The following is a 72,089-nucleotide window of genomic DNA, read 5'->3' as shown; positions in this document are numbered from 1 at the left end:
ACAAATTGCGAATGTAAAGCTTACTCAACGGGCAATAAGAACTGTTGATGGGCTGAGAATGTGATGGAGGACATTCTGGGAAATAAGTCGCCATCCAAAGTGCTGCTATTCCATTTAAAACGTGATCAATGAGTTTGTGAGGACGGTGCGCAAACCGACAGGAACCACAGCTCCATCGATCAATTACAGGGCGGGGTAAATTTGCCATGCTCGGCTTCGTCCTTGGCTGACAGCACTTCTTGGCTGTCCACGAGAGCGGTAGGTAGTCAGGTTGCATGCCGGATAGTGTGAACACCCCGTCACTCAAGCAATCTCACGAGCTCCGCTGTAGCTACATGAGGCAGTTCGTTGAGACTAAGCAGTTATAGGAAAAGCCGAACATTGGTAAAAATCGTTTTAAGTAAAGCAACTCTTGTCTGATAACATTGGAAGTTTGAATGCCGCTTTTTTTAGCATACGTTTGCTTTAATAGCGGCCACGAAGAATAAATTAATGGCCTATTCTTGCCAAACACCAATCATACCGCGCACCCGAAATGGCCTTCATCGTCGCTTTTTGATTCCAATTTTAGCATAATATCCGCTCCCAGGGGTTGTTAGTGACTGCACACTAGACATGGTAACCTTATAGATTCAGACAAAATGGCTGACGCATCTGAGCCTTCTGGTGTTGGCATGTAGGCTATAAGACTACACGCTGGTGATGGTTGATAGATGGATCTGAACATTCATGTATTCGTCCCCTCTTTCAATTGATGGATGATACATTTCATAATGTCGATGTTTGCGCTCTGCGATTGATTTCTTCACATACATTGGATAACACAGTTGTTTTTAGAGGCTTTGCAATGAGTTAAGAGAGGAGGCTAGAGAACACCGTAGATTTGATATTTAACTTCGAAGGTCGCTTTAGATCGCCGTTGCCATTGTGCAAGTCATTCAACCCCTGAATGATATGTATGCATATTACCGATTGAACGTCCTTTCACACTGTATTATACAAAACACTCGTGATACTCACATCCTTCATGTCATTACTCATGTAATCAATAAATATAATGGTCCGAAACAAAACGTGGCTTGGCACTTGGAAGCATTTGTATAATATCTTCGCAAGACAGCAATGGAATTATGCTTTGTTTTCGGATGGGTATTGATATTTCTGCCATTGTTAAAATTACTGCGCTGTCCTTTATATTCATTCGACAGATATATAGTGAGATACATTATTTGTTGTTTGCGTGTCCGGGCAGCTTGGTAACTATGCTTCCTTCTCTGGTTTTATTTTTAACAAAAGGACGGAAATGCATTTCATGTCGTTAAAATGTTTCGTACAGATATTGGAATAATGACACTATTACGTTTTTGACCGAGTCGATTTGCACTTAATACATCTCGACTGATGTGTTTCCGTTGAGATATTTTGTTTGCTATTTTCGTTCCCTGGTGTAAACACTCAGTTTATACGATCATGTGAAATGTAAGCCATCGAGAATCGGTCATGTCAAAGCGAAGCGTATTTCCCTCTCGGGGAAACTGGAAACACGAAGCAGTTTGAAAGCTTCAGTATTTATAATAAAAGGCCAACGGAGATCACTCGCCCAGATCCACTGCACCTTTGTCCTAATCTTACCACTGGTGATCATCATGGACCACAAACCGTCCGACTCTAGAAAAGTTCACTCTACAAATAGCGGGCATAACAGCCTCAGATCCATCGCACCTTGTTCGCTCTCTCAAAGACCAACACCATACAATCAACTGCCGAAATCTTGATCAAACGCTTACTGCTTTTGGTATTGTTGCAATGACCATAATTAGCTCTTGTTCAGAAGATAATCGAAAGATATCAGACCCAACTGAACTAATTGTGTCTTGGTAAACGAGTTTGGAAGTGGTCCATTATTGTATCAGACAAGGGAGGTAAAGGGTTCTTAGTTTGAATGTACGGAGAGATTATGCCGTTTAAAGCAGTTAGATTTCTAGATACTTGTTACTTCGAGAGTAATATCACTATTTTCTCTTCTCACGAGCATGCATATGTCCAAATCGTTAAACTGGCGATTTTCTTTCTTCAGTCGTTTTAATGGTTAAGGGAACTGATTCTCAATGCGAGTAATGATAGTGACAAACCCAAGATATACTATTGTGCACCATTTGATCTATAGCCGCCTCGGAGTAATCAAAATAGCTTTGTTTTTCGCCAGTTGATATCGGTCTGTAGTTAGCATTTTGATGGTCGGCATATAAATTCAGGGACGTCGGCATGATATCAACCAGCATCACATTTAGCTTAATAGTGTCGAAACACGAGCCCCAATCCCATCCGCGGGTTGCTCCAGTTCCCACCCGACAATGAATAGGCCTAACTCGGCAAGTTTTACTACTTGTCGGTGGCGACAGACGAGAGGGTATTGATAGATTCTGCGTTGACCCGGAAACAACCAGACAAATCAAATTATCGTTATTACAGTCATTAATATAAAATATGTATGGGTGGCTTAATTTGTATTGGATTATGTAACAAATTCTGATTGGACTATCGATCCAGGTTGGCCTATTAGTTTGTCGATTACCGTTAGTTACGAACGTGATTGCATCAGCATTAGTGCCAGCCAATGACAAAACCTGCCTGACCGGCGCCGTTGATATGAACCGCAGCTCCAACTGCCAACCGCATGAGCAGACCGGATGGTCTTCATTAGCATTCACGGGGTCAACAATGGCCAGTCACTACCCTTTCATTATTGGCTTCGTTGTATTTTAGACACACGGGAGGCTGACAGGGGGACTCGTAAAGATTTGGTGAACATCCTACTGACCAGCCGACGAATAACAAGCACACAATGGGTTTCTGTCGTTTGGGAAATTCGCTGATGGAATGCGACACTAACAGCGGTATTTACAATAAAATCCTAGATGAGTATTTTTAGTGCCCTGTCCAGGCCAGGCTTCCTGCGGATGCCAGGCTTACTGCACATAGGGCCTTATGGTGGAGACAAATTTCTAAGCTGGTATATTACGGATGATCGCATAGGAAATTTGCTTATGAACTTCAACTCTTACCTGTATCTCAGAATTTACGAACAAGAGTCCAAATCAGAGTTTATGGATATGTTACAATATATGACGACTTCATGCCTACTTCTCAAAACATACATGTACACATGATGACAGGTAGTGAATGCAATCAATAGCAGTGTATAAGTGATACTGACAGAAACACCCCAAACTCGTGAATGTTTTCTGGAACATCCTCGTATGCGATGCCACGTGGACGCATGTCTTGCTTGTGATTGTATACGCTTGGGAAATCGGGTTATGGAATGTTATTCTCATAGTATGCATCTGAGAACGGGAAAACCTCAGTGTAAATAAGTGAGAGCAGTTCTTCCGATGAAAACCGTGCATATTGCATCAAAGGGCTCAGATAGTGGTTTTCAGGAATCGAATTGGATTTATAAGAGCTTCGGAATTTGGATGGATTTAGTAAGCCTTCTGCCCTCAGCCACTGCACGCACACATACATACCAGCCTGCGTAAACCACGCGCTTCCCTGCGAGATCTCGTGATATTTGGGTGGTCGATCGCTCCGGTCAACAAGCAACAATCCAACCTTGTGTCAGGAATTGACGAAGATCTAAAATGGCTGGGTACGAGGCTGACACACATACGTCACTGATTACTTTCCATGCGGATATGGGTCTGAAGTGAGAAGACTTGGTGAATGGCAAGTCCAGTGGGTGGTTTGTCAACACAACCCTTGATACGGGCCTAAAAAATACTGATATTCACATCTTCGGTGGCAACAGTATTGTTGAACCGATGGGCGTTTCTATGGCGACTTTCATAATCTCCCTGAAGTCTTGCAGCGTTGTATTCAAAGGTGACGAAGAAAGAAGTGTAGAGAAAAAACTATAGCCCACACACTTCCATCTGGAACTGGTTGTAAGATATATGACGAATTTCTCTTCGTAGTAGAGAGAATGCGCAGGTGCACCGTCTCTAAAGTCAATGCAGGCGTTGAGTGACATCTTAGATTTAACCGAAGGGTCAAATATCAAATGTTCAGTCACTTTTATATCTAATTTTGCATAAACTGGGCCCAGTTGTTCAATAAAATTTAGTAGCCATCTTGGTGGTTTGACTTCTATAAACGGAGTTTACTGAAGGAGATGTTTGGTGCGCCTTACTCAAGAATTCCCATAAGGTTGAAGAGCGCTTATTTCATTGAAAGTTGACAAATATACGTGTCTCTCAACTATTGCTCTTAATTGAGTTAGGAAACCACAGGGAAAATGAACGAATTCCTATTTAGAGATGTAATTCAGTTTATAATCCATTAAATCCTCTTTTCTACACCAAACGTAAGGACTTAACCATCCACTGGCAATATAAATAAACGAATTTTCTGAAATTGTTGTTTTGCTTACTGAATACATCACATTTTTTGCCGTAAAATTCAGACATGTTCAACACCAACTTCGAAAAATACACACTGTTTGCCCAGTCGTAATTATTTCTATGTTGATTCAAGAAAAACAATGTGATTGAACGTGTACATGTAGATGTGGAAAAATGCATTACTAGAAGGAAACCGTTGAGTGTGAATATTGAACGCACATGCTTCTAAGCCTGTTGAGTTGACTATAAGGATGATGAATCTCTAACACTACATTTGCATCAGAGTGTCTCATCACTTCATGCTATCGCATCGCGATATCGGATATTACCGGTTTGCGGATATAACCTTCCTTTCAAAGTTCCGGTACGATAAACTTTATCCATTTAACGTTCCGCATTTTTACAATAATCTTCGATGTCGTGAAATTCTTGTCAACGGTGAAGGAAGTCTGTTGAAAGTGAAGCTATTATAGTTTATTTCATTGAAATCTCTTACCAACATTATCCGGTGCCGGCCAATACACTGGTGTTCACTTTGCACATCGCCTAACTGAATTATGCAAAGGCAGCAACGCATCATCCTTTTTCTCGCTACACTGTCGTGTGTGATTTCGAGATGCTTCAGTGATGTATTTTATGACCAAGTGCTTTGTCATGGCAGCAGTGTATGATACACTGCAGGCCATGGTGATAGTAGAGAGGATGCCAAAATGCCAATATTTGTTGTAGTTAACGAGGCATGCATTTACCGTAGAAGGGTAACCAATAGGATGGCATATGTTTCAAGGTTGGATGTAAAAATATAGGCAAATGCAGTTTAGCCCTGTTTTTCACACTTTTTTGAGACCTTGATTTGTCAATCAAATCCCCAAATTTTGATACATGTGCACTACAATGTACGTTCTAAAGTGTACATTGTACAGTGTACAGAGGTCCAAATCCCAGGCAGCAGCATAATATTGGAGAATAGGTGATTTGTCGCGGCGGAATGTAATGTTGAAGAGGAAAAATGGATTGCCTGATTTTTTTGCTTACATGTATTGTCGAATGTGCAGTGATGCATTATATGGTACAATGCTTTGTTATGTGGAGAGATGAAAGCCACAGTAACAGCGGGAATCACATTTGAAAAATGGATTGCCCGATTTTTTTACTTACATGTATTGTCGAATGTGCAGTGATGCATTATATGGTACAATGCTTTGTTATGTGGAGGGATGAAAGCCACAGTAGCAACGGGATTCACATTTGTAAAGGCAAAACTTTTCATCGTTTTTTTCCGTTATCGTCCTATGTGATTTTGGAGAAATTGCAGTGTATTTTTATGGACCAGCTGGCGCTTTGCCATGGCTTTTCATGTCTACTGGTGATCTGAAGTGTACATTTCAATTCCTAAATCCCAAGGCAACAATAATTTACAAATGTGCGCATGTGTAGCTGATAAATATTATATACTGTTCTTCTTTTTATTCGGTAGTCTAGACATAGGGTAAATAGTTCATGTGAAGTACCTGGTATCAAGGATGATTATGCAAAATAAGCGTTTCTGCGTTAATGCGCCATTCTGCTCAATTTATCTGCCTTGTGGTGAAACAGCTGTGGTTTATGCCCGGCAGATACCACGCATCTCGATTTTGCGTCTCATTCAAAGGCTAATACCCGCGGCAGAGTCAGTCAGTCCCGTATCGTATGGTCTGACGTGTTGTTCGAATCACGAGTTCGCCATCTGACCACTTTGTCATCCCCAGGTTGATTTCCCCCTTCCCCCTTCCTCGCTTCCTTTAACAAGTTGAATCAAAGATACTGCTACTGCGATTCATTATTCATCCCCAGGAGACATTCTTCGGTAAGCAACCCAAGAACCAGGCAACCAACAAAGGCCATCTCTATATTGCTTTGTCGGTGTTGAGCAAAGAAAAACCGCTATGGTAATTATGAATATATAAAATGACAATAGAAATTGTTCTATTCGATGCATGCTGCGAGGTATTTGGTGATATCATCAAAAAGAATAAATGCTTTTACTCAAATAAATACATTTACAGAGATTACCTTCTGAACCTTCTGTGCAGTACTGAAGTGAAAACATTTAATGTTTTGTATTCATGGCGGATTCATCGGCATCGTAATTATGAAATCGTATATTGTTCTGTAGAGGGCCTTATTACAAGAATATGATTGCATTTACAGCAGCATGTGTTCGTTTCGAGCGAGTTCATACTGAGATGGGGAGGGGGGGGGGGGGGATGCGAGAGGAAAAAAAGAGAAATATGAGTCATGAAGACACGGTATAAGATTATGATATATTGCGTTCTATCTTCTGAATTTTATTTTTAGATATATGTTGTTGAAGAGAAAGCGGCGAAACAGGTGATATTGAAAAATGGCTACTTTTATCCATCAACGGATGGAATCTTAAATGTCAGAAGATTGATTATTCAAAAAGGATGATATCTCGCGTTGACATTTTCCGTAACCTTGCAGTCTCCTGAGTTTTCGTTTCAATAAATTGATTACTACATTAGTGTATATTTTCCAATAGTAAATCTCTTCCTTCTCTCTATGTTTTGTTTTTTGAATTCTAGTCCGTTCAATTCTATAGTTGAACACCACACTGCAGTTGAACGTGCAAAAGTCAAGAAAGCTGCTTGCGTGTTTTTGGCTGTACTGATAAAAGCCCTGGATAAAACCTTTTTAATGTGGCCAACGCTTTCACAGTTACAGTGAGAAAAAATCATATTCATTAGAATCTAATGATAATGGAATACTCGACTGCGCGCTTTTTCTTTGCTTCTTCCCGAAATAAACACCTTAGTACCTGATGTTATACACATGTATATGCTGAGGAAAGGTTAAAGGTGATCCTAAACATCCTTCTTCAATACGACCGGTGTAGAAGTTTAAAATGTCCTAGGATAAAATGTCCGGGAACAAAGGATTCTATTATGCGCTTCAATCTCTGAGCTATTGACGGTCAGGGTCTCTATAGAACCATATTGAAGAATACAATAGGGCCGGACACTTTTTCCAGGGGGGACACTTTTTACTTTTACACCGGCTATAACTTCTTTGAAAAACCATCTGAAGACATTTCAAAACGGCTGTAAAGAATAATCTTTTAGTGAATGTAGTGGACTTTACCAATCTCTACAATTTTCTGTAATCATCTTGTTCTCCAAAATATGCTTGCGGATATAACCTTCCTTTCAACGTTCCGGATAGGCCGCATAGGCCGTCCAACATTCTCTTCTGCGACCATAATCCTGTTATAAGACCGTTGGTGTCCTCGGCGGTCATTCAGCAATCACAAGAAGATGCTTCCCTGGTTAAAAGTACGCCTCTCACTGAATGAAACCACAAACATGACCTGGTTTCTTATAAAGGATTAGCCAGGTCTTATAAACGGCGTGAATCGTCCTGGCCCCGTCTACGGATTAAATCTCCCGAAAGACCATTGGTGCCATAAGCCGCAACTAAAGGACAGCTACAGCAGGATAGCGATGCCCATATGATGTCACGGGCTAAGACTGATTTCTGAAGCCAACAGCACGTGGCTAGACTTCGAAAACTAGCTCAATTGGCTCCATGTCAAAATGCCGTTCACGGAATCGACCGACAAATTTCTGGGCAAAGGAATTGCGGGAGCTGATAGGTGTTAACGTTAAAATCCGTCGAAAATCAAGGCTTTGAGGTTGCTTTGGATTTTCAGAATGTGGTTCTGAATAAAATGTCTAACGCTGCGAGCTCACAGACAACATAAATGTGACCCGGTAAACACATTTCGACGCCCATAAAAGTATTCTCATTTTTTATGATAAAAGGCTTACGTGTTAGATGTCAGGACATGTTCCCTGAAATGTCACTTTGTTAAAGCCACTATCCCAATAACTGACATCTAATTATGGATTCCGCAACAGCAGTAAGCTAAAGCCATGACAACGTGACAACTCTGTAGCGGCGCTGTTAAAATATCATTTTACTTTAAGCAGAAAAATCTAGTGAATTCGCTTGAAAATAGATTTCTGATGTCATACGGCCGTTGTGCACTTCTGGCAGTGTTAAAGGCCCCCTCGTAAATTTACTGAACTGTGTTTGCTTTATTTGGCAATATATCACCCACACCGACACCAAGGCTTAGATGTCTTGCTATAATCCATATCCAAAGTATTGCGAAAGAACATGGGGTAGTGAAACCAAACACTGTCATCTGTTCCGCTCCCATGGATCACAATGTTTTAGACTTGGCAAAAAAGTTATATGCAGTGTGTTTATTTTCGAGGATTTCTATAACCTATATTCGCAAAACTCAAAGTCGCTAAAAAATGTTTGCTAGGAAAAACTGAGAATTTCGTAATAAAAAATGTTTGCTAGGAAAAACTGAGAATTTCGTAATCCGCCAAATTTTAGTCATGAACATTTTTAATTTTTCAGAAGTTTGTACGAAATGCAGAATTAAAGAGGCACGTTAAACATGTATATGGCGGTTTTCATGCAGGATGTCGTTGCCGTGAGCAGCGTACATGTACACGTACATGCACATGTAAATGTACAGCTACAAGTACCTTCATCTATGAGAGGATACGGCCGGATGTGATCAAACACAGCTGCACTGAATGGTTTCTAATAATCGTTTCAAAGCGCTGTTAGATCTTTTTCAGGCGGTCGTATTACCCTGCCGATAACAAATTCATTCATCCATAGTCAGAACAATCTTATCATGTAGCCTACTGTGCATTGCAGAATTCATTTATGGTAATCCCGTATACAATTGCCTCTGAGTATAGCCGATGGATTCCATGGTGAAAACAGGAAAAAAAACACCAAATATTGCCATCACTGTCAGACTTGCCCAACCAAAGAGTTGAGAGAATATTTCTTTTCTCATAAAATATGAAACATTCTGATCTTGTGGAATATGCAATCATCTACATGAAGTTGTATGAAGATGATACCAATTTTCTTGGAAATAAAGAAGTGCGCAAACGCAATTTACACACAAAAAGATTTTTTTCTCACTCAGGTTGGTATTTCAGTGGGTGAAGCGATACATTGTATGTATGGATATATCGGAGGTGCGGATCGACAGGGCATGACTGCTTTGGCTGATAATTTTGTCGCCATACCGATATCAAAATCTTAATTGCGTGTCCATGGCGATCTATTTTTTATGAAGCCTACAGCGAATTGCATGCTGTAAACTGAGTGAGATATTTCACGAGCATTTTTAAAACATCAAAGTAACGATTTGGCGGATTACAAATAAATTCTTTCGATTTTTGTAAAACAATTTTCTTTCGTAATTTCTTTTAAATCAAGGTAATTCGCGAAATCTGCGAATATAAAATTTCATTGGTGGTTTACAGTTTTATTGATTAATGGTTCTCCCGATTACATATCTATATCACAATGACGACGACGACGACGACGACAACAACAAAAACACAACAACAACAACAACAACAACATCAGCAACAATAGTCCATTGTTATCTGACTAACACATCCGAAGGAACAGCCTTTTTTTGCTTGGTTGGTAAACTTATGCCTAGTGTCATGTAGCCATTCAAACTCAAGCACATCTGCCGAGTTACATTCTAATTGTCATTAGGTTGTAACTGTTCAGCATGCTTTTGAAGCCTAACGTCGTTTGTGTTTGTGTATTTGTCGGTGCAACAAGTAAACTGAAATAAACATAGTCACTTTTCAGTAACCAGACATGCCAATGTCGTGATAACATTGACCGAGAGTATATATTTTCGTATATCGGTGTCCGCAACTACAGAAATGTTTAACTTCATATTCAATATGTGTTTACGTCATCAAAAAATTAATTTAAATTGAAATCTTGAACGAAAGGTTTACATGTAGGTCTTCATAATGACTCTTGCCTGGTTACATCACCGTGGTGATAACAAATTCGTTCATGCGTTGTGTTGACGATCTATATTCTGAGCACTGCATTATTCATCTGATTAGTCTGCTTCACAAACAGGGAACCATTGCCTTTGGATACAAGTACAAATATATCGCCGACATAATGGTTGTTATGGTGGAAAAACAAACAACAACGTATACATCATATTGTCATCAGACATTCGTTTGGGACATCGTTGTTTGGAGGTGCGTAATTCCCGGTTTTTTTCCGGTACACGCAACATTGTTTTGCAGTAACCCTAATGATTTTTGCAAGAGGAATGTCTTGTCACATGAATGATGTTCTATATGGATCTTGGGAGTCCTGCATTGAAACCGTTTCGGCAGACAGATCCGGAATACTAATACCGGACTGTCAGCTTCAACCACAATCATTATCTATTTTTTTCCGGATTGGCTTTTAGCGGGTTTTTTTCATATGAAATCTACAATGTTCCCTGTGTAAATTGTGGTAAAATTGTTGTACGAAAGGTTTGGATCCATCATGCATCATTTATATTATGATTTTAGTTGTTGGTTAGTCGTCGCAATTTGTCCAAGTTACATGTGGGTTTTTTTACCTTAATGGTTATATGTACGCACTTAGTAAGCAGCCTGTGCTGTACAATATTGAATTCGAAAACAATTCTATACCTTAAGTTCAATCATTATGATGAGTCGGCTTTCAACTTTGTTACTCCTGTTCCATCAAATCAAATAGCTCTATTCCCAAATCAGAAAAAGAATCAGATCACGTCAAAATCCATTTATCGCCATTTTGGGATGCCCCCACAAGACCCCCGATAATTTCATTTCGATTCCTCCCTGTGGTTCAACGCACATATTCAATCTGTGAACCACAACATATTCGCTGCACTTATTTTTTTAATGAGTGCAGTTTTTACTTGTAAAGCACGGACGCCCACCATTACATTGTACGCGTATCGGAGCCACTTCTCAAGATTGGCCGAAGATGCGTTTCCTTTAAATCTTTTTCGGGATTTATTATACAATGAAAAATGAAAAATAAACATTTTTAACACCCCCCCCCCCCAGTTTTGTACATTTCATTACAACTCATTGATTTTTTTATCAATATCTACAAAAAGATTATTTCCTACCGTCCTAAGTTAAATTCTACTCTCTTGTGATTTCCCGGTCCCATCCATCATAATGATAAGGTACTGAGAAGGATAGTGAGGCGATTAATCACGTCTCTATACAGTTAGTGAATGTGTTTCTAGCAGGCTATCTATATCCGACTTCGAATTACTTTATGATATATCATACGAATGAAATGTCTAGTTTTCTATTGAGAGTATAAGTTTTGCCACTATCTTGTGGCATCGTCGTCGTCATCAATCTTAATTGCGATTGCGAAAAGTGGTCAGGGTAGATTACCACGTGATGAAAAGGTTAGAAATAATGATTAATGTTCTGTATGTCGTGGCAGGGGAAACACTCACACACTACAGACACACTAAAAGACTCGGATGCCGGCCCGTCATTCTCTTGACATTCATTCTTTAAATTAAAATGCTAACTCCCAGGCATACCAATTATTCTGGTCCGGTTCCGCCAGCCCCCCCCCCGGCCTTCAACTAGCGGACCGGATGCTTTTTCGCCAAGGCACCAAACCGCCCAATACACATTTGGTTATTTCCCCACCAGATACTTCAGAATCTGTTACGTGTCATAAACACCACACACCATATATTCTCACTAACAGCCAGCGTGTCCGTAGCGAGGCATTGATCCAGCTAGCAAATTGCATTTATTGAGGTTTATTCCGCGCGAGTATACCAAGATGTGAGCGGCCTGAAACAATGGTTACCGCAGGTAAATGATTACTGGGCATTGTTTTTTTGAGATGCAAATATCATCAGGCATTAATATTGCATTCCTATCTTTTTTTCTAGGCGCAATATATCAACAGATTCTTCATAACGGAGATGAGTGAAACGGAGACGAAGGATTCAGGCCAAATGTCGCCAGGTAGTTATTTTTTTAAATTCCACTTTTGTTTCCTTATATCATGCACCTACGTATATTGGGAGAATAATCGTGTCGCGGTATCGATATATCATTATTCACTTCACCAAAGGGTTGGGTGCCTTGCTCAAGGACAGGTTGAATTGGGCGTGGTAAAATCTATCAGGTGCCCTGACTATTACTCGGATTTTCTCATGGTGTAACCATCTGAGATTAGAATGCTCCTCGCCTAGTCCGACCCATCTGCACTGATATCATGTCCAAGCCTCCATATCGATTCTCCTGCCATATTTACCGTCATAAATCAGCCAAGGAAACGAGAGCGTTGGGCTATCATCTTGATCTGGACACCGGAATTTACTTTCCATCATCCTATGACTGTTTCTTTAATGGGAGCCCACTGACACAGTGTTTGCAACTCAGTGAATTAAAAACACTATTCTATAATTAACTTTATCAGTAATCGTTAAACAGTGTGCTTCATGTATATCATCGTTATGGTTGATGTCGAATTTCCAAATTTGCCAGAGGAAACGTTGAAGTATAGATTTGTCAAAGAAAATCTATGAAAAATCATGAAAGACACTTTTTCGATACCTGAAATTATCCGACACCTGAAATTATCCGACAATGTCAATGCTCTAAAAATATTCATTGCTGAAACTGTCAATTTTGGATAATGATTTTATTGTTGTTGCGGGTTTATCTGCTGGGTGCGAGGTATTGTACGTATTAACCTAGCACTTCAGTTCGTTGTTATTATTGGATTATGATATGATGGTTATTCAAATAAGGCTATGCCGTATTGTCCGTGACTTCGATCCCGACAACAGAGAGAGAATGGATTTGCATACCTTGGGGCAGAGGAGAGCAGTACGGACAGAGAAAACACCCTTTTATTGAGATAGCTCTGTATCGCGGCTGCCGTCACCATCGCTGTGCGTCAATAGTCAGGCGATAAGACACTCACTAGGAAACGTCTTCTGCGTTCTCAATCTTAGATAAACAGCCCGGTTCGGAGGGAGGGTATGATGGCCTGCCCTCTTCTGGTGAGATCATGGTAGTTGTTCTTATCATATCAGGAGTGATTGTTCGTCCATTTGGTCTTGAAGTCTGCCACACATGTTGACTGTGATTGTGAAGATAACCTTACAATATAGGCGTTCCTACTCTCTTTCTTTGCGAGACAGTCGGCTCTTTCGTTGCCTCTGGTCTTGCAGTGAGCTGGTATCCATATTGGCCACTTTTGAGTTATTGATATGTAAAAAAACTAACATTTCATGTTTCTTCTGATCCAAACCTAAAATGGAGACTCCATCTTCCACTTCCAACCTACCAACCTAACCAATTAAGGTCAGCGTTTAATTGGAAGCCATGTTGCCAGTAGCTGCCCTCCCTCGCTTGATGGTTTTGAGATGCAGTGTTGAATATCGGTGAACATCTGACCTCGCCTTTCCACGACCACAGTTTAACTGTGTATTGATTGATATCGATTTTTCCGCGGGCAGATTACTAGCCATACCGAATGAATCACTAATCGCTTCTGGTCAATAGCTGATGAAATATACTGTTGGGAGATATCGACATATCCATCTCCAACTACTAAGCGTACAGAGAGCAAAACATCGTCAATACAAATCGGATAACACATAACATTTGCGGGCCACAGCAAACTCCACGAATCCGCGTCTTCATAAGAACTCCTGTGTACTAGACAGGTCTGTCAAGCAAATTCAAGTTTTCGTCTTGTTTTTTTCCCCTCCTGACTACACCAGTACATGTACTCATGTTGTTGAAATTTATTCTGATATAGATAAAATAATGATTAATGTTTGGTAAAGATATACAAATATAGATGTTTATATTTCCGACCAACAGCTGGCAAGTAAGATACCAATCAATATACAAGTGAATATTGCATTGGCTTGTCACAGACAACTCCATGAATACGCATCACAAAAACCCGGCCCTATGTAGACTGACCTGTCAAGGGAATGCAATCGCGTCGTTAAAAGTTTTATTATCATCGATACATCAATCAATTGCCAGTACAGCTAGCAAATATAAAGATGGAAAATACGAAATGGATAAGGCACTGGCACGTGATGAATGCGCTGAAGACCTATTTTTTGTCTGTCAAACGAATGATACACGTGTCTTAGTGTTTTGTAGAAAAATACGTATATATGGCCGTCTTCAACCAGAACAGCAATTGTTAAAGCAAACCAATCGGGAGAGGCAAGGGGAGTTTTGAACTCTGCCAAAAATAAAGCTTTCATATCTGGGCGCTATTTCATTAGGGGTGAGGCTGTGCTGCAGACAAAAAGCCAGCAACCTCTAATTTGATGATATGATTATGCAGTTATATAACGATGACGGACATACACGTTAAGGCGGTATACTTTAGGTTAACCTGTACGATCATGGTTAAATCCATTAAAAAAACCCAGATTATATTACAGCCAACAACATGAGTACGCTAAAAAATATCAATACAGGCTGCTCTGTTTAACAGATACTGGTGGTTATCGGCAACATGGCTTGTACATTCAGATATCCTTTGCACCGGCCACTCGATATTTGCTCTCATGAACTGCTATTGACGATCTGACACGCGAGACAGCCGATTCTATTTCCGGTTAAGGTCGTTCAATGTGATAAGGGTATCGTATAATGACTAGAAGTCACGTGATTTTTTTGCAATAATTTGTCAACGTTTATGGAGTTACAGGGCCTTTCTGATTGGCTGTATCGACATCACAAAACACCATCATCTGTAAATTTAGGATTGTGTTATGATAACTGAATGATTGCATGCACTACTGTATGCATGTCTAACTGATGGTACACAGATGGATGCCATTACGATGATGCACTAAAAAAGGGTAACGGACCATTACATCGGATGCCACGATGTTTTTAACCACCAATATCGATCGGAAGACAAACCGATAGTGACAATCAATATGCAATAACAACCAGGAAGTCCACAGATGATTGCGAATGCAGCAGGACCGTTTTGATCATTCACTGGGGATAACAGGGAATCTGCTAACCCGCATAATAGGGAAATTAGCTCGAGTGCGTTAGCTATCAATATTACCATGGATATCGTCGTTGAAGCACATGTTCACCAACGTTAAGCACTACTAATGAAAACTAATGGCTTTATTTGTGAGTCGCTGAGGTACTGACGTGAAATACTAATGACCAGTTTATGATAATGGCGTGAACTTGATGCCCTGGATCTGTCGACCTTGGTATAGTTTGTAGAGGAGCTATGCGGCGCTAAAATGGTGTATTGAAATCAATTCTGTAATGTCACATTCTGAAAATCTGGTGAAGAATTTCCTAGATTGGATCAAGAAATAAAGATTCTTTTTAAACGTTAGCGTTGATGAGATACATTTACTCAGTCTTACGCGCTTCATTGATATCAATGCCATCCACAATCACCTCAGTCATCAAATTGCAATATTCTTAGATTGATAATTATTGCCACAGTTCATGAACTACCGTTGTAAATGAATGAACGGGAAGGGGGCTGCATGTGCTGTTTCAACTTGACAGCCCAAGGCCCTTTTAGTGACAGCCAGCTTTGGGGTGATACTAATGAAGGCAAAAATATTATATTCTGTCATTAATTGCACTAACCTACATGTAATATTAAACGCCGGAATGCGCTGCATCGACTGCTTAGCGCCATGCATTAATCACCATTCATCAATTATGAATATTTCTAGTGCAATTGCTTAATGGAACATTTGCTTTCTGTCAGGACTTTTCTGTCCTCAGGACGAACGGCTTTGTTGACACCTGTAGCTCAGCCTGCAGTCGAGTGATAAATCTCCTACTGGCTCAGGCGCGCCATCGACCTTCCTTACACTCGGGCGATAAGCGATGACTTCCAGGGATTACTAGTAGAAATGTACATGTACACGAGGCTACATACATACAAGCGATTCTCATCTACGGCGGTAAATCTTACAAACAGCAATTCTCGTCGTGGTCCATTATTTCTTTGTAGATACAGTGTCTTGCAATTACCAGAGCGGAATGAGCTAGATATACAGTAACATGCAGATTCGTGAATAATTCACACTAATTTTGATGACAGCATCCGCAGCTGATAAAGCACTTTCCGGGATGCATGAACATCACCTCCAATTTGCCTCGCAGATTCCCACTTAAGCGTATTTTTTATCAATTATGATGATATGGTGAATTACAAACAGCATGCAGAGATTACCCTGGTGACACAGTGCACGTATTCATAAACAAAATGCCAGTAGCCATCTCGAAATCACGAGATGTTCAAAGTAGTCACCAGTCTCCAAAAAGGAAAATGTTATCTGGAGCCCGGTTGTTCAAACATCATTATAGTGGAAACATTGGTAAAAGGTGCGAGCGCTTTTATTGTGAATGAGATTTACTGAAGGCGATAACGCTTTGAGCTAACGCTGGCGTTAGTCTCTAAAGTCGATTGAGCAACGCTGCCATTGGCGATGCAGATGTATGTGGAGGAATTCACCTCGGTGACATTCTGCGTCATATCAGCCAGGACGACATTTACCCCTTTGGCACTTATAAGTGACGCGTTGAAAAGGCTGTCCTGAACCCCGTTCTTACTTTTATCATATGAAGGATGTGACCGGATAATTAGTTAATGACATATGTCGTCTGATGTGCTATATCTAGAATCACCCAAAGCCATAAGACTTTTTATTACGCCTATTCAATTCCCAGGGAAGCTGCCGCCTATGTAAGATTTCTGTCAGCCTCAGAGTGGACGTTTGAAGGAATACCTCCCTTTGATCTGTTAATTCTCGCTCATAGTGTCGCTAATTACGAGTGGCTTCATCTCAGGTAGAGCATTTTTACCTGTCTCATATGGCAGCGAACAGCATTTTTCTGTATCAGTACCGTTTTTTACTTCATAGTCATACCAGCAGTAGATTAAAGGCAGTGTTCATCTACCTACCCTGCTGCTATCGTCCCATGTATCCTTACAAGCACCTAGCTTATTACCAGATATTACGAAATTCTACCAGAGTGTAGCCCGCTGCTGATAAGTGGAAGCTTCAGAACGGGAATCAAACTTACCACTGCTCTTGTTTCGCTAATTTTCACAATCGGTTGCTCTGGGAGAATTAGAGAAAATCATCCCAATAACGTTCCTCTCGACATTCACACATCTTCACATAATAAGTACCTTGTGGCCACTGTTGTAGTTTTTCGTTGCATTACCCTCGTGGATTCGGTCCTTTAAGACGGAGCTCGGGCACGCCCCAATACCAGCTCTCCAATATGTCGCTTGATTAAAGCAGCTGAGGCGATATAAGATGTGGAGGAAGGAGTTGGGCGAATCTTCCCTGGTAATGACTGGCCGTCATTAATCTCCCCTAGAACAGCTCAGCAAACACATGAAAGGGTCGTCCTTACCATCATCTTAGATTAAGTAATTACTCTTGGGGAAGTAGAACAACCTTACACTGTACACAGAGGAGCATGCTGAGATGGCAAGTGGAAACCGTGTAAGAAAGTAATTTGCATTTGGCTACAGTCATCATGGACCTTTCACTTTGAGATAAGCTATAATTATATATAGCTTGATAAAAGGTACTGGTGAGATAGTCATATTGTTTTATAAGGTTTGTGATTGCAGTGATCAGTTGGCCAAGGTCACCCGTTAATGTTCCACCTCTCAGTAAAAGGACTTGACTCTTTGTGCTTCAAAGGAAGGTAAAGGTACAATCATTTCTGATGATTGGTACGAAATGTCTTTGACCTGGTTTAACTCTGTACACCGTCATAATTCCTTTACTTTCAGGTTGGCGTTATTCATTACGATGAACACATTTGAGGTGAAATATTTTGAAAAAATCCCATCAGATGCATAGAACTGTCATCAATCAAAAACCCACTATATTCTTAATCACTTACGCGACTCATCGGCGCCAGTTGAATATCTATAATGCCATGCAAAGTCAATCTTGTATTTTTGTAAAGTGATATTTTGAAATGTTTTAGTCTGATAAATGTTTTTTCTTACAGTTGAGGCCAAGGACCAAAATGGGGTGAAAATCAAGGAAACAGGCGGTAGGTAGTTTAACATCTGCCTATTGACTGTTGTTCCCATTTGCGCTGTGGATATCCATCACCGAATCGACTTGGACTTGGGTTGTGTCCTCTTACTAGAAGAATAGGTCAAATAAGAATGAAATTTAGTAGGATGGTTTCAATAAAAAGTCACACCCTGCAGTCTATGACAGCCACTGAGAAACGATTGCATTCTTCCTCAGAGGAGATATGGTTTCCCGATGTATGCTGTATAGGAATTCAATACATTTTGTATCTTTGGAACATCACTGTTCCCTGGGGCAAACAGCTTGAATTGGTTTATGAAGATTTTGAAGGAATCTACTTGCAGGTTGACGCTATAAAGTGCAACGTGTCTGGACATTTGAAAATATGAATGTTGTGTATTGGATGATTAGATAAGAAACGTCGAAAACGTGGTCTTTTCAGCATTAAAAATGAGTCTGAAACGTTCCGTCGCCCGAGTGGTTTTGTCTTAAACACCGTAACGCGGTTTCGTTTTCAGAACCTTTTTCTATGTTCCAACTGAATCCATTTAATCGGTTTTGCACCTGTCATATTTTGAATGTTTTTTCACTACGTCTCGTTCAGTTTGTTTTCCTTCTTCTCATTTTCGAAGCACTTAATTGAAATCGATAGGCTCCTTCAGCATTCGTCATCTTAATCCAATATACCCGATAGCGCTGTAAGAACCGGAGACCTGTTTAGAATAACGGAAGAACTGCGAGTGACATGGTTTTGAGTGAGAATTTTCTCTTCTCCATGCTCTGTTCTCTCGATGGTTGTGCATATCGCTGCAGTTTGTACACAGGCACAATAATATCATTTTCATCTTAAGAACCCCTGAACCAGAACTTTACGAACTCAAGTACACACTGATTTCAGACTGTAATGAAGATCTCACCAAAACTGAATGTAACTGTAGAATTACCTATACATGTCCAAAACCACCTCACAACACTTGCGGAAATCGTTATTAGTGATCAGCATTTAGACTCTTGCTACATCGAGGAGGCGCATGGAGGGGAAAAGGCACATTTTCCTCCTGGTCACCTAAATACCACACCCAAGTTCTCCCTCTAAATCACAGTGAGCTCTATCAATACTTCTTCAAGCGCGATGCCATCACCTGTAAATTTTTCTCCTCGAGGCAGATTGCTGACATCTGCATAATTGTAACGAGAGATTATCCTTGTGCACACGAGAAGCATGGTTCTCAGAGGGATAACCACAGAGTGTTGTATATTGATGGGGCGAAACGCCGTCTTTGATCTCTTTTAAATGCTCTCAACTTACTATCATATATACATGCATTGTTCATAATAGGATTATTGCCTTCTAGTATGTAAACAGCGCTGTTGATGGGCAAAACATGGCTTGTATACACGTCTGGCTCTTGGGGATACCATACGTGAAATTATCTTTCATTGAATTCAATAATTCAATTCATTACACTTATGATTTCAACTGTATTTGATCAAAAATCGATGGCTTTTGTGACGCCATTTTTAAATACTTGTAAAATCAAGAAGAATGTCGATGGACTCTCATTTATTTTAATTTTTAGGAACGGGGTTAGATGAGATCCGTGTCGAGGTTGTGCCAGTTTCCCGGAAGTCATCATCAACCGGAAGTACGAAACTTGGTAAGGAATTACATCCGATTGTCTCTGGTCGTCGCCGTGTTCGTGCTCCGAATGAAAGATGAGCCTAACAGATAAAAGGTTTATCACGGCAACGTGATCAGAGTTTCATCTACTGCTTTTGCGTGTCACCAAATATCGATTGATAAGGTTTCAGCATCAGAGAGATTATATAAATCTTCCTTTCACTGGTGCTCAGATAAAGTCCCTCAGGTGGGAAAAACAAAAATATGTAGTTTAAGGAATTGATGCCGACCTGGAGGTATTGGTTGTCACACCGAACACTGCGAGGGTGAAGCTACAATGTAGCCCAAAACCCGAGGTGGCTGCCGAGGTCTTGTGCGAAAATGACAGTTTTCTACAAAATAACACTATACACATGACACATGCAGATTACCTGACGCTGTGACTGAACGGACAATCTATTTTGTTACCTAAAAAAGGAACCGCGCTATCATTGTTAAGCGTATACCCACTTCATATAGAATTGCGTGGTACTTTGACCATGTCGCTGAAGCTGTGATCAATCGTGGTACACAGATCGCGTGATCCTTTCTGATTACGCTTCCAGCTCGGTAAACGTGTGATCAAACGTAATGTGTTAGTTTTGTTGGCATCCGGCAGCGCCAGATAGTTGTCATCAAGGCCAAACTTCAAACCATCTGTACAAACAAAAGGAAGTCAGATACGTTTGTCGGTCAGGTGATGATAAGCAACAGGTTGATCAGTAAAGCTACCACTATACTTGATATGACACTGCGGTAATAAGCCTCATAATTTTATGTGTTAGCCCGACTAAATCTGATATGGTTTAAGGAATTGAACCCGAGGCGGAGGACCTTGGTTGAGTTACCAAGACACTCTCGGGTGGAGCTAAAATACAGTCCAAACCCGAGCCGATAGGCGAGGGTTTGGACGAAATTTTAGCTCCACCCGAGAGTGTCTTGGTAACTCAACCAAGGTCCGAAGCCGAGGGTTCAATTTCTATTCTAAAATACCTCAAACTTAAAAAGATAGGCCACGAAATAACTTGAATATGTGCGAATTTGGCAAATTCCATCCATCGCCTGCCCGGAGCGCCGGTAGCGCCGTTGTTTACATTATGTTACGGCAGCGCGTATAGGAAGTCCGGATCGGCTCGCTCAAGTGATGCTAAAATCCGCGCAAATGGGCTATTTGGAGCGTTATTCTCAGCAAATATGTGTAGTGCTCATTAAAAAACTTAGGGTGGTTGATGCTTCCTTGGCTGATTTGTGTTTGAAGCAGTGTTTTGAGAGCCTCAAACTTCTGAAGTGAGCTGTGTGCATGGTTTCCACATTTTAGTGCAACCCGAGGGAACTTTGGTAGAGCATCTTGGTTGCGTGTCCAAAACACTCCACTCTCAGAACGAGGCTTATGTATTTTCCATTTAAAAGTTGACTTTACGGTACCAAGGTATTTTAGAATTTAATTTTTGTTTGCTTCGCAGGTCGTGATGAACATGACAGTGACCCCCATCATCTTCACCACACGCCCTCTCAGCGTGACCGCCATGGTGAAACCCGGGGCAGCTACAAACGTCCCCATGGGGAGTCCATACATCACCATCCACATCACTGCCAGTCGATGAAGGGGCACAGTCACAGCCATGGCTCAGGTTCAGGAGATCACCACCATGGCCACGGGGACTCCTTTCACAGCAACCATAATCGGGATCGCCCTGGCTCCACGCGGCACACTGGCCACCGCCACTTTGAGTCCAAGAGGCTAGCAAACCAGGGTGATGTCATGAGTGATAAACCTGTACCAGATGACTACCTAGCCAATAGACCTCCCCAACAGCTCCAAGACGTAGCCTGTGCGGCCGTGTGTCCACATTGCAAATACAAAGTATGGACGAAAATTAGTTATGAGAATGGATGCATGCTTTGGACACTCGTCATCTTGCTGACCTTGATCGCGTAAGTACTTGACTAAACTATAGATTGGTTCCCAATCGTTCAGCAGATGGATACAGGAAGATCGCTGGGAACTTACTTTTTATGATGGAATGGTTCAACTCGAGATTGTCCTTCTCTAGACGGCCAAGGTCACAGCAGCAACTACTGTTTCGTGAGAATATAATTAATAAGTTTCATATATACATGTATTTGATTGATGGCGTTTAACCATTTTGGCGTACCCTGGATTCACAGCACATTAGGCTGCTTTTAGACTATCTGCCCAAAATCCAACAAACCTGACAAAACAATAATGTAATAAAGCTACTCAATATCGCATACCATCTAAAATAACGGCCACGTTAATTGCCAATATGATGAATATGGAATCCAGTTCTTTCATAGCTGCTATGCCTTAATCGAAAGCTAGAAAACTCTGGCAATCTCTTCGGTCACACCAGCTCAAATCAAATAAGTCGCCAAAATTACAGGGACGTCAATATGCCCTCCTACAGAAAACTAAAAAATTCTTGTTCACCGAACATGGATATAGATTGATCTCAAAAGAACACTTTTTCATTGCCCATAGCTGCGAGCTGCTACCGGTGTGGCGTTGATGATGAAGGTGGAGTCCACTTGGCGAAAAGTTGAGTGGAAAGCAATTCATTGAAGTTGCAGGTTCTTTATCAGGTTATTGATAACATGTGTCCGGTGCTGACGAAATGGAGTGTTCTCCTTGTGGACACTTGAAATGTTTCCTCTGTGTGAGTAAACAGATGATATTTTTCGTTTGGCAGGCAACTTATCAACACCGAAGTTGCTTATTAGAACGTGACTTAGTCTTAAGCAAGACGAAGCTACCAACACCTGTACGATTCTATACAAGAATACATGTATGAAACTGATAAAGATCGTTTACAAAAATCTTATCAGAATATCACCAAGAAATGAATTCCCGAACACATCGTAGAAAGATAGGGGCATTTCATGGTTGTCGGAATACCTTAAAAGTCTTACTCTTTACTGAGACACCTTCTTGTCACTTTACGCTGTTCAAACAGAAAAAGAGCGTGTGAAAGATACAAAAGCTTTTTAGTTATGGCCATCACTTCCCTAAGTTTTTTGTTGTTATTTTATAACAAAAGCCTTTCTTTATATTCCTATGATAAAAGGTGCAAAGTGGCAGGCAACAGAGACGTGAAAGTGTTCTGTAAACAAAAAAGAAAGCTTGCAAGTGTGCGTGTCTATTGTATCAATTATTTGTTTTGCATCACGTAACAACAACACCTCGGCATCTTCAGAGAGACAAGGTTCTTTGATGCAGGCATGCCTGTCGCCGCGGGCTGTGCTGTCAGACTGATAGCCCGTCTGCCATCAGCAAGCTGATCCCCCAACCACAAAGCTGTTCTATAGGCGATGAAAATACGATAAATGTTATCAGGTTGCACCGTCAAAGGAATGTGACACCAAAACCATCAATGTGCAATATAATTTATAGATATGATCCAACATGAGCTAATGAACATGACCAATGCAATATTCATCTCTCTTGGTAAGCCTGTCACGATCATAGTCATCATAAAAATACCAGTTGGCCCAAAAAAAACCCCTCAGGTACACAGGAAAAGGAAACGCAGATGAATGTATTGGATTTTGATTCATTGTGAAATGGCGTGTGCGCGCGGTTTCGTTCATTTCGATCCGTTTCCGTTGGTTTCCATTGAACATGTTCAAAGCACTTTGCTTCTAATGTAATCGAGCAGTTATTCCTTTTAACGAACGGACTCGTTAGGCAAAGGTTTTCCGCTTTGGTTAGTCGTTCAGCCATTCACCAGTCGGAACAGGATGCTGAATTTAAAATGATTCAAGCCATGGAGACGTGCTCATGATTAATTGGCCGCCGCACTAACAGTCGTTCACCGAAGTAATTGATGAAAGGTTCCATCAAAATTACTCACAGTAGTTCACTAAAATATTCATTGATAAAAATCCTTCAGAAATATCAGATAGATTTGGTTGTATTGATTAAAAGGCCTCAAGGGAGTATTTCTCGCGTCTGTTCATGTGCATACGTGTTGCAACTTCTCATCGAAAACTGTGTTGGCTAGTCAGAATGTTAAATGTCAGTTATCCTGGTGTAACAGCTGTAGTTGTCCCCCATATCTTATTGTTTCCATCCATAGGTCAGTCAGAGAGGACATGGGTTTCAGTAAGAGACAACTCAGAAAAACGTGTACATCTTTTTATCAGCGTTCCCAAGCTGTGAGGGAAACCACTGCGAAACGGAAACACTTAAAAAACGTGATATAGGTGTCAACGTTCTAAGCGTCGCCTGATAGAAGTACTCTTACACATACATGTATGTCTTCATTTCGTTTCAGATTTGTTCCTTGTGCCTTATATTTACTGTTCTTCGACTCAATGAAGGACGTTGTTCACACCTGTCCCAAATGTGAACAGATCGTCGGCGTCTACAAACGTAGTTTCAAGACACCTGAGCTTCGGACACTTGGTTAGAAATTGCTACAAGGATTGCGAACAGGCGCAACGAGGATGGAATGTACCATGTGGATTAACGGAGGGTGTACCGCGTTGGGTAGGGGCTGACTGCTATATCTCATGTCATACAATATACACTTTTTTCATGGTGTGATATTGAGAATCAGGCAGACAATAATATGGAAAGATGGATAGCATAATAGATACAGTCATGTACAAGTGATTGCGAGTTGTTTCACTTGCGGTCGAGAAAACACGACGGATGAGAACATCGCATCAAATGTTTGTTAACGGGCATGTTGATTATAACAATACATGTACATTTCCCGATCAAATGCTTATGACAGGTGACCAACATTATAAACAAATGCTGAAAGTTAGAGTGTGGTATTCGACTGAAATAAATGCGGATTGTATCCGGCATATCGAGTGTTGGAAATTAACCATATCTGATAAAATTGTTGCTACATGTAAATGCATTTAGCCAAAAGCTTATTTATTTAAAAAATCATGTTCTGCTTGCGTGGGTACAGTTTGAGAATATGATCATATTCTTATGACGGATGACCCTTATCAAGTGCTATTGGTAGATGACATTTTTTTTATAAAATGCTATGCTAACTGCAGGTGACCATGTTCGATCTTATGAAAAATAATCCAGGAGAAGCAATGGCCATGACAAGAGATGTTGTCTCGGAGGTAAATGACCTGTCATTTATCCTTCGATTCTCATCACCCGTGAAGGAGATACCTTGATATACACGAGATAATAAACAAAGTAAATCTTATAAAGTGTGGGTGTCCTGGTCCGCGATGCTCTATCGAGCAAATGACAGAGAAGACAACTTCTTGGTAGTGTGCGAACAGTCGCATTTGTTTGCTAACACGTTCGATACAGCTATGATGTATGACTCGATCGATTACCAAATTCCGGAATTCTCAATATACGCGATACTTTTAAACAGGTTCAACGAGGATTGCATACAAATATGTAGATATTTTTACACCCAGTGGCGAGGGGCTGTGACGACTTTGCATTTTTATATCGAGGTTGGTTTAATTTTGTATTTCGCGTATCACTATATAAAAAAATATATAGACAGTGTGACCAGTGCTGCTTTAAAAATAAGTGTGGTCCGTCTTGTTTTGATATGTTGGTGAAACATGAATAAAGTGTTGTAAGAATTGTATCATATCATGAAGTTTATTGGAAGGTTGGTGTTCGACCAGCACCTCAAACATATTCATTTTAAAGAATCGCTTTTGACGTATTTTCTCCTCAAGAGAAAACTTGAGGAATGTTTGCAGTTCGTCAGATGCGACAGGTACTCCTGGCACGAGAAGAATTCGAGTTGGGGTGGAATAGTAGTGGTGTTCGTGGGTTGGTGAGATTTTATACTGAGTTTGTAAAGGATTCTGAACCTAAATAGTGGAAAACACCATTTTGTGGATTTTCTAGGTGTATCGAACGAAATCTCCTAAACGACTTTGTATATGGGCACCACAGATTCGGACTCATGAGGGATATTTTATCCAGGTGACCTAGAACCAGATTTCTTATATTGTAGTTACATGTATGGTAACACAGGCTTAATGTGAGTTCGCGTTACGGGACAAAAGTGATTTTTTCAAATTCCAGTTAATTCTCGTCTTTAAATGTTATATAATCGTTGTCATTTGTTTACTTGTTGATAAAAGTTATTTTTACAAACCTCTTGTTTGAGGCTATAACTCGCCATATATACTGTAAAGTTCGTTGATTATTCATTTGTTAAAAATTTTATTATTTCAAATTTTAATGATGTTTTGGTGTGTACTATGGTCTTCATATCGTAATGAGGTAAAGAGGTTTAACAAACGACATCCTTCAAACTTTTCCATCGAACTGTTCCCGATGCGTTGATCATTTACTAATCATTCATCCTGTTCATCACAGGCGTAGATCTAAGTTGGGAAAGCTTGTTTCTGGAAACCATTAGACTGTATCATTCAAGTTAACTTCAGCGCCTTGAAGAGGCTTTTCTTGCACAAACAAACCCACGATTTCGGCTTCTTGCAGTAACGGTAATCGAAATCCATATGAAAGGTTTTAAGAAATAATGTTAAATACGAGGGTTTCCGACTCCTTAATTTAATGTTGATAATTTTTTTCTCAAGTTAACAATATTCTTGCTGATCCTATGGCATGCAAGGCGGAAAACAGATGTATACGCGCTCGTTGAAAGACATGCTGCATACTGAGTCTATGAATTGTGTAATGCGATATCTAAAAGTATTGGTCCGAAGTGCTCATGTTTATACTCCATTATGGGACTGGATTTGAGCATATTTTCCTACAGGTCAACATGTAACAAAGATACGGTATTATTCAGCGGTGTGCTATCGGAAATGACGCAGGTCCGTTCTCCCCTTCGCTTGCAGGCATCAGCTGGGCAGGGTTCGGTGTAACCGGGTATCTTGTAATACGATCGGCTTTTGCTTTGCTTTTACTATTAGATGTAGAAAGCATGAACAGCTCTCTTTTCACTTTAACAAGGTCAGAAGCAAATATAAATAGCCGATTTCATTGACTTAAGAGGAGTACTGCCGATTACGACTGAACCAATGGGAAACAGAGGCTGTGTTTAATGTCGCTGTTGACGAGTTGATGACGAGTTGATCCGATTCTCGGCCATAGTGGCCAAGAGGTCCCTCGTTCAAACCCCACATGTGTAAGATTCAAGGCAGGTACAATGGATGAGACGCTGGTTGTGCTGCTCATCGGATTCCTACTGAAAGGTTTCGGAGTAATGTAAATCGCGGTTATACGGACAAGAGTGTAAATTCGGATGATAACCTCTACGGTAGCTACATGTAATATCAGACTTAACTCCAACATAAAACACTTTTTGTATTATACACATACTTGCACAGGGTTTTATGCAGAGTCCACATAGAAAGTCACTCACAAGAAGAGAAGCGACCGACGACCAGCGCCGCCGGAATTCGGCATGGGTGCTGAGTTAATGCCTTAAAAATGAACTGTGGCCTTTTTAAAATTGACAAGAGAGTAGGTATTTCTGCGTGAGAATGTTTTAATTCATTAAGTGTATCGGCTATCACCTTAATCACAACGGCTCACGTACACTTGCATTACTTGCGAAACACGAAGCATCACTTGGCATTATTAAAAAAGTTTAGCTCAAAATTATTGCTGTTTCTTCCACGAATAACTGCTGTTATTAATCGGTACTATATTCTTCATCTTGATTGTCCGTTCATTAAATGGGACACCTCTTGATATCTACTGAAGGTTCGGTTTTACTGCTTAGATTGATTTAATTGGTTCACTCTTGTGGGGCGACAGAAGTACTTCACTGCATTTCAACCTAACGATGGTTTCTTCGCATAATATTATTATGGTAAATATGTTTACGCAAATTGCTAGACACAAAACATTTGCTTCAAATTATCGAAAAAAGCATTAATATATTTATGAATACCAGGAAATTTTCTCCTCATAGCTGATACATTTGAGAATGTCAACCGGTCAAAGAAAAGATATAATAGTCGATGTTTAAATTCAGTTTATTAAGATCGTGTTATGCAGAGGTTGAATCTCACTTTTTTCATTGGTGTTGGTAATTAATGTTTAAACTGGTTGCCTTATCATTCGTCAGGACCATTATTATACAAATGGATCATATCATTAAAGGTATTTTTATGACTTTGTAATCTTTCATTCCTATTTTTACAGCCTCATATTTGTATGACTCTCATCTAAATTATCGACTATAGGTATAGCTTTTATACTCAGATAATCATCTAATGGTGTTAGACGCACACAAAAAACTGCACTGGTGCGTTTGCGGAGTTGAATTTGACAACAATGTTGAAGACACAGTTGGAAAAGATCAGGAGAATAGTACGTTTTTCACCCATTTGACTAATGTAGTTTACAGCTTCTGTTCGTTGTTGTTTGCGATGTGAGGCCATCGCTACGTCAATAACTCTTGGCAATTGCGCAGTCGGCGGATTGGATTGTCATGTTTGGTTTGTACGAGCAGGACTGCGAGATCTCGGGCTAACCATGTATCGGGACTGTGAGATATCGGGCTAGCACCCTATAAGAGTAATATTTCGATGAAATCTTTTGAACCTCAGTCATTTCTTATCATCAGAACAAAAGAATTGAGCAGAAAAGAGTCCTTTTTTGTGGCTAATTTCGCTACCTACAGTCTAAACTAACAACCCAGCCACACGGATTTCAATGTTGTTCGCTAGTAGAGATTGGGATCTAATTTCCCTAGAATTCTATACGAAGGGGAAGCCAGCCTAGCTGCATTGGGTGACGACTGGGCAAGCCAGTCATGCTAATGGATATTTGCTTTGGACCTTAGATCTCATAGTTACTGCGAGGGCACTCACAGCTTCATCTTAGAATTAGTGTGGAAGAAAATTTGTACAAAATGGCCTTGAATGAGCCGATGAGAACTTTCGAGCCGGTAACGGCAGTAGAGGCATTTACCAAACATAAAGGTCAAAACCAAAAATATCTAACTGCTGACCTGATACCGTTTATGCGTCTTAGAATTGTGTTCGGCTACATGTACATTTGCACGCAAGCATAGTGTAATGCTGCATTGTGCATTCATTCTCATCTATACATTTATAAAGTATAAGGTATAAATGCGTGTAAAATATTCGTGTGCGGTGTTGTGGTTTCTACATTTTGGTGTATTTTCGTCAATTTTCTTCAAATAAACTGTATCGGCTATTGCAAAGTGCAGAAATCTATACATTTTGCTATCTGCAGGTTGGTCATGTTATGATGTGACGTATTGACTATTACACCATAATAAATCAATTTTCGCTCAATTTAGTCTCACTCTTTTTTGTACTTCGGGAATGCACCACCGGACCTCCAGGCTAAAGAACATTCAAAAGAGAGAGTTCTTTGAAAAAGCAGACTATATAGCACAAAAACATATGTTATATAGTTAAAGCGGTGTTAACCCGGCCTCTGGTGGTGCCCAATTTGGAATGAATGGAAATAGCTCTTGACTTTTTCTTGTACATCCCTGTTGAATGCATGGGAGATGTAGCGTGACATTTTTTAATGCATTCCCTGTTGCTAATGCACTTTCAGATGGATTTTCCTAAAACGCATAAAATGGTGCTATAATTTCTGCACGTGGTTGAATTTGTCTTATGTATTCCTGTTGCTGAGATTGTGGTATCACTTAAGTATGTCTTTGTTGCTCTGGTGTTACGAAAAAAAAATCCGAAAATCCGAACACTTGTAGACCACTAAAATATTTCCTCGTGTTGGAAGTGCATCCATTTTTTATTTGACCTAGATGACATTCCGCGTCAACCTTGATGGCTTAAGCCATTAAGCTTTTCTTGTCACATGATGGATATACTGGTGACGTGTCGAGCGAGATGGCTGACTTAGCCAATTTGCATAGAAGGTATCTTTTTCACTCTCTACCTTCATCGTCTTCTTACTCGTCATCTTCCCGTCGAGAGTTGGACTCGTCAGTGGATGAGAGTACTTGACAGTGGAAAAAAACTGACATTTTCACGCTTTCTTATTACATGTACATTTACACGAAGTACATACGAGTGCATTTCTCTTCACCAAAATTGATGATTTCCCTTCTTGTTGAGACCATCAGCATTGGTTCACATCCTAATGGGCGTGAATTGCTAAGTCAATCATCAATATTGATATGGTGAACAACAAGCTGATGAACACAATGGCTATCTCAATACACGATTTCGATTGACATCGTGGCTGCCAACCATGTCAGGTTACCTAGTAACGTGACAACATAGATCTAAATTGCGTTTTATTCATTTGAATATCCTGCATTGAAGCTGCTGTTGGTGAATTTCTTCGGGCACTTTATCAAACTGAATACCGGATTGGACGTGATTACTGGCACTGGCGTAGGACTATACCACCATGTCGAACCCTCCGCCAGAAGACGTTAACTATCCGTTAGGGAAAGGAGCAGATGGTAAGACCATTTGGCATCGTCTTCTATCTATTAATTTTCTAGTTGGTTAGACAAAACATTTGGGCCCAAGCTCATTGGCCATGGTGGGTAAACCTGGTATGTATCTTAAAACGATGTGATTATTTGAGCATATATGCCTGAGGGTGGAGAAGCTCTAGTCACCAAAGATGGAGGACACCAGCCGACACGGCGTGGAAGAAATCGGATGTTCACGCATTTATAAATGCAGATAGTATAACCATAAGCCGAAAAGGTCTTCAATGTCGTTTTTGTCTGCTCTCCATCTCATAATTTCTTTCTCGGCACCTGGGATCCCGGTTCGTTGATTTATTTACAGCGGCAATTGCGTTTGTCCCAAATTGGATGCGGAAATCAAAAGGAGATTTGAATGAAATTAATTAATTCTCTAATCATTGCAATTAATCACAAAGTTTGCTTTGAAAATCAGAACGGAATGACTTACGAACGGATGAGCACCAAATTCATGCGAACATTTCAAATTACAATCTCATCAAATTATGGCCATAAATTAGAATTTGCTGGATGCACAGCCTCACAAGTTACGCGGAATTATTTTGCATTTCGATGAAGCCATTACTATACTCATCATGATTAACGTTAGCTGAAATTTGTGCCGATTATTTCGTTTTTAATCTTCAAATGCATTTTAACAAAGTCGCAGATGTCTTCCAGTGTTTTATGTCATAATTTCGAATCCTGATGTGTCTCGCTATGGCATGTTGTAAAATCTATGAGGTATACAATGCTTTTCAAGTACCAATAGATCACCTGGAAGCCGGAAAAGTTCGTTACATTCCCGCTGCTGAGTTTTGCCCCATCGCGGATAGGAATAAAACTAGTACATGATCATACTTAAAAACTAATTACACGATGCATTTTGGTATATTTTACTTAACAAAACAGAGCATTGACTAGTCTTTATTCTCCATCGATTACGACACCGTACAGTTCACGAGGCGAACTTAAGACCCCTACTCGTCCGTCGGTAGAACCTTTTTTAGACGCCCTGTGTACATTTAAATCTTCCTAACAACTCTTACCTACATACTTGAATTTCCAATAAATCTACTGAATATTGGGATTTTTTTAAACGCAGAACAAGACCAAGAGCTTAGTATATCACTAAAAAAGGAGACTGTGCCCCGATTACCTGTCACTCACTCCGGCGGCTTAGGTCAGGGAGATTGGTTCACCTGGTGCATAATATAATTCCAGTACTGTGGCAACCTTCAGTTATCCCTTGGTTTAGAATCTACGTTCGACCCATCTTTGATATACCTACATGTATATTACATGCAGTTTACGTGCATTGTAAATAACCTTTTTTCTCTCTACATCGCGTTTATTTCAATGTTCTCAACCACCCTTACTCAAATACTTGTACTTTCAATTAACATGATGAACATTGGAAGTTTGATTAAAAGACCATTGAGGCGGCAATGGGAATGCCCTAGAGGAGGCATGTGTTTGGAAATAGTAATTACCTAACTGATTGCCATCAGATGTTGAGAACTTTATGTAAACTTACCTCGAGCGAATCTGCATTGCCTCTGGCAACGAGAATAACCGCAAGTGGAGTTAACTTTGATTCTGATTAAAGGGACACTGGGCATGATATTCATAGCTTACCAGGTGAATAATACCCCGGTTCGTCACTATATGCGCCACTAAATCTGACGTCTGATAAACGATTTGTTGCTGGTGTGAGGCCGGGATATTGGAACCATCATTCTCCCATCATAATTTCCCCACGACCAGAAACACAAAAATTCTTGGAATGATTTACCAATATCCATAGTAACGCTCGTGTAGCCTATATGATCCCAGGTAAATTCATTAAGAGAAAACCTTCAGTAGGATCACTTATTAGACGGAAAATAATTTCTGAGAAACTGAAGTTTGGTGTGTAGTGATACAGCGGGAAGGTGACGCATTCCTCCTCGCAAACCATGCAGGGTCATTAGCTTACTCCTCGCCGGCAGTTATGAGGGAGGGAGGTCCTAGCTAACCTCACCGCCTGAGCCTCTCAACAAGGAAGACGCTCTTGAAATGGTACAATCAATATGCTTGCAAATGAAGATTTAAACTTCCCTCCAGTCAGTTGCCGTTAGAAAAACGATTATTTCAGTATCATTGCCTGAGGAATTAACATATCAATAATTAATGAAGAGTGATGCTCCAGTATAAAAAGCAACGTATTTTTGTGTGTACCATATTATGATTGCTCCACACAGCCACACACAGCTAAAACCCACTTAGTCTTCCAAGCTAGCGCGGTAAAAATATTTTTGCGAACATCTTAGAATGGGTTTTAATGGATACTTTTGCAGATGGGATGTTTTCCATCACAAAATGGTATGGAGCGTTTTTTAAGATCTGCAAATGTTGTTTATGATAAAAGCTCCAAGGCCATCCGTTATGAGGACTTGATACCTGCGTCATGATGTCTATTTTATTACAAAAGCTAAGCTGTATGAGAATTTGTTTAGATGTTTCAAGATATGTTCAGATCAATTAGCCCTTATTTGATACCAAATCAAAACAGATAGGAAACAAGGTAGATGAGTGAAAAATTCAGCCTCCTTGGGACATTCGACGTGAAAGTACGATGAAACGCACAGATACCTTTAATGCCTGATGGACACACCGATGTCTATTTTCTTTCCCTCCACTCTCTCTAATACCCGAAAGCCGACCTTAATCCCAATCTCATTGACCGATTTAAGACCTATAACCTCAATTCTTGACATCATCGATCTCTTAATGTCAACACTTTCTGCTATCAATCTCCGATCAGTTGTTTGATAACAATATCCGAATGGATTTCTGTGGGAATCTCTTGAGAAATAACACAATCAAATGGATGGAAGGAATGCACCAGAATAGAAGAATCCTGCTCATACTCTCTCAGGCGGTTGCGTCAGTTATCGGCGCTCGTTTTTCTCACCACGTCCACGGTTTCTTCTTGGGCATCATATACTACACTCTTGAAAATAAAGGTTTCTGAGATTTCGAAAAGCCTTATAAATGGGTGCTTTGGTTAACCCAACAAACCTGTAACATTGAAATAAAACGGTTTTGATTTTCAAAATAACCTGTAGGCGTCGCATGTTTGTGTACGCCGAAAAACCCTCAAAGGTTTTTCTAAAGCTCATAAACTTCACTTTTTAAGAGTGTGGTGTGTCAAAGTCAACGAGGTTGAGGAAAACATCATATGGCGTTACTTTGAAGACACTGAAACGTTTTCAGAAAAAGTATGGCTCTAAGTAGTTGTAGTTACTTTCTTTGCAGGTCCTCCAGGGTACATAGGGCCACCTCCAGGTCAAGGACCGCCTCCAGGACAAGGACCACCGCCTGGACAAGGACCACCTCCTGGACAGGGGCAAGGACTTCCTCCTCCATACCAACAGAACAATGGTCCACCGCCACCTCAGCAGGCCTATGCCCAACCAATGCATGCCCAGCCCATTGGAGCATACGGAGGTGACTTTGTTCTTTGAGGATGAAAAATTTCACTATTTCAAATTTTAACATGTACATGTATGAGTTCCGGTGTGGAGGTAAATGTAGTCCCACTGGAGAATTATTCATCGTAATCCTACATATGCATGTAGGGCACAGAAAATGATAACGGCGGCGGATTGATCTGAATAAAATCTCCGAATAAAACTGAAGTGATCTCAGGTCAAGCCCACATTTATATGTTTTGCTAAAAGTGTTGCGACAGCAATAACTGTAAATTACACGTACATATATGTGAGGTACAGTATGCTAGCAGTAGCTTTGTGGTAGTTATATTGTCATTGGTGGCGATTGGAAATTGCTGCTGGGATAGAACTACAGACACAGTCACTAGGTAACGTACTCATTATTCACCAACTTTTTACCGGTCAGCAGAACACATGACTGTATACGTTATATTTCCTCCAACAGTTTCTAGTCACAGTGAAAAATTAAGAGTACCTAATGCACAAGTCATTTGTTTGATCAAACCCTTCTTTTCGTCGTGAAGAGGTACAACCATACGGCAATGGTTTCGTGGTAATGAATATGATTGAGCATTTGAATGCTACAGCTCGCCAAACATCCAAGACGGAGGTCGCGAGGCCAATACCCAATACCCAGTGGCACTCGAAAACTTTCATCCTGGCTTAGAGGAGCAATGGTACCCTCTGCAATGCAGAGCGAGAACTGAAAAAATAAAGGAAGAAGTAAAATATCCTCTCCATTTCTAAACTCTTTTCAGAACACACAAGGGAGGCGATAGCTTAATAAAAATTTATTGATGTATGAATTTCATTTTTAGCACCCCATCTAGGTGGACAAACCACTGTGGTAGTGACCAACCAGCCAGGGGGAATGCAGCCAGTATTCGGGGAATTTTCAACCCCGGGTACATGTCCACACTGTCGAGCCACTGTAAATACCGTCGTCTCTTATGCTACCGGAACTTTTACATGGGTTGTTGCAGGAGTCATGTGCTTAGTCGGGTATGTATCGAAAGTACTGCATCTTTGCCGTATCCGTGTGAAATGTAATTCTTTAAATTTTAAATTTTTTAAAGAAGGATGATGTTTCAAAAACATTGCTACAAAATCCTACATAACCCAGCAAAAATCGCAATATAGGTGCTGCATACAGTAGGTGTTATCGATGCAGTGCTGTCGTCAACTAATGGCTGTTGGGGCGCTCAGTTACCGAACACAGTTCGCCAAAAGCAAGATTGAGAGAATCAGCCGTACGAAAGAGTTCTAGCAATTTTGTATTTTTCTTATTTTTCTTCCAGGTTGATTCCCTGCTGCCTTATTCCATTCTGTATTCAGGGGATGAAAGACGTGGTTCATACTTGTCCAAACTGCAAAAGTTTCCTTGGGAAGCACTCGAAGATGTAATCATGACGCCATATTCAAATAATTCATAATCGCAATTCGCAATGTTCTTATGAGCAATAATTTTACCGTTGTTATTTCTGAACTGAATCATATATGGCTTTCGACCAGCTTTACGCTTCTGAGATAATGCCACCTCATGATTTCTGCTGATGAAATACGCAGTGCTGGTGCCTAAAGTAGGCATAGATGGACTTAATCGGTCGACACTGACATGGACTTCGACAGAAAATTATATGGGGTTTTAAGGAATACTTTTGGCTTGTCGTTTTTTATGCACAGGTCTGGCACATATTCTACTGCTCTCAGGGATAAGATGTAAACTTTTGAACAGTGTGTTCGCATAGACGTTTTTAGTTTGATGAAAAAGGCGACCAGATGTTCAATTAGTGTCTAAATTTCACAAAAGCTATCAATTTTTTTTCTTCAATTTAATTTAATTAATTCTCCACTTTATAATTAAAAGTACAGCGAAAAATACATAAACGGTATATGCAATGGTGGCAGACGTTACAACACAGTCGATCAAGGGTTGACAGGTAAAGGGGTTGAAATATAGATTGGAAGTTAAATTATATCAAAGAGTTACGGCACGCCAGAAGGAATTTCGCTAGTCTTACAAAAAATTTACTTTTGAACCAACTTTTCATTTTGATGACATTTGGTTGAAAACAATAATACTTTGACAGTCAATCTTTTCTGATTTCTGTAACAGCATTGCATTCAAGCAATAAAATCATCAGGAAATAGAACTCCGAGAGTCTGCGTTTATGCATCAAAAAGCGCTCTCTAACAAAGGTACTGCCATCTGGTCCTTGGTTTTGTGACTGATTTCTGCTTTCCATGCAACTGATGACGCAGACTGCTAGGGAATTTCGACAAAATCAAGAGACGTTATCATTTTACATAAAAGAATATTCCGACATGCGATGTACATATATAGCCAGCAGCGTGCTACCCTAGCTTGGCACACGATCACCTCAGAATAACTTCAATCCCGAATATAAATCTAAGAGCACTGTCACACACTAAACAATCTCACACGACGTCCTTTAAACCACACGAAAGAGCACTCCAACCTACACAATATATCATTAAGATTCACTGGAACAATAATCCATCATGTTCAATATATCACTAAGAGTCACTAGAACAATCAAAACAAAATTCAGAAGTTCAGGTAGTTGCATTCCTGTACTGTGGGCCTGCCAACGTATGTATACATTGGAGCCAGCACACAAAACATGTGTACACCTTGCCCTCCAGCCATGAACTGACCATTGAAAACCTGCATTACGTTACGTCATGACCTCGCGTGTCCTATTTCCACAAGCAAGGGTGCTCGGCGATGCATGATTGTATTATGCCAGTATTGTATTAATCAAGGTGACAATGGACGGGCAGTCGTAGCTTATTATAGCCAAAAAGTAAATACCTATCCAAGATCTGTCAGTGCTTTACTTTTGGATGAGATTTTTTACCCAACATGTTCATCAAATTCGACAGTAGAAGTTAGTAATCTATTGTCACTGGTTTTAGAAGTTTAGAAGGCGAACGGGACACATGTTGTCTGTTACCACACTGATACGTCAGAAGTCCTTGGGACAGTTGTAAATCCCCCGGACCGCCCCCCCACCCCCTCCTTCCCCCCAGATGTCACCGTGCTAACTAATAACCCTAAAGGGGAAATGGTAATGTTATTTCACAAAACAATGTCAAGACCAAGACGGATTACGCTATCATCGCCCTAGCAAACACTATGACGTCAACTTAGCAAATACCTCGCTATGTGTTTTGGGGCTATATGTTCGAACATACATTTGGGTAGTCTGATTATTACAGGGAAATCAGCCAGTCGATTCGTGCGTGGACTACCTACTTTTAGTTAACTGGTGAGTTTATGCATAAACTACTTCGTTGCAGATGAGTTTTCAAACTTCTTTTAGTGACTGTGTTTACTTGATACTACATTCCTCACTTTGAGCAGGGAGGTTTAAAACTTAACCTCCCTACTTTGGTCGACCACAAACATGTTATGAAACTTTTGTAACCGTATCCCTGATTACCATCGTCGGGGTTGTAACCCTGTATAAAGTTGTCCCCCTTTTCAGGTAAAGGAACCAGCGTAAAAGATAAAACTGGGTGTATGCCCAGTTAAGTTGGATAGTCAGGGAGTGTCACTTCGATAGTCGAGCGACTAGTGGGGTGGGTTTTGTGCAGGTGTGGTCCTGGATTCCATGTGCAGGGTAATTTTCGGTAGGTCCACATTCTGACCTTAAAACCCTGGACACAAAGAACTTGAGACAATAGGAGCCGGGAGAACCGGACGAATATTGGCCTAATGACCACTATTTTCATATACTAGGTGGCAAACCGGACTCACTAGCAATGCTGATACATGTATTAGGGCCTACACAGGGACCTATATGGGACCTATATGTATTGTACGCCTATACACAAAGTGGTTAAAAATTCAAACTAAAATTCTGGACAAAGCCAATTTGTACATGACACTGTACAAGCCAAGCGATAGAAATAATAAATTGCGGTGTACAGACATCGAGTTTGGAGACTTTTCCGAAGAGGTTGATAGAAATACTTGTAAACTGACCCCGAAATATAGACATACACTAAGTCCCAAATATATAAATTTCTATCCCGACCCACTTATTTGTTTTTAGGACTTCCGCTTGATTGTACTGTGTGTCAGTGTCAGCCAATTGATGCAATTGCTGTTTCAGTTAAAACGACCAGACAACCTACCCACCATGTCTGCCCCTCCTCCAGATGGCCCTTATGCGTGTGCACCACAACCAGAGAAACAAGGTAAGGTAAATTTGCGTGAAAAGCTGATGCCTCACGTGTATAGAACCCGTGATATGACAATGAATTTACGCATTCAACAGGCAACATCCAATGATTCCATAAATATAAGTTTAATTTATTCTAGGACTTCGTTAGAGAGATTTTAAATTTTGAATTTATTTGGTGCCGTAAATGAAAAATGCATGATTAACCTGTCTAAAGGCATTTTGGGCACTGAATCTTGAAATCTTTGTCTTTTTTTGTGTCAAATCGTCATTGCTTTATTGAAGTAATTCGAAGTACATTGTAATTACCGAACCTGTTTTCTAATGTTATCTTTCAGGCTACGGTGACGAGGCTCCCCCACCATATCCTGTTGGACCAGCCCCTGGGAATTTCTCTGGACCACCACCACAGCAGCAGGGATATCCGCCTCAGCAGGCAGCTTACTATCCCCCACAACAGCCTCCTCAGGGACCAACTAGTAAGTCAAGTCTGGTCATTGTGCAGGAGCCGCTATTATATTTGTTTATCATTTCGGGTAAAGAAGGTCTGATGCCTGACACCATGTCGGTACGGGCGGGAGGACCTTAACTGCCAATCTAGCGCGGCAGCCACACGCCGATCAGCGCAGGAACCAATATCTATTGTGCCCATCATACGGGGTGGCAATTTTTTATCATTAGTCGGAATGATATTTCAGATCAATGAGACTATTTAGTAAAATCTATATTTCATTTCACATTAAAAGTTTTTTCGGATAATGCATCCAAAACCTGTTGCATAAATGTACACAAAAAGTTACGTTAGTTCTTGTCAAAATATGATTATTGGAAATTGAATCCTCGAGCATGGATATAATGGTTTAATTACTATTGATTGCAGTTACCCTTCAACCTGGTGTAACACACGTCCACACAACAGCGTTCGGGGAATCCCCAATAACAACGGTTTGCCCTCACTGTCAGGCGACAGTGTTAACGGCGACTTCGACTAAAGTTGGACTGTTGGCTTGGATAATATGTGGGGTACTTTTCATCATTGGGTAAGTTGCTGATGTAAATGACAGCCACGCCCGATGCCTACCCCCTCCCCCTGCCAACTCAATACACGTACAGCAAAAATGGTAACAACTGGAACGTCTTCTGGTTGCTCCTTGAAAGCCAGGTGATTTCTGTGGAGGCCGCGGTTATGATATACTAAAGCGCTTTGGGCAGGGAAACGTTAGAAAAGCGCCATATTTTTGGCGCTCAATACTATTACATGTTTTATTGTGATAGAATCACTGACTACCGTATATAAATCATAAAGATATTGATTACGTTTCTTTCAGTTGTTGGGCGGGATGCTGTTTGATTCCGTTGTGTATCAGCGCACTTCATGACGTCATTCATTCGTGCCCGAACTGCAAACAGGTCATTCATGTTTCCAAGAAGATGGGATAGAAAGGTAAACTCAAAATTATACGGGGTGGCCCAAAAAACGATGAACAAGCTACCTTAAGATCCGAAGCATTAGCAACAGTAGATGGTAAATCTGTCGAGAAGGAAAATGAAATAAAATTTGTTTTTGACGACGAGATCATAGTTTCAAGTATGGTTGATGCTCTCCATACAAGAGAGGTTAAAAAAGACTGACAAAATCAAAATCTCTGCTACGGAGAGTGGTGATTGACTCATCAACCCACGTAGAAAACTATATTCTTTTGCTCGATGTGTCGATTTGAAAAGATCTTTACACTCCGATTTCATTTTTTATATTTCGATGTTTCAGGAAGACACCACCAATGTACACATCGAGACTGGGCTGACGGCTGGTTAACACTAAATACAGTAGCATGATAACGATCACCTAGCGCCAAACCGTCTCATTTTCGCGTCTCTTTATTTATGCGATTCGCGATTTTGCATTTTGCGATTGAATCGCGAATCAATGAGGTTCTTCGCAAAAATAAAACACCCGCGAAGACTTGGCGGTCTTCAAAACCCGTTTTGAGCGAAGTCAACGTGAATTGTGCATGGGATGGCCATTGATTGTGCCGGGCGCTGACGCGCGGAGGCAACATCGTACCTGTGAAAGATGCAAGTACATGTACATGTAAGGTGGGCCTGACAATCTACTGGACATTTCGGATGATAATGAAAAGAGTGCTCAAGAAACAATTAACGAGGCGATACCAAAAATATACTGGTTTAAATACTTCACCGTCAGCGAAACAACTGCGATGTCTACGGCGATTGTAAGTGTTCAATTTTAGAACTTGTATATCGACCTACTTGAATGTGGAGAATTAGTCGAAAATGCCGGCCAAAACTCGACAGTGACACCTAAGAATGAAAGGTCTGGTCAAAAGCAACTTTTTTGTATACAAACCACAAGTAACATAGTTCATGTACATTGTATTCTTCTAAAATCTCTTCAGGTGGAAGCATCATTTATTTGCACGTTTTTTTTTTTTAGTAATGACTTTTATTCTATCATGTATTAATGTTATGTTTTATTATAAATTGTAAAGCGCTTAGAAGTTTTAACAACGTTAAGCGCTATAAAAATGTTTTTAATAATAATAAATAATAATTTGCCTGTACATGTATATAACACTGTTTAATAAATTCTTATACATAATGACTACGTACGTGTTTGTGCAAGTTAAAGCAAGCTCTGAACCAACGGAACTACCCATCATCAAAGATCATTTCGGAAATGATCACTACTGTTCGCGACTGCACACCAGAGTCTTTCAAAAAATTATTTGGAAGACTCTGGCTGTACTCTCTGATGGCGCCGGTCGGCAACTGGGGCAGCTTTGAAGAGTGGTGGCGCCGTTGGAGCTTCCGCACCGCCGGGGATGTTGGCCGGACTTGCCGGACAACGCATGACAACAGAATGGCACAATGACCATTAAGTCAACATTATGTACATAAAGGTGGGACTCAGTTGTATCGCTAATATGAGTATACCAGTTACAGCAATCAGCTTTTTATGGTTTATTGACATAAGAACATTCAATGTGTGATCGTTCAGATATAGAGCGTTTGTGCAGTGATAGTGAGCTACAGAAAGACCAGTACTCGTCATACAATATTATGTTGATCACGTTTTATCATCAGCGGCTGCATCAATTAAAAAAGGAAATCTAGGGGAGTTTAATATTCTTCTAATTATTCCGTTGTGATGCCTTGATGTTTCATCACAGTTATTTGTCAACATGTACGATCTAATTTAAGTGAAGCATATTCTTACGGTGTGAATCTAACATAAAACAGGGTGCTGCTGGTTATACTCTAGGTGTTCAGTACGACCTTCCACAGAAATGCGTTTGACCGGAGCAGCCAGTTTTACCATTCATCAAAGTATAGCCTATTAACAGTATTTCAAGTGTTCCATTTTTAATGTCTAGTGAAGAGTCTCTCTCCAAGCTCCACTCCTTTCTTTTTTTCGTGTAAATATCAGCAATTTAGTTCTAAACCAGTACTGACCTTCAACGCGTACATCGGATTTAACATGTATAGTAGTTTCGAAGTGACCCAAACACTTACGCACCACATCGCTTCGTAAACCAACCGACAGCTGGCATCGGGAGCTCAAGAGCTCGGCGCGCACTCGCTCTGGTAGATGGATGTGTAACATTAAATTGCTCGTCTTTTTGTAGATAGTCAATTTACAACTGCATACTAGTACAACAGCAGAACAGTGTACAGAACAGCCACAGAGTTGGGAACGAATCTGCAAGGGAACCTGCAGGTGAGTCTTTCATTTTATTGGTTTGCCCGCAGCTCGGGGACGACACAGGTTTCCGGACTGTTCGGCCATTTTGAAGCTTGGCTGCCTGATTGAAGCAAGAAGTGCTTACTCGTGTGCTGTTAACTGGACTGCGCTGGTTGTGGATGTAACTTCTGGGAGGAGTATGTCTCCTTTTGCCTGAAGAAAATCCGCATGAGTCGCCATTTCATGCTACATATACTCAAGTTTCGGACGCCTAACGTCCACTGCAGTAAGCGAGTGCATGTGTTCATTGGTAGGCCCACGACGGGAGTAAGTTTCTTCTTGATTGACGAGCAGCGTCAATGGCAATAGTGGCTTAAATAGAAGGCCTAAAATTTCACCAATTTCGGGCCTAGAAATGTCCACTATGTAAAGATATGGCTGGATGTTACACGTGAGAGACCAGAGTACATGTATATACTTTTAATTCGTTGAAATTCGGTTGAAATCAAAGTACTTAGTAATAAAGTCTGCGGTAGTTATTGATGATTTGGCGTTGTCTTGTGATGCGGCTGCTGTCTTTTCGTCGCGGACGTAATTTTTTTCACGGAGTTGCATTGCAGGACCATGTCGGTTGAGGGAACTGGAATATGATTCCCTGGGGTGTTGGTCGATTAATAGCAGACAGTGAGACCAGACTGTCAGCACACTACGGGTCAAATCGAATAACCATATTCTTTAGTGAACCTGTATATAGTAATGGCGTCATTAATTCAAAACAGAAAAACCAACCCAACCATTTTGCATGCACGTCGATGTAGGCGATTATGTGATTTCCATTAGAACTGTATGTATCGGCGATAATGCAAATCAACTGCTCTTGGCAGTGTACAAGTCTTCTCTAACCATGGCTAGATGTATACGAGACAACAACAAAGTAAATCAATATTCTTCGAGTGTTTTCAATGGTCCATCCGATACTGACATAGACCAGTCGTAACTGTGCGTGAGTATTCGGGCCAGTTCGCTAATTTCCCATTATCATTACATTCATCTTGAGAGAGAGTCAAGGTCGAGGACTAGGTGTTGGCTTAAAGGTAGGCGTTGCTGTTTTGAAAGGTGTAGAAGTAGAAAAACTTCCCTAGAAAAACTGTCCGGTTTTGTTGTATTCTGAAGGATTATGGTACATGTTTTATAATAGAGGCCATTAATACCGTCAATAGCTCAAAGATTATAGTACCCTACTAAAAAAATTTACCCTTGGCTAAGGTACTGTAAGGTATTTGTAGGGTATTGTAGGGTAAATGAGGGGGTAATTTGGCCGCTTAGCCTCGGCAAAGAATGTTTCATTTTCTGATAGTTTGGAACTTTTCTTTGCAGTCTGTTTAGAAAACAAACCATTTAAGCACCATCATGAGCGAACTTCCACCAGGTGAGTTATTTTAGTCTATTGAGTCTTAATAGCATAGGTCTGAGCCTGTACAATATTGCGTATACTGCCTCCAAAGACTGAAATTACAATCTCTTTCCGTTGCTTGGTATACAGCGCGGCCAACAGTAGCCATGGCTTCCTGCAACTAAGCAACACCATTAGGGCCATTCATTTCCCGGGTTTTCAGTACCCCTCCCCCTTGTACGCATGCGCGAGCATACGCTAGAGCCAAGGCTCCCAACTGTGTGCGTACGCAAAGATCGTTAGTCAATATTTCAAAGATCGGCAAAAATATATCGCTATTCTTTCCGCATGGTTCTGATAGGCTATAAATGGCAGGTTTCGCAAAACTTTCGAACGAGACTGTATAAATGTGGCGACTTCTTTGTAAATGTCGCCGATTCCTCATAACACCAGAGATGATTTGCGAGTGTGTGTTGAGTATTAATGAGTTAGCAAAGGACTTGTGGACACGACGACCTTCGTATATAGGGGCTGCGAATTAAAGTCAGCCAAACGTTTCATAACTGCCCACACTAAGCGGTGAACCTGCGTTTTGCTATCGGGAAGCGACCATTTATGAGCTGAATGCAGGCCAGCGAAACCCAACACTTTGTCATAGCAAGTTGCAATCACATTGATAATCGCAATAGTGCACTCTGGGTCTGGCACAAATGTAGTTGAACCAGTGTTGCAGTCGTTTACATAGAATCTGCCTGCAGTCCAGCTATGCAATAGCGGCTGTAATTGAAAGCAACAGGGAATACTATCTGAACCATTATTAACAGTAATCATATCTGCCGCAATTACTCTTAATCATAATATGGCTGATAATGTCCTAGTTGACGCTCAGCTCTCAACGCAATAATGCATTCATTCATACATCGTTATTACTCTCACACGCATCAGTTGCCAGGCACATTTTATTTCAAAAATGGATATCTGTGCATGTTCGTCCTTAATATTTAAGGTAAAGTTCTTTTATAGTACAAGGTCCAAAAATGCAGATACTAGAAAACGTTTACACTGCAGTACAAACTGCCCGCTATGATTGCCTCACCTTCAACACCTGCACTCGGAGAAACACTACCATTAAGGGCTCAATGATAATGCTGTTCAGATCCCGCCCTGGGTTTGCTATTACAAATATCTATTTGGTGTTTTTGCTACATGTAAATAGAAATATATTAGACTATCAGCTCTCGGCCGTCAAAAGTAAGTTACCAACCAGTGGTTTATTTAGTTGACTTATACGATTTCCTTCCACACGGTTGCAATACAAGGGTCTCAGCTTTTGCTGTTGTATCGGGAATACAGTATGGATTGGATGCCCTGGTCGACGTTATATACATTGTATTTCTATTTTGCCGCTTTGATATTCGGTATTGTATATACACAACATTTGCATTACTTGTATCAATACTTTACCAGGCGACAGTTTTATCCTGACATAAGATTACCTTTATACAAACATAGGCCCTAGTATAACCCGAACAGTGCTTGGTGTCGTGTTCGTATTTTAGAAGGTGCGGATTCGTTTGCCTTTCTTATAATGTAATACCACTCTCAAAGTTCGGCGCTTTCCTTTGCAGGACCTCCTCCAGATTACGCGGCAGGCCCACCACACCAGCCGGGTAAGTTACGCCGATTGAGAGGATACGAGACCCAAACTACCCAGATATGTTTGAGATGTGTTGTAGGCCTTTCGGCCGAAAGGAGACAACAATGTGTAACCCTTTTTGTTTCTCTTGGTGACTCGAATTTAGTTGATTAAAAATGGACGGATAAAGCAATGTGCAATGCTATCACGACGCTACGCATCTTTCCTCCTGCAGGACGAAGAAAAATCTAAAGGAAGATTTATAACCAGCAACTTAGGTGGCCATTTTAGCATTGTTGAGTTTACTATTTGAAAGATAGCGTATTGAAAGTTTTTTGCGATGGCGCCTTTTGGAAATGACGCACTTACTCCAATGAAACCTGTACATAGCTTTATTTTTTCTTTAGGGCACTGTTCAATTATATTTCAGCTTACCCCGACAAGGGGCAGCCTCAGTACCCTGCCCAAGGGCAGCCCCCGTACCCTGCCCAGGGGCAGCCCCAGTACCCTGCCCAAGGGCAACCCCAGTACCCCGCCCAAGGTCAGCCTCAAGTTTTTGTTCAACAGCCGGGTCCAACTGTGGTTGTTGCAGCCGTGCCGCGCGTGTTCGGGGAGCAACCAATGACGCTAGAATGTCCCGGATGTAGAGCCACTGTCACAACATCCACGACTTACTCGAATGGTTTATTGACATGGGCAGCACTTGGAGGACTTTGTATCGTAGGGTGAGTTGATGGACTGGAATATTGCTACGCACAATCGTAAAATGTAGAATACATGTAATTATATCATGTCGGTGAACATCATTGATTGAATGCAAAACATCTCATTTAACCTTTGAGACAATCTCTGCTCTAATAAAAGAAGCTGTAGGTCGGTCCTGTATTCACTCTGGAGGCATTCTTTATACAGTGATACTGATTTCATTTTCAGTCGCACGTTGTTGAGATGTCTTTGGATCGCTCGCATTGCTACTAAATAAATGTTTTAATCATCACGCTTTTCAGATGCTGGTTATGTTGCCTGATTCCTCTGTGCGTTTCTGCTTGCAAGGATGTCGAGCATAGGTGTCCCAATTGCCAAATATTGGTAGGAAAATACGAACGACTGAAACTGTAGGCAAACCACGCGTTGGTGTTAAACTACATGTATACGGACTGCATTTAGAACTTACGTTTTGAATTAAAGAAGCACCCGATTTACTTGACTCCAACCTGAACTGTTCCTTAAAGATATCACTTCGCTAAGGTAAAACTCACTTAAACGGCTATTTTTGAATAGTAAATGGTTCAGATCCTGGATCCGTATATCGAAGTTCGAAGTTCGTATTTCGACTTTCGTACTTCGTATTTCGTATTTCGTATTTCGAATGATCCTTCTGGGCTTTCGTAAGGTACTGATATAGACGCAGTGATCGCGCAATTGTAGCTCGCGGACCAGTTGACTTTGTCCGGAGGGAGGGATGCTGCATCGTACTCCCACGAATAAGTGACGTTCAGCCATCCCCTCTATGAAGATGTTCCTTTGCGGACTTGTGCTTGCTTGTTCTGTCCCCAAGTTAGGCAACGCCGAGGATAGGTGACCGAGAAATATAACACCACGAGTTGGAAATATCGATGCGCTCCATCCATATCCCTAAATGATGCGGAACATCTTTTACGAATCTCTGAGTAAACGTTTTTCCCGCATGACGCCGCCGTAAGTGTACCAAAAACATTTGCTTTGCATTGACTGTATGACAATCTTATTTTTCATCAAAATCATGGAGCTAATAACTTAGCATCATTTTTTGAAAATATAGATATCTTTTTCTGCACACTCGAGTAAGATACGCGTACACAATGGGTGTTTCAAGCCCTAGAGCAAGTCAACATATATACGTCCATTGAATGAGTGGCAAGATTATTTTCAAATAAAAATATATGCAAATATTGTTATTTGTATCTTGTGCAATGTGTTTTTATTTATCATTATAAACTTAGATACAGGCCAACATCTGATATTTGTTGCAGTTTTTCCACATAGTCTAAAACAATGTACATGGAATATTAAAATTTAGGTACGAATTTTTTTTGGATGAAATGGGAACTCCAGTAGAAAGCAATCGCCTTTTATAATCGCATTAATATAATTTCTATTTTGCATCAAATGCAAGTATGTGGTATTTATATTATCATATGCACTCTCTGAAAAAATGAAAATAAATTCTTATTTGGTTGGACCGCTTTGAGTCTTATTTCTTGTAACTACAGACATGACGCTGTGTAAGTAAAGGAACAGTCTTAGCTTCCTGCATCCGCGCAATCAAGCACTTTCCGTTTTTGATTGGTTTATCTAATTTGGTGTTAGAAGCATTGAGCGATGCATTCAGTTATGCTATTCACAGGGTGGCGTTGCTGTCGTTAAACCCACTGTCATGACCGTGGACGAGTGAAAGAGACAAAACTGTACGGGTCTTTTATCATTAAGGAGTTTTTGCAAAGCCCCCGGAACGAGGTCGAACAATGTTATAGGCGTTTCGGCCGGGCTTTGCAAAAGCTTCCAAGTGTCACACAAAAGAACTCACCGCGGCAACAAGCGAAAATTCGACAGGGCTTCGAGTAAGAAATTGGCCTTGAACCAAATATCAGCTCGAGGACGGTCAGGCTGGTCAGCTATGTCAGTTCAGGCTCAATTGGTCAACTCTGGTCAATGGCAACATCTTATCTTGCGAACTATGACAACCTGCACTGGTTTAAACTGGTAAACGCCCAAACATTCTGCTTTAACTAAAGTCATTATTATAATGAGACCACTGCATCAGACGAACTGCAATTTAATCGATATCATGATATGACAAGTTGTCTGGGAGTCGCCCTAAATACAACAGCGCCACAATATCAGCGCAATTGAACTCGAACAACCGACAGCTGGAGCAAGGAGAACAGCGCTTTTCGGTTTATTAGTGCAACAATTGTTAATTATAGTTAATTATATGATCCAATCTACTAAGTACAGCAGAAGAATATTACACCGAGCAGCTAGCCATATCATATTATTGTTTGCGGAAGGAATCTGTCAGGAAACTCGCCGGTGAGTCTCTTCTTTTCATCGGTTAATCCAGAACTGTTTTTTGAGTCAATGTACAGTTGCTGGCTGAGGACCGGTTTTTTCGAGGAAAATTTTGGAAATTGACCGTAAAAATCACCATGGCTGATTTTTTAAAAAGTGACCGCGACAATGCTGGAATTGGAGAAAAACATCCCCCCTCGGGCAAATCGCTGGGTATGCCAATCAACTGAACTCGTCTTCGCAGTACACTTGGATTCGCAGTGACTGAGAAAGTGATTGATGCAGTTTTTCACCAACCTGACAGTTATCCTCGCCTGGGCTGTGTTCAGAAGCTGGTCACATGTTATTTTTATCACCAGCTAATCAAAAATTGTTTGTCTTCGTCACATTCCTGGCTATGGTGTTGCACAGTCAGGCTTTTCATAAACTTCTTTTTTTGGGGGGCAACATATCCGGTGTCAGTCTGACCTAAATGGATCAAGTGCGAAAACAAGTGGTCTGACTAGACTGTATACTATGCCTATAATAACCGTACATGCGAAACAACAATAAAGTAAATCAATATGCTGACACGATGGCTGAATGGGCCTGTGTTTGATGTCATACAGTATTTGCATTATGGACATCGGCAAGCTGTTGCTTGCTTGATAGAGTTCCATGACTTAGTATATTCAAGAACTGCATGACGGGGCGTTGGCTGAAACCAAAACATCGTTGTACCTAATGTACAGGTTAGAGGGTTGCAAATCAAGTAAAAAAATGTTTTCATAAGCATACAAACTGAAATTAGGATATTCCCTCTTGGGTCCAATGAAGAAAACTCGAACTTGAGAAATTGACCGAGTAGTTTTGGCAGAGCAGCCCAAAAGTACGCGGTTATTTAACCTGAGAAAGCTCATAGCTATACAATATGATTTGTACATGTGATAGGCCTAAGCATATTCAAGTCTATTGCTTTCGATGTTTTAAAACCTCACCAAAAGCCTTCCACTCTAATACGACCACTAAGATGTTATGGATGCTGCATCGTCAACATCACCGAGGCTCGAAGAAATGCTTCGTCCTTTTTTGAGCGAACTTTTTAGCATCCTCGAATACCAGAGTAAGTCGCATGCTCCTCCCATCGCACACGTGTACGCTCGGTCGTTAGTGCTGAGTGTTGGCCCGTGGATCAGAGTGCTTTTCAAACTGATGATATCATATGTACATAAACAACTTCGCCATTCTTTTACTTTGTAGTCTGTTTCGAAACCATACCTTCACAACAACATCATGAGCGAGCCAGGTGAGTTCTTCCTCTTCGCATGGGTATACTAAAAAAGATAGCTTACAGCATGTAGCCCGTACATTATACAGTCCATGTGCAACCTCGATTGGTTTGTATTTATTGAACAGGTTTCTACAGCAACGCTCACTTAGCCGTCGCTTCATGCAAGTCAATTAATTCATACCAAATAGTAAAGGTGGTCTACCATTTCAAAATGCAAGTGCGTACGCCAAGATCCAAGAAAAAACACTCATCACGATATATGAAGACTGTGACAAAACTGTTTTAAAATCATAAATCTTGTTATCAGAATCAAAGAGTCTACTTTTTCCTTGACTTCTTGAAATTCACCTACACGGAAATGTCGACGTCACACGTCAACACAGGTCTGCCTTTTTGTCTGTGGATGACTAAGACCAAGACCCCAATGAAACCTGTAGATATCTATTGTTTCTCTAGGGCAATGTTATATTTCAGCTTACCCCGACAAGGGCCAGCCTCAGGACCCTCCCCAAGGCCAGCCCCAGTACCCCGCCCAAGGTCAGCCCCAGTACCCCGCCCAAGGTCAGCCACCGGTTGCTGTTCAGCCGGGACCAGCTGTGGTTATTGCCCAGACGCTCGTGTTCGGGGAGCAACCAATGACGATGCAATGTCCCGGATGTAGAGCCACTGTCACAACATCAACGAGTTACACGAATGGTTTATTGACATGGGTAGCGATTGGGGGAATTTGCCTCTTTGGGTGAGTTGATGAACTGGAATAATCTAGTCAGCATAGAAATTTCAAAAATCTGATGCTGATAGATCTATAGAAGACCTATAGAATTTGAGTTTGAGCTTGAGACAGCAGGAAAACAAGCTAAAGGTGTGTACACGATATTTGTTCCATTTTCAGTGCATTCTATTGCCGGCTTGAACCATTTATGAAGAGTGTTTTTTTTCAAGTTTGGCTTCGGCGTAGGAGTTGCCTGAATTTAGGTTGATCAAATAGACTTTGCTGACATTCGAATTGCTGAGTTTACTTCAACATAGTTCATCGATATGAATATTGGTGATGGGGTACATAAAATGTACGCTTTAGTTAATATGAATTTATGTTGATTTTTGATGAATTGATTTTTGTTGCATGTTGTTTCAGCTGCTGGCTTGGATGTTGTCTGATTCCTCTCTGCATTGATGCTTGCAAGGATGTCGAACACAGGTGTCCCAATTGCCAAATTGTGGTCGGATTCTATAAGCGAATCAAATAAAAGCTCCATATTGTACATGCATAAGAAGAAGAATTGCGGGCGAGTAGTGAATAAGGTCTTACACAATATTGCTTGTCGATTTTGGTCTGAAATTCAAGTATCACCTATTTACAAGATTTCACCTCTGCGGCACTTTAAGAGCTTACCGATTCATTTCGAATGTGTACGTTAACACACAATCAAATGGTTATTGGGAATCACTGTCAATGAGCACTTTCAAAAGTATATGTCTGACTGTCGTTTTCGGTTGCTGTGCGAAAACTACTCCGCTGATTTCTTAAAATTTGATTTGCACATGTCTCTCGTGGACGTAAGAAGTGTCTGCAAGAAGTAATGTACCGCCACGAAAGAATAGCTACGGCGTTAATGAATGTATTAATATTTTATTCATAAAGACACACTCGGCCAGGAGAAAACGCTTTTTCAAGCGTTAGCGCATTCTCTTTTATATGTCATGTAATCAAACAGGTTTTCTTTCTATTTTTCCTACAAGATGTGTAGTCTAAATGTGCTCGAAGGAAACATTCTAGAAATAAATCGATTTTGGGCATTTAAACTTTTTCTAGTAGTTTCAGATAGGATACTGTGTCAGTAACTCGTGGTTCGGATTTACTCAGTAGAGGTTTTTATCGATCTGAGCTACGCGACCAAACGTAATTTTCAGGACTCTGCATTGTTCAGTCAGTGCAAACAAACCTTCGCAGAAACCGAATGGTCATTAGGTTGTCATGTGCATAGGCAATGTTTAGTTTTCGGATTGTCATCTGTACTTGGCGCATTAGCTAATGGACAGAAAATAACAACCAGATTGGTAGAGAAATACACAGTAGAAAATATCCGTCCCAATTTCATGCACTTCAGCCATCGCCTCCATGAGTCCATCTCACGTCGACAGTAGGAAATGCATATCGCGACCATTTGCGCAGGTTGATGCGATATATTCTATAAGCTGTAGAACATGTTCATAGATGGAGTGTCAGTTATTGTATTGCAAATGACAGTTAGTGTTGATCACAACAATGCCAGATGGTACGGACGTCGAGTGCGCACTCTTGGTCCATGATGTTGGTTTTGCATGCACATCATGTATAGACTGAAGAAGCAATAAATACTTCTTTGCAGTAGGCCAAGCTACTCCCCATACCTACTCTAATTGTGTATTTATTTGAAAGACTATGGTTTTGATTAGATAAAAGGGATACAATGCTGTACATGGTCGAACGAATACGAGACACCTGAGAGCACAGTCACCGTGTGGTGATTCAAATTGACATACCGTTTACGGGCGAAAGACTTGCCGGAATCCTTTATTGTCCGTGAAATTGAGGGGCGAAAGGAACTGACTCCTTCAAAAATCTGTTGACAAATATATTCCGGCGAATCTATTGTTCCCCGTAACTGGTGTATTAATCTAAATCACCAGCGTGAAAAGGACATCTTCAACTGAGGCAAAAGCGGGCGAGATGAAACATATAGCTTTAATGTTCTAATTACATGCATGGTTGACAGTGAATCTGTATTTGGAAGCACGGCATTCTTTCAAAACAGGTCTAGAGAATATTGGAATTGATCACAGGCTATCGCAACCCTTCCTCCGGTTCTCATCGCAACGAATTCTTCCCTCGATACAGTTTGTTACTAGCCAGTATAAATATAGTCACCTACATTCCGCATCGCCGTTAGACCCGCTACTTGGCAACCGATCTCAACCTAACAATTGGGGCTGTCATACTGCCGTATGATATTACCGGAATTGAAGATAATCTGATTGGTGTCGTGGAGAATATCGCTATAGTAAAACCATTATCGCCTCTCAATTTAACCAATCCCTTCAAGGTTGGGATGAACATTCCCGGCGGTGATCGCCGTGGCCTCCGTCAAATAGTCAAATCAACAGTGACTATAAATATTTGAGAATTACTGAACTACTGTTCATTTTGTTCACAGAATGACCTTGACCTCAAAATAGAAACGAGACAAAAGTCGGTCCGAGGCTTGCGCTCCCATCCATGGTTTCGCTTCCGAGTGGCAATGCTCAGTTTATGATGCATGGCCTCCGTTATCTCACGGTGGTAGTACACATCAAACATATCGACGTGTGTTTTAAATCACCGGACGAGTTGTCACTGATTGATAAACATTCTATATCTTCTATTATTACGTTACTGATGAGTCGCTTCGTTGACTTCATTTTTCATTTTCTTTTCACCTCAAACTCCTGCTGACCTCGATCATGGTTAACTAGGATTCTGATTGTGAAGTGAGTTTCTGTCAGGATGTTCAGGGTGTTCTGTCACAGACTATTCAAGGTAGAATGCCAACATTTGTTGCCGTTCGGTCCAAAGAAGTCCTCCACTCAACCTGTAAAGCTAAAGGCCAACTGATTCGCGAACAATCATGCAATTTGATTTTGCTCCAACATGACCCCTCCTTCTGGCTGTGTGATATTGGTGTATTTTATTGATGTGCACTTAAAATTACCATGTAACCGAAACCTAAAAAGGGAACCACTTTACGAGCAGGCTAATTCAATCATGACAACCACTCGCTCACAATTTTCTAAATTATCCGCCTTCACGCACCTAACGAATTCGTAACTACATTGTATAGTTCTTGAGGAAACGTTGAGTTACATGTATAATGGGTTTTTCTCTCACTCGGGCAAGATCATTGTCATTTCAATACCCTGTGCATTGGGGTGCGCATAAAGTGAAAATTAAATTTGAAATAAAAACAGTTTTCTTGACCAAACAGAAAAAGAAAGGTACCTTGTGATCAATAGACAACTGTGGGATCCCATTTTAGCAACCACTCACTCGGTTGATTCGATTTTTCACCAAAGCGCCCCCACCCATTGGATGGTAAATCTCATTAGGCTAACGTACAGTCGGTTGATTTATTTAGGTTCTGCAGACGCCAGGTAAAGTGATGAGACAATTTGACTCAATTATTGATTTCACGCCCCCGACCAATATTGTAACGTGTCGAGAGGCCAAAGAGTACATGCATTTGGATTGTTTGATAGAATGCATAGCGTCCCAAACCAACAATAGAAAGAGCCTGTTACCATCGGTTTTAAATATTCATATCTCTGAACATCACATGGATTCAAAGACGATCAAACACCCACGCATAGAACTGTCGTTCCGTTTTCGCATGCGTCTTTTTCCTAGTCTCAAACGAAACAAAGAATATGGCCTTCATTTTTTCATATTCTACTATTAATTCTTTTTAAAAACATCAATCGGCAGGCGAACTCCCAAGCCTAAAATATTAAACGCAACGTGCATGTCAATATCAATCAGATAACATCATCTACACCAAAATAATCCTGATGAACAATGCGAAGAATATTCATCAGAGTCATCAGGGATAGGGAAAAAACCCGGGAGCAATTTGAGAAGAAAAATTAGGATAGATAGCGGTGTAATTTACCTGTCTTTCTCATCTGAGCATCGTCACTAATACTAAGCCAGTTTTGTAACCGTTGTAACCGTTGTTCTTGATAAAAGACTCCTCCCACACATTGCGACAGCATAAGAAGCCAGTTCCCATTTGCCGCAAAAATGACAATAGTTTTATCGAGTTCCACCGTTTTCGCAATCTGACGCCTTCTTTGAGTAAAAGGAAGGTGGTCGCGTTTCAAAGATGTGCTCTTCGTTAAAAAAAGCTGAATCGTATGTTTACGTTATAGAATATGCGAACTTAGCAGAAATGACACACATGACACGACGTCTCCGATATATAATTGACGGTCATGCACCTGTAATAAATTTGTAAGCCATTTTCTAGTTAAATTGGCACTACCTAGACCCTCATACTTTTTTCCCAAACGTTGGCAGGGAGAAGCAAATCAATCCTTCACCGGCGTGTAAATCTTAATCTGTTTGGTTGAGTTTCTCTGACTTTCGAATTCAAAGTCGAGGTTTAAATTTCTCAATTGCGTTTTGAACATCGGACTTGGATGAGCCTTCTGGCAAATCAATAATGTCCACATTAGAAAATGTTATGTTGAGCCAATAATATACTGAAAAACACATAAATGAATGTCCATCCGACCTCCGATGACATCAACGAGATGACGACATTGAAGACCCTCGCGATCGTCTCTGAACTACATCTACATGATAAACAAGTAAAAGAAAGCACACCTCCAAAGAAATATCAATTACTTCAACTTCAGCTTATCGATACGCTAAGCCCTTTATCTAATGAAAAGGCAACCATCAAACCTCCATTAACATCAACGAGCTAACTAGAACATGATCTTAAACACCCACGCGATTTGAAACCCCAAAGGAAGTGCCGTTTTCAAAGCAGCTACATAGACTATCGGAATACCAGTCTTGTAGCATTGTAATGTTTTACCAAGTCTTTAGGTCACCCCATCTCCAATAACATCAGCGAGATTAGAGACCATGATATAGAACACCCTCGCGATCGTCTTTAAGCTAACACATGATAGCCAGCCGACATCTAAATGACTTATTCTTATCCATCATTTTAACCAATTACCAGTTAGGAGGACACCTGGGAAGGCAATCCACTGCCGCCAGAAAGAGGCACAGTCCTTCTACCACTGAAAACAGCGCTGTACACCGTAACCAAGGAGTTTTAGAATTGCTTTCCCGTAACAAACGTCGTAAAGTTTCTTCATGTATTTGACAAACGTTGCAGAGAAAGTGTGATGGAGTATCTGAATAACCAAGAATTGACAGGTAAAGTGCGATGCAGACTTCTGAACTGTAATATGTATAGTAAGGTGTCTATTGTGGCCTGGTATGTGAGGCTGCACTATACTCCAGCTATGTCACTGCAATAAAAGTATCATTGAGGTTGCAGTCAGTCAGAAGAAAATTCTGTCAAAAACCTGAGCTGATATTCCCGTTGCCTTACAAGGGGATAAAGAAATCTCATCAAAATCTCATCCTCCTTTTCTATTCCTAGTAATCCTTGTTCCATTCCTAGTCACCGTTCCGTTGCCTTCAACAAGCCCGATGCCCTGATCCGAACACCACTAAAAGACGAGCAATAATGCTCATTGCTGTTAGCAACCCACCCACGCTCGCGCAGTCATTATCCGCTAGATTTGCTCCCTTACTTTGTGAATGGCAGCCGTTTGGCGGAGGGGAATTTACAAACCATTAGGCATCGATTCTGTGGTTCGCTGACATCGGGTGATAGCACAGTTGATCACACGTGTTAACCCTGATTTAACCTTTCGTCAAAGGAAAATCAGTATTGGCGATATCTGGTAATCTTTGATGAAAATCATCTCCCCGAAAATATTGAGCTATCAATTTTTGTTCCTTAGGAATTTCCCTGTGGTCGTTGATGATATAGGGTAAATGACATGACGGAGTTAAAGGATCTTAGTAAATGTAACAGATATTGTGATTTTCAGTGACTCCTTTGTCTTTCGGACAACAAGACAGTGTTAATTGCCCATAGTGTTGACAAGAAGTCAAATATGTTCAAATTGCACTGACAGGCCAACCACGTTGTCTTGCCAACTATCGTAACATGGTGTCGGAAACTTATTGTCAAATGATTTTGTCTCAAACAATCTGTAGCGTTCGATTGTTAAATCCAACCAAAGCACAACAAATACTCCACTTTGAAAAAATGGTTTTTGGAAATGGAAGGCCTAGTGGGCGTTTATTAATTCATATGACCCAATAACCTTCTTCTCGGTCCTCGGGGTCTTTCCGAAAGAACAATACTCACATGTATGAAAGGTTAACCCAGATACGAAGATGCGTGGGTGACCATTATTACACCATCCATTGCTCCGCAAACTATTACTTACTTTTTAGTTCTGAAAATGACGAAGTTGCATAAAAGTTGCAAGATTTAATAAAATGCTCGCTCGAGAAGGGAGACAATTACCGATGTGTGCGTAGGCCTACAACGGTTTCCGTAACTCATGCGTTATGCATTTCCATTTATTTATTATTAGTGCATGTTAGCAATTGGGGTATGAGTCATTAGGTTTGCGTTAAGCAAATAATATTGACAATCCTGATTAAGCTGTTTTAATAAACTCCATCTAAAGGTTATAAAATCCGATAAGCATAAACACTGTGTTAAGTAAGCCATGTATTTTCATACGCGTACTTCGTTCATTTTTGATACTGAAGTATTTATTTTGACACTAATTAGTTGGCATACCAGTTAATTGAGCACTTTTTTTTGATTAAAATTCCTGGCTAAGGACATCCACTTGTGGCCAGCATGCATGCCATAATGGGCCAAACCAAATCACTTCGTTGGCATACCCGGTGTAAAAGTTGACTTAGTCCCTCTTCTAAATAGTCCCCTATTGTTTGCTGATTGCGGAAGGATTTATAGCTGGAGAGACAGAGGCCTTAGACTATGATCGCACAGTATGTTGTCAGCTTAGACTACAGCTTGGCCGTGGATTCCTGCCACACAGTTTCGGGGACGGTTCATACATGTACGTCGCATACATTCCCGCATTCATGCAGCTCTTTGCCTTATTCGCTAGGGTGTTGGCAACGGCCGAGCTTCAGCGGGGGCGTAGAAATGGAAGTATTAGTCAGGAAATTTAATCCTTTGCCGATCGCAATTGTACGCGATGTCAAGATTGGATTTCTTACTATTTGATTAATTTTTCTTCTCCAGATAATTAATCTAGGAAGAGTTGATATCAAATATGGGGAACAATTTGATAAACTCTCATTTATTCGATAAAGTTTCATTCCGATTATCATTTGTGTTCAGTTTGCAATCTAAGGCAGTAATGACTGTTGCAAAAAGCTGAGTCCTTTCAAAGCGCTTCCAAGGTCGAAATTCCAGATAAGATACTTAAAGGGACGACTTGGTCGTGGTAGTAAGCTGGTCAGGAGGATAATGACCCTGCTTGACACCGTGCGCCGCCCCCAGTAGTACCCCACAAATGCTGAGTTCTAATAATGATTTTTGACGTGTTGCGAGGCAGTTTTGGACATGGCATGCATGGCAGGCTTTTGGTTACACCCCCTTCTAGTGCATTGTTCATGCAGTTCAACAACTTGTCAATTATCCTGTTTGGAGAAGTCGTGGTCCTGCTGGAAGCCAACATATCTTTATGAATTCGTTGTTTCGTGTACACGTACATGACGATTTTTGTAATATCTTTAGTCAGTCAGTCAGTCAGTCAGTCAGTCAGTCAGTCAGTCCCATAACCTGTGATGACAGCTAAAAAGCAGCAGTACTTCGTGGATGAGTCGTGATGTTTGTAGGCCTGTCCAGCCCTTGATGTTGTCCAGCCAGGTTTTCCTATAGGTCTTCGTCGTCTCCTCCCTCCAGGCACTGTACCTTGAAAGATGGTCTTTGCAAAAGAGTTGTTTATATATAATTTGCCACGACAACATCATTTGCAAAAGAGTTGTGTCGGCAAAAGGATCGTACATATTTGTATATATGAATTTTCGACCTGGGTTTGTCTCTTCGAATCGTGATTTCCCCAAATTTTCGCTGAGGCGACTGTTCATCTTTACAACACTAACCCATGTGTTCACAATATGAAAATCGCCGAGTTCTAAAAAAGCATTAGGTTTCAGTACCCTTCTCCTGCTTAGAGGCCGTAAACCCAGACAGATTTTGATTAAGACAACACTAACAGTCTAGGCCCCAAACAATGTTAGTTGACAAAATGGTATCAACTAATCATCTCATGATATGAACATGTAATGTTATATAACCACTTTCTTGTCGTTGTGAAAGGGTTGACAGTACTCTGTTTGACCACTCATGATTATACATGTGATGTAATAGGTATATATCAATGACCTTCACCGTCGATATAATGGCATTTCCATTAGGACTGTTAGACAGTTAAGTTCAAAATGGAGGGATTTCTCATCGTGGTGTCTCTGTTAATCTTCTGCTCTGTCACCGTCCGTGCTGCAACTGTCACCGCAAGTGTTGGCAACACCATTGTCACCACAAGTGTTGGCGACATTGTGGGATTTTCAGACTCCTGGGAGAATGTTACCGTCAACAAATACCTCGGAGTTCCCTTCGCCGAGGTACCTACGGGTGACCTGAGATTCGAAGCACCGGTTGCGAAAGCGCACTTTACTGCCCCCTTCTCCGCTAACGCTTTCGGCCCGCGTTGTATCCAGCCTTTTAATCCTGTAGACAATCAAACGATGAGCGAGGATTGCCTGAGATTGAACCTATACGTACCGACAAGTGGTGAGGCGAACAAGGCTGTTATGGTCTGGATTCACGGCGGCGGATTTGTTCTCGGTCACGGTGATTTATACGACGGATTAAAGATGGCCGCCCTCGGTGACGTCATCATTGTGACCTTAAACTATAGGCTTGGAATCTTTGGTTTCTTCACAACAGGGGATGCAAACGCAAGTGGTAACTATGGATTACTGGATCAACAACTAGCTCTAAAGTGGGTGAAGAACAACATTGGTGCGTTTGGCGGCGATCAGAACAGGGTGACTATTTTCGGAGAATCGGCGGGCGCAGCATCTGGTACATGGCAAATGTTAGCCCCCAGCAACAAGGGTATGTTTCAACGAATCATCGCAGAAAGTGGTGTTGCCTCGTCGCCTTGGGGTTTTCCGAATCCGAAAACTACCACTGGCTATTCAAACAACCTTGCGAGGGTTCTTGGCTGCGCCAATGCTGACTCTAGTGAAGTTGTTGCATGTCTCCGAAAGCTCCCAGAGCAGGCATTTGGAGTGGAATCATCTAGCGACGGCTTTCCGCATAGCATAAGTGGCCTCGAAGTCCCGGTTGGGCCGAGGGTAGATGGAACATTCATTACAACTTCACCCAACTGCCTCGACCCTGGCCAAAGGATAGAAGATCATCCTTTATTTAAATCGGTCGACTTCTTAGTTGGAGCGAACAAGTACGAAGGCTCGCCTTTCTTGGCTAACACTAACCTTGCTATACTCGCGGAGAATAAGTCTAGCCTTTACGATGGAGTGTCTGAAGCTGATTTCAAGATGATAGCAACAAGTTTTGCAGGCTTGGACGATGATAAAGCAGTAGACACTCTCTGGAAGCGATACGCAAAGGGACAGACTCAGATGACAGACGCAAGGGATTTTCTGGAATTTCTGGGTGATGCGCTCTTCTACAAAATGATAATAAGATTCCTGGACAGCCACGTGGTTGATTCTACTGGTTCGACATATTTCTACAGCTTTCTCCCTATGCCAAGTAAAGAAGTTGGTAGTATTGCATACGGTGCAGTACCACCAGTATCTCCCTATGTTGATGGCTCAATTCACACTGACGAACTTGGTTATATTTTTGGTAACACTACAATGTGGAAATCAGGAGGGGGCGCCCCGGGCGAGAAGGAACTATCAGATGCCATGATTACATACTGGACGAACTTCGCCAAATCAGGGTGAGTTTCTTTCATCAGTAACCAAAACTGAATAGCAGAAGCAGGATGGAGCATCCTGTCTGCGGACAACGTCCCATTTTAGGGAAATCGTCACAATTGTCCATGAATCTACATTCTGTAGACTTGAGCTATAACATATCCTTAGCATTGACTGCTAGCAAAGACCCGGTGAATTTTTACTCAGCCTCTGGCTTGAGATACGGAATCATGTTTTGCTGCAGTTTTGAAAGCTGAGGGTGGTGCAGGTCACAGCAAAACTGTTGTAGCATGATTGTATTCTGATTGGCCCTAGTTATCATATTCCATTGTTTTGCTGTCATGGCAGTTCGTTTTAAAGACCCGATCGGGGACTCTTCTTGACCTTTCTTGACCGATATTTTCAGAAATCCAAACAAGCCAGCCGCAGTTTCTCACAAGTGGCCAGAATACAATTCAAGTGAAAAGAAATTCATTGAGTTCGACATCCAGAACAAAAAACTCGATCTCCGCAATCGTTCGTCATACCGAAGTCAATTCCTGAGTTACTGGAATGGCATCGAACCAAGGATGCAGTACCTGTGTGCGACTGATGCTTCTCAATCGATTCGACCATGTGGCCTTTCAAACCTGATTAAGTTTGTGCTCTCTTTAATCTCGGGTGTAGAGCAGTAAGCAATGAACAATGCTGCAATTAGCGAATAAGCCACAAAAGCGATGTTTTCACTACAGTAAGTAACTTATTGACCGGTCTGGGCCAGATAGTTTATACTCATTATATACTATACAAAAATTATATTATGAGAGGGAAACAGAGAAAAACGCGTCTATCTACTACTCAGAAACGGAAACACTCAAAAACGTCACATCCGCTTGACAGATAGCCGTTTAGAGACTTCGGCGAAAGATGGCGTTGTGTCACTTGTTGTGGCACTCTCCTGTCCCGAAAAAAACACGTCAACGGGCGCCAACGACGAACTGTTTGTTTTGTTGATTTGAAAAGCTCGTGTGGTGCGTCCCAAAATTAGATTTAAGAAAACAAACTTGAAATTGACATGAAAAGACGTGGACAGTTATTTCTGAAGCCGATAACCTTAGCCAAGGGATTGATTATTTTATAGATATTGACTGACAATGTTTAAATTAAGACTCTGAATTGAACTGGAACATTCTGGCAATGCCTCTAAAAAGGTATGATATTGTAGTGCACCACTTCGTCCTATATTAAACATCCTGCGGAACTTATCGAAACAATGAGAAACGTTTCGTTGAAAGCGATGTTGAACTCTAACATTTTCAACAAAGCGCGCAGCCTTTCATGACTATATTAGCGGCATACATGTATATTAAAATATTTAGTTAAAAATAGAGCGTCGTTTCCGTTGTCGGCCTCCTGATTTATTTAGCAGCTATTGATATCCATCAATAATTGGTGTCTGTATAAGGTGACGGAAAACAGACAAGGCGTTAGAAGTTGATTGTAATAGTACATGTTCTGGGCCCTTTTCTTGATAGGAGGGGTCCTATTTTCGCGGATCGTGATTAATCGCGAAATCCTGTAGAATAAAAGGCCCACGACAATTTAGAGGGGGCGACTACAACTTACAGTAACCTTTGTGCCATGGGCTGCAGATTATCATCAAGGCTCATCTATTAGCGAAGATGCATGCGGAGTCTTTCTGATCCATCCAGGCACCAAGCAATTTACCTTTAATGTCAACTGTCCGGTAATAAAGAGTACAAAAGGCCTTTTTGCAAACTTGGGCTGGTTATGGTGCGATCGCACCTTGCTGCACGATACCTGTTTGATACATCCGAAAATCGCGTGACCAAGCGATAATCAAGTATCGGATGGATCAATCTATGCTTGCTGCAACTACATGTAAATGCATGCCGTCAAGATCTACCGTACCAGTCATCGAAGTCATCCTTCAACGCTGATTTAACTTGTGGCCTACGCCATCTGTTATTAAGGAGAGGTGCAATATGTAGTTTTGTACCTTTTTCAGATGACGGTTTCCTTCTGATGAGATATTACACTGTACAACCGACAGAATTTCGGCCATTTCAGATAAATAAATCTTTAAATGCACGTAATTTTCGTCAGAACAATATTCCTATTTAAGTCGATAACTGAAAAAAAATTCGTAATTGGTTTAATCCTTTGGCATTAGCTGGAAAATGTTCTCTACATAACAATTAGGTATACAGCTCTGAGAGATTGAAACCCTTCGCCTCGATGAAACCATTGTCACATTATGTCCACTCCCGTGCTTTTAGTCCACTCGTAGTCTCCAACATGTCCAACGGCACTTCATGCTTTTGCTTCCGTCTAGTCGAATACAAAGGAAAGGAAAGTCGATGATCACCAGCGAATCTGATATCAGCCATTTGCCCTGGAGCTGGTGCGGGGGTGGTGATAGCAGATCTCTAGTCAGATAGAGATAATGATTTGCCAGTGGTATGTAAGGCAGGAATGGAAAAGGTCTCATTACCCTAGTCGGGAAATTAGCAGGGTTGTGCAGCTTCGGGGTTATGCGCAGGTGTACGCATTTTTGGCTTACTGGGTCTCCCCAGAAATCTAGTAGTTGATTATGGTGAATTGACGTGAAGATTATTTTACAAATGGCTTAATGGAATAGTTGAGGTACTCCATATCGTGCAATCGCGATGGTGATGAGATTTATTTTATCAGTGTGGAGGGGAAATAAAGTTTGACATGAATTTTGTATTAGTAAGCGTGGGAGTAGAAGAAATTGGTGATGGTTCATTGGTGTAGAAGAAATGTATCTTCGATTCGTGGTAGCATAAAGGATATTCATGGATGCTACTTTTGGTCGTGCCTTCAATAGCAATCCAATTGGGTAGCAAGTCAATTGCATTTGAGCACTATGTGGTTTAAAAATCCCACATATGTTTTGGTTATTTCGAGTTGTTGATTCTTCTCTAATCTATCTTTGAGTTATCAAGGCGAGGTCTTTTTGTGTCATCTATAATTATAAAGCGTTACTTCTGGTACCGTACTCAATACCAGTGAGATACATGTACGAAGCTGCAGGTTTGTAGGCTATTGTAAAGACATGTTGAAGTTGGGACCGGACGATATTTTTGGACGTAAAGCATCATTTCTGTCTGCATGGACATGACTGTGGCCGTGGAGATGATAATTGCCACCTCCCTGTTGCTGTATCATTTACAACGTACACCATACTATCTTTGAACAAAAAGAATATATAACAATCGATGAACACGAACGAACTTCCACTTCAAGCAAAATATAAAAGGCCGAGCAAGCCTCCACATTGTCAATATACCGTTTGAAGTTATTAACTGATATGACCCCTATTAAGCTGGAAGTGCTTTTTTCACCCACGTCGCTTCTACGGAGGACGATCTGCGCAATCAAAGGGCTCTGTAAGATTGTGAAAGAATATAACGATGTTATATTTTTTTCAAGAAAGAATAGCTGAGTTTGGGATGAGCGCGATAGACTTAAAGGTTAATGCTATTGCTGAGAATGGAATGGTATCATTTTCAGAAATCTTCGCAGAACATAATCAGAACTATAACTTCTACACTCTCTCTAATTACCTAACACAAGATATTCATTACGTCGAATACAATCGTGATGTGTAAAGTGAGGATGCACAGTAGTTTGATACTTATTCTTTGGGTTTTAGCTCACACAATGTACATGGATGAGCTAATGACCTCACGTCCTGTCCGGCGTCCGTCGCTCGGCGTCGTCGTCTATCGCCGATTGAGGTTAGAATGTTCAACTTGGTGAGTGGATGTCTGATGAAAAAGTGACTTAACCTAAAAAAATCATCGTCATTTGACCAATCTTCTGAGCTCTTGGCCTTCACCCTTGAAATCTCATTTTGTCAATATTTTCATGAACTCTGATGGCCTGAATCATGAATTCTTTACGGTGGATACTCATGATGAGACTTAATGACATAATATCCGGGTTTTCAATTTGAACTACATAATTTGCAAGTTCACAGAGGTTAAACGCTAAGATTTCACGGAAGTTGGCACGTTTCGGAGTTCTTAAAAAAGCTTAATGATAGAAAAACAAAAGTTTTGTGCATTGGTATTATGTCGTCTAGACTTAGACGAAACAATCATTTTTGCAAACGAAACCTTATTTTCTCATTAACAAAATATTGGATTTAAAACACCTCTGCGACACGATCTCGAATAGACATTTATCTTTGTGTGCGCCCAGCCTATATAAGGAACCTTCAAGCGTGTAGGATGTCAACGGCAGCTGTGGTAATTTTACCCATCTTCACACTCAGCGACAAGGCTAATTTCGTTTCTAGAATGAGGCTGTCAAGATAACGCTGGTGTGGCATATGCGGAAATAAAAGTACACAACTCAGTAATTGTGCGCATGTCGTTCGGAACAGTGAAGTTCATGTTGGTGTAACAGGCCGTTGACTCTCCTCCACAAAATTCTACGCACAGTTTATACCCTGGATCTATACTGTATTGGACCAGGGAGTTCAAGACCAAGAGACTAAAAGAGAAGTTGTGATTGGCAAGGATATGCTGTATTCCCCTGGTCCAAATAAAAACAGAGACTTATTCCAGTGTCATCACTTTATTCAAGTGGTGAAGTCACAACCATGTTCACTGTCCAGTCATATTGGAACGCGGCCCAACTCGGAACATCTCCTTGTGCAGAATTGGTCAAAGGTGCCCAACTGAATAAAACAACAAACTGTCATACCATTACACCTCGCAACTTAATCAGTAGCGCGATCAGGAAGTCTACCTCTCAGCATCGCGACAGTTTTCCTGTTGCCTAAGTAGACGGAAGCAGGTCTAATACGTCACCCACGCTAATCATGCTTGATTAGCCTAACGTCTTCCTAAGCTATTCAACAGTTACTGATTATAGCACTATTTACAGAAAGTAGCAATTTAATTTACAATTCAACAAAAGCGATAGAGTCTCGTCTCAATGTGAGGTAAACATCTTCATTTCGGATGCGTCTGTGGGAGAATCTTTTAATATTATTAGTTTATTTGTATCAGTTTAATATATGAGCTTGAAAATGTCTGAGTAGAATGAAAATGTATTCAGCTCAGAACTGTTTCACATCAGAGAAAGGTTAATTTCGTTTTGGTCAATGTAACCTATAGCTTTGTCCTCTGCTTGCAGACCACATAGCGCGGGTGATACTTGATACAGGAGCAAATGGAATGGGTCGTAATATCCCTCCCACGCTCATTTAGCTTGTCAATACAACATACTAAGCGAACCTTCTAACATCATCACCCCTGACCTTATCAACGTTCATATCAGACATCATATTTTCTATTGGTCAGCGGTTGTCACATTGAGGAGCAGGTCAAATCAGTTTACGGTAAAATATATCATGCAATTCTTGTCCCGTTCCACAAATGTCGACGTACTATTTGTATTTTTTCATGGAAGTCTACTTGGACTGCAAAGACTTCAGACTGTACTGACGTCAATTCATCAACAACACTTGACAGGGGTTTTTTCACATCGGAAATCCGGGTCAAAGGCATCATAAAAATTGCAAACAGATTTTTTTGGTGGTTGGGTTGCTTCGGCCAGGCTTCGCAATCGCTTGGGCCGGGAGACAAGAACGCTGTGGCGACTACACGAGGCGCTACGCAAGAAATCGAATCGCTTATACATGTAGTATAGTATATAAATGATTATGAATATAACAGGTAAATTCGGCTGAACTTTAATTTCAAATCCACGCATTATGAACCGGAGCTCCGTGTAAGTGGCACAACGAAGGATTCCCTCGACACGTTGACGTCGATGCCTGGAATCGGATCAAGCCGAGCTGATTGCGATCGATGATTGTCCTCTTACTCTCTAAATATAGGCTAGACATTGATAAGACTAGCTGCAACCGCCTGAGTCTCGAGAGTGGGAGTATCCCTCGAACACACTCAGGCTAAACTGAGGGTTTCTGTGATTAACATGAATGACTCGATGGGCACGGAAACTGTACTTTTAGCTCCATTGAATCTTTATAACTAGATACAGAAAGCCACCGCGACAAAAATAGTCCCGTAAGGATTATTCTGGTCTTCTTTATTCATATTAGAGTGACAAAAATCAAACTGACCTGTAATGGTCACTGTTTGCTATCTATTTTCGCAGCATGCTTCTTCCATACCTATAAAGAGAAGGACAATCAACACAGAACATACACTTTCGCCCTGCCTATCTAGGTTGAAAATATATAAGTACACAAAAATGAAGTTGCCTTGACTAGGATTCAAACCACAGATTGTTGGATTGCCGGTGAAGCAGTCGAAAATGTCCCCTAGAAAAGGTGTCCGGCCCGATTGTATTCTGATAGAATATGGCTCAAAGACCATGACCGTCAATACGGGTGTCAGATTATTAAAAGTGCATGATAATGAGTCCCTGGACCCTCTATTCCAGGACACTTCAAACCGTTTCACTGGTCCACTGCTCTACGGTCGGTGAAGCTTCCCTTCACAGTGTGGCACCGTTATTAGAGCCAGTTCAGACTTGACGTCCACTTGACCTGTCAGTTAAGAAGTAATAAGTTCAACCCAACCTATTGTCAATGTTTTGAACACCGTCATTGCCGCCAGCTTGGGTTTCAAAATTGGTCTCTGGTGTCAGCTTTCTCTTAGTACATCACCCGTTGCTAGCTGTATCCTAAAGCTGTCGCCTCGATGACGTTGACGAAAACACGATTCGCCCGTCAACTGAGAGTCACGGAGACGGTCTATGAACATACAACTCGGTTAAAAAATTCCAAACAAATGCTGGGGTATGTCAAGTGTAGTCAGCATCACTCGTGGCCAACGAAAAAGTGACAAATGATGATTTTGCACGTCGCAATATAGCCATCACATTCTGATCAATGAAAAAGCTTCCAAATATAGCTACCGTGGAAAAGCGATGAAAAGAACTTATAAACGCAAATGTCAGAGTGACTGAGACAATTTTAGAAAACCTCGAACACCTCATGATGGATTGATGACCTGCCCAGTATTATTTTACTGGTTCACTATATCTTGCTTCGCCTCACATTTCCTGTTAGCTTGTAGCAAAATTTATGTACATAATCACACGAAAATTACACTTGGCAATGCGGTATCCTTAGGGTGAGGTTGATAATCAAATCTGATCAGAGCCGTCGATATCTAAATGTCATCGGTGTATCACTGGTTTGACGGAGGCTAAATTCACCTGGCCGTTCCGCTCGGGGAAAATGCCATCGACGGCTTGGGAGCGAGATAAGTGTCAGTCGAATCAATGGTAATAGGTAGCCATTCAACTGGAAGGATGTGTCGAGAAAAATCACACGTTCGAAAGGTTAAAAGTCGTGGCACCATCGGATGCAGTGTGAATATTGGAGAATTACGGCAATGGAGAGGTTCTGATGATGATCCGAGAACGAGAATGAGAACGAGGCGATTTCTGGTTGTGACGTCATAAAGTCAGGTTGATTTTGTGTTATTATTATTTTACGGCATGCCAGACATTACGACACATTTCATTGTACTTCTGACAACAGGCAACGCGATATCCGGACACCGAGTTCTCGCTCTTATTCCCGGATCAAAATGTAAACCTCTCAGTCTAAAGAACGATTATTGGGGTCCGTGCGCTGTATTTGTATTTGAAAACGCAACTTGGACAAGTGAGATGCTGTTTAAAAACACCTTAACTGATGCTTTCCATTTGACGAAGATACACAATACACGTGTAGTGTTTGGTAACACAGAAGAAGGTAACAGAAGTATCTTCCACGAAAGGGGGATCGTAAGATATCGCCACGTAGTGAGTGCTGAATTTCACTAACTTGATATAAATGCGTATAAGTATCAGTCCTAAGAAATGATGACTTTTTTTTGCCACCCGATATACTGTATGTCAAAGGAACGCCCATTGTTGATTTACCGACAGAAAATCTCTTGCTTCAGTCAAAAGTTCACCCGAAGACTTTAACTGAAACAGGAGGAGTAAGAGGTGGCCAAATTTAGCTGACATTCAGTAAATTGGACATAGCAAAATATCACTTATTTTTACTGTTCGTCGATATTTTTCATAATAGTTTTATTTTTCAACTTTTATCGACACCTGATCATTGTTCTTAAAAACATTTGATCGACTTTTCTTCTTTATAAATATCATAATTCGAAATACAGAGGAGCTATCGCGACAGAAACCGTCATAGATATTTCTAAAAAGCTATTTGATATCAAAAGAAATCAGAACTCAAATTTAGCTGTATTTTACTTTTGAGCTAAGGTCAACACTGCCATGTGCCAAAAGCCATTTATACTTTGAGAAAATATTACAATATTAACTTCTAAGATTACCATTTATGACCTATATTTAGAGAATATTTAGTTCAAATTATAAGTCTGTTTGGCAAACAAGAGGTATTTGGTTATGTTAGCGTCAAAAGGGAAAAGGATGGATGTCCCGCTGGTAACAAGGAAGGATTATTTGAATTGAAGGTGAAAGATCGTAGCCTACTGTTGTTCAATTGGTTGTGATGTATCAAGAATGTCTGATCGATTAATTACTAGATATTCATTTAAAAAAATTACAATACGTTTGTAAGGTTTACCCTGTGGCCCACTCACGGAAGAATAGAATCCGTCGCTCGGCATATCATGTACTGTATAAGCAATTAAAAGCGAAAAGGTGAAATGTAAAAATATCTACTCAAAATGTTCCCCTCAGTGAACAGTTTCCAGTAATAGAATAAGACGGACTGTTTTCTTCTTGAATGACCAATTTCTCCGCGCGGGGTCATACATTGCACCAACACTGGGTCGCCAATCCCTCCCTGGAACGGGAGGATCTGAATACCGTATTGGTAGAGATGGATTTTCGGGTAAAAATTATTCCCTGATTTTCATTGCCATATGCGTACTCAGATGGACACTTTAATCTCGTTCTGCTTGTCGAATGCGAATTTTCCAAACAAAACCTATTTGGTATGTTTTGGGCGATTTAACATGTTTACCGTGAAATACAGCCATGACCAGCATGACAAGGATTGTAAATCAGGTGTTAATCACAACAGGGATTTCTATGGAACGTCCCTTGTGGATTGATGGCGCGTTATCTTTGAAGATCCAATGAATATTGTCGTCGGCTCATTTAATATGTTGTTGGGTTGAATATTAAGTGCTCAAATATCAACATCATTCCATGTCTCTGGAGATTACTCCAATCGTTTGTTGAGATTTTACAAGAGATATCAATTAGAAAACATGTTGAATGTTTTTAGCCCGTTATCGAGACCGGATTTTAGCAACAAGATACGCTGACAGATTTCTCGAAATATCCCCTAAAAAGAAACATCCGTTGAAATGCGTTGTTATCAACACTGGTGAAATCGTATCAGTACAAAAGATGCGTGGAGATTATAACAACGATAGAACATCCATTTTAGCAATCATGATGAGTGGAAATTCATTCAAACAATTATGACCCCTTAGTCAGCTATTCATTTAGGGTCACATATACGTATAAAACTTGGCTCATTTCTATGTGTTTATACATGAATGAATAAAAAAAGTAAAAGAAGAGAAAAAAATGGGGAGTCGAACCCGTGACCACCAGATCGAAAGTCTAGCATTCTAACCGTTGAACCTCAGAGGTTATTTATGTTAGGCTGGAGATTTTCTTCCTTTCTTATGGCTATTTAATAGAAAACTTACATAAAGATAAAGTTTGTGGCACCAACGATGTCAGCAATGGCGGATTTGCACTAAAGTTCGAGTGGATTCTCGTTGAGTCAAGTATGCATACTTCGTTTATGTTATTGATATAGCTAACTGTGATTTAGAGGGAGAACTTGGATGTAGGAGTTAGGTGACCAGGAGGAAAACGCACCTATTCGCCTCCATGTGCCTGCTCATGTAGCAACAGACTAAATGCTGATCACTAATAACGATTTCCGCAAGTGTTGTGAGGTGGTTTTGGACATGTCTAGGTAATTCTACAGTTACATTCAGTTTTGGTGAGACTTGCCTTACTCCACCCATGTGTATATACATGTGGAAGTAAATGCATTTCTATTTTCCTGAACCACCAGTAAATACGATCAACGTACCGATTTAAAACATTTTGCGACTACCAAGTTCACCAGCGAAGGCAGCTCAATATCCGCGATCACCCGGCCAACTATAAATTCATCACAAAATGATCTATCGATCCAGGCGTAACCCCCGCTTTCTCCGACAAAGACAGGATGACGCCATCACACCATTTCATGACGTCATAATAAAAATGTTCCCCGTGCCTCTCGGTACAGAAAACTATTTCAAGGAATTCCGGAAACCGAAGTCCAGCAGGCTAAACATTCACGATAGCATGGCGTACGTGGCTTTCTATCGTTGTTTGGAACTATTAATATCTGCACATATGATGCAGTCAAGCGTTCAATAAATGTATAGATGATATTTTGCGATGCTTATTATAACATGATCAACGTCATAAAAAGCATGCACTTTAGGACAGGTTTGAGGTAACCTTGAAAATAACCATGATGGCAGTATGATGAATCGGCGAAGACATTATCCTTATAACGACAATGAAGAATTCCTTCGTCTTGGCACGGAGCTAAGTCCGTGGTTTTGGTAATCTTCAAGTTCTCAAAGGTGAAGGAATGCTGAGAATAGGAAAAACAAATCCCATCACCCAACTCAACCCAAAGAAAAATAATCACCAGGGAACTCCTTGCAGTTGTAAAAGAGATTCATTTCATATGATTCGGCTTAAAACAGAAAAAGATGCGAGTCAATAAGTTATCTGAAGAAATGCAATATCATGATAATGGAGATTTTCAAAAAAAATATGAGTGACCTTGTAGAAGATAACTGAATGACAGTAACGACCATTCTCCCTCTGCGAATCTTCAGCGAATAGTAAGACGAGTGATTTTGTTTTTGTTTTCTCAATTCTAGTGCTAGGTATACTTAGTATTCCACAATGTGATACCCAACGTTTTTTTAAATGCTGCTATATTCAGGCGGTGATTCTTTAAATTAGAAATGAGAATGGATGGAACCAGGAACTTATTTTCCACACACGAAGCAACAAAATATTACGTGACTCTGTTGACTGTAGGCTAGACCACGCTTGTCAGCACCCTAATGGAATTCCTTGGCTGGACTGTCTGACCTATCACGCTTTAATTTTTTGTCCGACCGGTCTTCGCCGCCGCTGCCGCAGACAATCTCGACAATGGCCAACTTTGATAAATGCTTAATCAGCGCACAGCATAAAAATAGACACCGTACTCGATAAAAAGTGCATTGATCTTTTAAAGGCAATGCAGGCTGAGTTTCGAAAATAATTGCGAGGTTTCTGTACGATAGGATGTGTGACATATCGTAACGGAATGTAGCGTCTGCAGTATTATAGGCAGTTTTCACAACCCTGCGAATGACGAACGACGAAGTCGTGTTGTAAAAATCTGTTATGTAAAAAGTCCTGCGCGAATTCATTGACGTAACACTCGTCAATCGGCTTTTATACTCGGTAGAAGGAGGAATCGGGCAACCCTCGAAAAACCGCCGTTCACATTCCACGTATTTCGTCGTTAGTGCATGTAGCCCATCGTATAAGCATGGCAAACCTTCCTATTTACCCCAGGCTGTACTTCGGTGACGACTTAGTCCCATATAACGGCCATCTCTAGTGGGATTTGCTTGTTTTCGTGGAAATCACCCTTAACGACTTCACTCTACAGCAAATGGTCGACTGACTTGACGCCAATTCCTGGTGAGAGTGTTTATTTTGGTAATCAATCAACGGGCATTCACATTATTGGAAAATGCAATTTATTATAGTTAGTATCGAAATGAATAGGAAGGGAACTTTGACATTAGGCTGCGTGCTCAATATGTCGCTGATGACGTATATTCATCAATAGGCGCTCTTAGGATGTATGATCCAATCTACTGGCGAGCAAAGAGTTACATTTAGATCTATAGTCCTGTCGATTTCAATACCGAGGGAGAAAAAAACCTGGTTTATTAATGAGGAAAGAGCAAGTGGGCTACATTTATTGGAAAAGCAAAGAAAAGCAAAAAAAATAGCCGATCGGGGCACTTGTAGCAATCATTTATACGGTACAGTACATAAATGATGTCATCAGTCTCGATTTTGAAAGAGTAAAAATTGCAAAAACAACATATATAAGGTGTGCCAAGTCAATACTGATACCTGAT

The 72,089-nt window shown here is 40.8% G+C and overlaps 5 protein-coding genes across 5 annotated transcripts; all 5 read left to right on the top strand.

Moving 5' to 3' along the window:
* The first annotated feature begins 12,100 nt into the window (after nucleotides 1-12,100).
* On the top strand, nucleotides 12,101-29,323 carry LOC135489523 (zinc transporter 7-like). The gene is made up of 6 exons (XM_064774913.1): nucleotides 12,101-12,154; nucleotides 12,235-12,310; nucleotides 18,362-18,406; nucleotides 19,974-20,051; nucleotides 21,517-21,988; nucleotides 24,349-29,323. The coding sequence occupies exons 2-6, from the start codon at nucleotides 12,268-12,270 to the stop codon at nucleotides 24,482-24,484; spliced, it is 774 nt and encodes a 257-aa protein (XP_064630983.1). The 5' UTR covers nucleotides 12,101-12,154; nucleotides 12,235-12,267; the 3' UTR covers nucleotides 24,485-29,323.
* A 1,000-nt stretch (nucleotides 29,324-30,323) lies between these two features.
* LOC135489514 (lipopolysaccharide-induced tumor necrosis factor-alpha factor homolog) lies at nucleotides 30,324-35,635 on the top strand. Its single transcript, XM_064774904.1, has 4 exons — nucleotides 30,324-30,471; nucleotides 33,784-33,975; nucleotides 34,799-34,982; nucleotides 35,279-35,635. The coding sequence occupies exons 1-4, from the start codon at nucleotides 30,417-30,419 to the stop codon at nucleotides 35,382-35,384; spliced, it is 537 nt and encodes a 178-aa protein (XP_064630974.1). The 5' UTR covers nucleotides 30,324-30,416; the 3' UTR covers nucleotides 35,385-35,635.
* Nucleotides 35,636-37,418: 1,783 nt separating this feature from the next.
* On the top strand, nucleotides 37,419-47,144 carry LOC135486048 (annexin A11-like). The gene is made up of 7 exons (XM_064768556.1): nucleotides 37,419-38,207; nucleotides 38,530-38,670; nucleotides 39,072-39,231; nucleotides 39,520-39,626; nucleotides 44,916-44,957; nucleotides 45,354-45,648; nucleotides 45,931-47,144. Exons 1-7 carry the CDS (start codon nucleotides 38,105-38,107, stop codon nucleotides 46,040-46,042), a joined length of 960 nt encoding a protein of 319 aa, XP_064624626.1. The 5' UTR covers nucleotides 37,419-38,104; the 3' UTR covers nucleotides 46,043-47,144.
* Nucleotides 47,145-47,790: 646 nt separating this feature from the next.
* On the top strand, nucleotides 47,791-51,613 carry LOC135492936 (lipopolysaccharide-induced tumor necrosis factor-alpha factor homolog). Its single transcript, XM_064779711.1, has 4 exons — nucleotides 47,791-47,995; nucleotides 49,214-49,259; nucleotides 49,719-49,983; nucleotides 50,380-51,613. Exons 2-4 carry the CDS (start codon nucleotides 49,247-49,249, stop codon nucleotides 50,489-50,491), a joined length of 390 nt encoding a protein of 129 aa, XP_064635781.1. The 5' UTR covers nucleotides 47,791-47,995; nucleotides 49,214-49,246; the 3' UTR covers nucleotides 50,492-51,613.
* A 6,728-nt stretch (nucleotides 51,614-58,341) lies between these two features.
* Nucleotides 58,342-60,527, top strand: LOC135485966 (acetylcholinesterase-like). Its single transcript, XM_064768437.1, has 2 exons — nucleotides 58,342-59,876; nucleotides 60,260-60,527. The coding sequence occupies exons 1-2, from the start codon at nucleotides 58,342-58,344 to the stop codon at nucleotides 60,525-60,527; spliced, it is 1,803 nt and encodes a 600-aa protein (XP_064624507.1).
* Nucleotides 60,528-72,089: the final 11,562 nt, after the last annotated feature.

This window comes from Lineus longissimus, chromosome 1, assembly GCF_910592395.1.
Source record: "Lineus longissimus chromosome 1, tnLinLong1.2, whole genome shotgun sequence".
Lineage (NCBI taxonomy): Eukaryota > Metazoa > Nemertea > Pilidiophora > Heteronemertea > Lineidae > Lineus > Lineus longissimus.
The sequence above is the reverse complement of the archived record's forward strand: the minus strand, read 5'-3'. Positions and strand labels throughout refer to the sequence as shown.

Coding starts and splice junctions, on each gene's coding strand:
- LOC135486048 (XM_064768556.1), top strand. CDS start 38,105: ATGCAATTGCTGTTTCAGTTAAAACGACCAGACAACCTACCCACCATG. Junction 39,627..44,915: donor TCATGTTTCCAAGAAGATGG/GATAGAAAGGTA, acceptor TTTCCTTTGCAG/GACCTCCTCCAGATTACGCG. Junction 45,649..45,930: donor GGAGGACTTTGTATCGTAGG/GTGAGTTGATGG, acceptor CACGCTTTTCAG/ATGCTGGTTATGTTGCCTGA.
- LOC135485966 (XM_064768437.1), top strand. CDS start 58,342: ATGGAGGGATTTCTCATCGTGGTGTCTCTGTTAATCTTCTGCTCTGTC. Junction 59,877..60,259: donor ACGAACTTCGCCAAATCAGG/GTGAGTTTCTTT, acceptor CGATATTTTCAG/AAATCCAAACAAGCCAGCCG.
- LOC135489523 (XM_064774913.1), top strand. CDS start 12,268: ATGAGTGAAACGGAGACGAAGGATTCAGGCCAAATGTCGCCAG. Junction 12,311..18,361: donor TTCAGGCCAAATGTCGCCAG/GTAGTTATTTTT, acceptor TTTTTCTTACAG/TTGAGGCCAAGGACCAAAAT. Junction 20,052..21,516: donor AACCGGAAGTACGAAACTTG/GTAAGGAATTAC, acceptor TTTGCTTCGCAG/GTCGTGATGAACATGACAGT.
- LOC135492936 (XM_064779711.1), top strand. Junction 49,984..50,379: donor GGGGGAATTTGCCTCTTTGG/GTGAGTTGATGA, acceptor ATGTTGTTTCAG/CTGCTGGCTTGGATGTTGTC.
- LOC135489514 (XM_064774904.1), top strand. CDS start 30,417: ATGTCGAACCCTCCGCCAGAAGACGTTAACTATCCGTTAGGGAAAGGA. Junction 30,472..33,783: donor GTTAGGGAAAGGAGCAGATG/GTAAGACCATTT, acceptor CTTTCTTTGCAG/GTCCTCCAGGGTACATAGGG. Junction 34,983..35,278: donor GGAGTCATGTGCTTAGTCGG/GTATGTATCGAA, acceptor TTTTTCTTCCAG/GTTGATTCCCTGCTGCCTTA.